The 50,923-nt window shown below is 42.0% G+C and overlaps 3 protein-coding genes across 3 annotated transcripts; all 3 read right to left on the reverse strand.

The window, feature by feature from the left end:
- Positions 1-7,897: 7,897 nt before the first annotated feature.
- Positions 7,898-14,937, reverse strand: psmg1 (proteasome (prosome, macropain) assembly chaperone 1). Its single transcript, XM_021617902.3, has 7 exons — positions 14,626-14,937; positions 14,242-14,351; positions 13,479-13,636; positions 9,959-10,021; positions 9,616-9,814; positions 9,131-9,261; positions 7,898-8,660 (listed from the first exon to the last, which is right to left on the reverse strand). Exons 1-7 carry the CDS (start codon positions 14,742-14,744, stop codon positions 8,583-8,585), a joined length of 858 nt encoding a protein of 285 aa, XP_021473577.2. The 5' UTR covers positions 14,745-14,937; the 3' UTR covers positions 7,898-8,582.
- Positions 14,938-15,349: 412 nt separating this feature from the next.
- LOC110533564 (uroplakin-3b) lies at positions 15,350-24,523 on the reverse strand. Its single transcript, XM_021617903.3, is given in 7 exon segments — positions 15,350-19,008; positions 19,010-19,049; positions 21,663-21,792; positions 21,993-22,075; positions 22,261-22,495; positions 22,699-22,866; positions 24,312-24,523. Coding segments are annotated over 7 exon segments (804 nt in total). The 5' UTR covers positions 24,382-24,523; the 3' UTR covers positions 15,350-18,930.
- A 6,759-nt stretch (positions 24,524-31,282) lies between these two features.
- Positions 31,283-42,619, reverse strand: LOC110533565 (PRKR interacting protein 1). The gene is made up of 6 exons (XM_021617904.3): positions 42,446-42,619; positions 42,167-42,245; positions 41,871-41,971; positions 41,664-41,749; positions 41,464-41,528; positions 31,283-34,389 (listed from the first exon to the last, which is right to left on the reverse strand). Exons 1-6 carry the CDS (start codon positions 42,572-42,574, stop codon positions 34,292-34,294), a joined length of 558 nt encoding a protein of 185 aa, XP_021473579.1. The 5' UTR covers positions 42,575-42,619; the 3' UTR covers positions 31,283-34,291.
- Positions 42,620-50,923: the final 8,304 nt, after the last annotated feature.

Below are 50,923 nucleotides of genomic sequence, written 5' to 3' on the forward strand. Positions count from 1 at the left end.
TGTGCCAAGAAACACGAGCAATGAACATTAAACTGTTGGAAATTTGTCCTTTCGTCTGGAGTCCAAATTTGAGCTTTTTGGATCCAACCGCCGTGTCTTCATGAGACACGGTGTGGGTGAAAGGATGATCTTCTAATGTGTATATCCCACTTTAAATCATGGAGAAGGTGGTGTTATGGTGTGATGGTGCTTTGCTGGTGACACTGCCTGTGATGTATTTACAATTCATGACACACTTAACCAGCATGGCTACCACAGCATCCTGCAGCGATACACCATCCCATCTGGTTTGGGCTTAGTGGGAGCATTTGTTTTTCAAACAGGACAATGACCCATCACACTTCCAGGCTGTGTACGGGCTATTTTACCAAGAAGGAGAGTGATGGAGTGCTGCGTCAAATGACCTGACTTACACAATCCCCCGACCTCAAAAACATTATTTTTTAGATTGTTTGGGGATGTGTCGGACCGCAGAGTGAAGGAAAAGCAGCCAACAAGCACTCAGCATATGTGGAAACTCCTTCAAGACTGTTGGAAAAGCATTCCAGGTGAAGCTGGTTGAGAGAATGCAAAGTGTGAAAAGCTGTCATCAAGGTAAAGGGTGGCTATTTGAAGAATCTGAATTTGTTTAACACTTTTGGTTACTACATGATTCCATGTGTTATTTCATAGTTTTGATGTCTTCAGTATTATTCTACAATGTAGAAAATAGTAAAAATAAAGAAAAACCCTTGAATGAGTAGGTGTTCTAAAACTTTTGACTGGTAGTGTATAGGGCAGCTGCCTCTTATGTGCTAGTGATGGCTATTTAAACAGTCTGATGGCCTTGAGATAGAAACTGTTTTTCAGTCTCTCGGTCCCTGCTTTGATGCACCTGTACGGACCACGCCTTCTGGATGATAGCAGGGTGAATAGGCAGTGGCTCGGGTGATTGTTGTCCTTGATTATCTTGGCCTTCCTGTGACATCAGGTGCTGTAGGTGTCCTGGAGGGCAGGTAGTTTGCCCCCAATGATCCGTTGGGTAGACTGCACCACCCTCTGGAGATTCCTGTGGTTGCAGGCGGTACAGTTGCCATACCAGGCGGTGATACAGCCCATTAGGGTGCTCTCAATTGTGCATCTGTAAAAGTTTGTGAGGATTTTAGGTGCCAAGCCAGATTTAGGTGCCAAGCCAAATGAAGAGGCGCTGTGATGGGTACACCGAGGAACATTAAGCTTTCCACCTTCTCCACTGCGGTCCTGTAGATGTGGATGGGGGGGGTGCTCCCTCTGCTGTTTCCAGAAGTCCACTATCAGCTCATTTGTTTTGTTGACGTTGGGTGAGAGGTTGGCACCACACTCCCAGGGCCCTCACCTCCTCTTTGTAGGCGGTCTCGTCATTGTTGGAAGTCAGGCCTACTACTGTTGTGTCGTCTGCAAACTTGATGATTGAGTTGGAGGAGTGCGTGGCCATGCAGTCATGGGTGAACAGGGAGTACAGGAGGGGGCTGAGCATGCATCCTTGTGGGGCCACACTGTTGAGGATCAGCAAAGTGGAGGCGTTGTTTCCTACCTTCACCACCTGGAAGTGGCCCTTCAGGAAGTCCAGGACCCAGTTGCACAGGGCGTGGTTCAGACCCTGGGCCTCAAACTTAATGATGAGTTTTTAGGGTACTATGGTGTTGAATGCTGAGCTATTGTCAATGAACAGCTTTCTTACATAGGTATTCCTCTTGTCCAGATGAGATAAGGCAGTGTGTGGTGCGATGGCAATTGCATCGTCTGTGGATCTATTGGGGCGGTAAGCAAATTGAAGTGGGTCTAGGGTGTCAGGTAAGGTAGATGTCAAGGATCATATCACTAGTCTCTCAAAGCACTTCATTGATGACAGAAGTGAGTGCTACAGGGAGATAGTAATTTACTTTAATTACCTTTGCTTTCTTGGGTACAGAAACAATGGTGGACATATTGAAGCATGTGGGGACAACAGACTGGGATAGGGAGAGATTAAATATGTCCGTAAACAACCAGCTGGAATGCTCTGAGGACGCAGCTTGGGATGCCATCTGGACCGACAGCCTTGCAAGGGTTAACACGCTTAAATGTCATACTTATGTCAGCCACGAAGGAGAGCCTACAGTCCTTGGTAGCAGGCTGCGTCCGTGGCACTGTTTTATTCTCAAAGCGGGCGAAGGTGTTTAGCTTGTCCGGAAGCAAGACATCAGTGTCCGCCGCATGGCTGGTTTTCCCTTTGTGGTCCGTGATTGTCTGTAGACTCTGCCACATACGTCTCATGTCCGTGCCGTTGAATTTCGACTCCACTTTGTCTTTATACTGATGGTTTTCCTGTTTGATTGCCTTACGGAAGGAATAACTACACTGTTAGTATTTGGCCATATTCCCAGTCACCTTGACATGGTTAAATGCGATGGTTCACGCTTTCAGTTTTGCGCAAATGCTGCCATCTATCCACGGTTTCTGGTTAGGGTAGGTTTTAATAGTCACAGTGGGTACAACATCTCCTATACACTTCCTGATAAACATCCGTCACCGTATCAGTTTATTCGTCTGTTGTTCTCAGAGGCTACCCAGAACATATCCCAGTCCGCGTGATCAAAACAATCTTGAAGCATGGATACCAAATTGGTCAGACTTGAATAGTCCTTAGCACAGGTTCTTCCTGTTTGAGTTTCTGCCCATAGGAAGGGAGCAGCAAAATGGAGTCGTGATCAGATTTGCCGAAGGGAGGGCAGGGGAAGGCCTTGTAGGCATCCCGGAAGTTGGAGTAGCAGTGGTCGAGTGTTTTAGCAGTGCGAGTACTACAGTCAATGTGTTGATAGAACTTCGGTAACATTTTCCTCAAATTTGCTTTGTTAAAATTCCCAACTACAATAAATGTGGCCTCAGGATATGTGTTTTCCAGTTTGCGTAAAGTCCAATGAAGTTAGAGGGCCGTCGTGGTATTGGCTTGAGTGGGATTATACACAGCTGTGACTATAACCGAAGAGAATTCTCTTGGGAGGTAATACAGTCGGCATTTGATTGTGAAGTATTCTAAGTCTAGTGAACAGAAGGACTGGAGTTCCTGTATGTTATCACAATCACACCATGAGTAGTTAATCATGAAACATACTCATGGTGTGATTGTGATAACATACAGGAACTCCCGTTCCGCCCTTGTTCTTCCCGGAGAGAGTTTTATTCCTGTCTGCACGATGAACTGAGAACCCAAATGGCTGAACAGACTCAGACAGTATATCCCGAGAGAGCCATGTTTCCGTCAAAGAATATGGTACAATCCCTGATGCGTCTCTGGAAGGAAATCCTTGCCCTGCGCTTCTCAACTTAATTATCCAGAAACTGAACATCAGCGTGGTGTGCACGCCTCCTGAGTCGGACTAAAAATCCACTCCGAGTTTTGGAACAGCCTCTGGGATAAGTTCAATTGCACTGGGGGGTACGAACAAAGGATCCGTTTCGGGACAGTCGTATTCCTGGTTGTAATGCTGGCGAGTTACCACCGCTCTGATATGCAAAAGTTCTTCCCGGCTGTATGTAATAACACAAAACGTTTCCTGGGCTATTAATGTAAGAAATAACACAAATAAAATACTGCAAAGTTTCCTAAGAGCTTGAAGCACAGCAGCCCTATCCGCGCTTCAGCACTAGGCGGTCCTGTGCTGTAAGCATGTGGCCAATCACTTCACGGCTGAGCCGTTATTGCACCAAGATGTTTCCACTTCACAATAACAGTAGTTGACCGGGGTAGCTCTTGCAAAGCAGAAATTTGACGAACTGACTTGTTGGAAAGCTGGCGTCCTATGACGGTGCCAAGTTAAAAGTCACTTAGCTCTTCAGTAAGGCCATTCTACTGCCAATGTTGTAGAGATTAGAGATTGCATGGCGGTTTGCTCGGTTTTATACACCTGTCAGCAACGGGTGTGCCTGAAATAGCCAAATCCACTCATTTGAAGGGGTATCCAAATACTTTTTATATATAGTGCATTCAGAAAGTTCAGACCCCTTGACTATTTCCACATTTTGTTATGTTACAGCCTTATTCTAAAATTGATTAAATCGTGTTTCCCCTAAATCTACACAAATAACCCATAATGACAAAGCCAAAAACAGTTTATTTGCAAATGTATAAAACATGTAAAACTGAAATATCACATTTACATAGGTAATCAGACCCTTTAACTTGTTGAAGCACCTTTGGCAGCGATTACAGCCTCAAGTCTTATTGGGTAAGGTACAAGCTTGGTACACATGTATTTGGGGAGTTTCTCCCATTCTTCTCTGCAGATCCTCTCAAGCTCTGTCAGATTAGATGAGCAGCATTGCTGCACAGCTATTTTCAGGTCTCTCCAGAGATGTTCAAGTCTGGGCTCTGGCTAGGCCAGAAGGACATTGAGACTGGTCCCAAAAGCTACTCTTGTGTTGTCTTGGCTGTGTGCTTAGGGTCGTTGTCCTGTTGGAAGGTGAACCTCCGCCCCACTCTGAGGTCCTGAGCAGGTTTTCATCAAGGGATCTCTGTACTTACTCCGTTCATCTTTCCCTCAATCCTGACTAGTCTCCCAGTCCCTGCCACTGAAAAACATCCCCACTGCATGATGCTGCCCCCACCATGCTTCACCATAGGGATGGTGCCAGGTTTCCTCCAGACGGGACGTTTGGAATTCATGGCAAAGAGTTCAAACCTGGTTTCATCAGACCAGAGAATCTTGTTTCTCATGGTCTGAGAGTCCTTTAGGTGCCTTTTGGCAAACTCCAAGCAGGCCGTTCTGTGCCTTTTACTGGGGATTGGCTTCCATCTGGCCACTCTACCATAAAGGCCTGATTGGTAGAGTGCTGCAGAAATGGTTGTCCTTCTGGAAGGTTCTCCCATCTCCAGAGTTACTCTGGAGCTCTGTCAGACTGACCATCGAGTTCTTGGTCACCTCCCTGACCAAGGCCCTTCTCCCCCGATTGCAGTTTGTACAGGTGGCCAGCTCTAGCAAGAGTCTTTGTAGCTCCAAACTTATTCCATTTAAGAATGATGGAGGCCACTGTGTTCTTGGGGACCTTCAATGCAGCAGTAATTTTTCGGGACCCTTCCCCAGATCTGTGCCTAGACACAATCCTGTCTCGGAGATCTACAGACAATTCCTTCAACCTCATGGCTTGGTTTTTGCTCTGACATGCACTGTCAACTGTGGGACCCTACATAGATAGGCGTGTGCCTTTGCAAATCATGTCCAATCAATTGAATTGACCACAGGTGGACTCCAATCAAGTTGTAGAAACATCAAGGATGATCAATGGAAACAGGATGCACCTGAGCTCAATGTCAAGTCTCATAGCAAAGGGTCTGAATACTTATGTAAATAAAGGTATGTTTTTATTTGTAATAAATCAGCAAAAATTTCCACAAACCTATTTTCGCTTTGTCATTATGGGGTATTGTGCATAGATTGATGAGGGAAAGAATGTATTTATTCAAGTTTAAAATAAAGCTGTAAAGTAACAAAATGTGGAAAAAGTCAAGGGGTCTGAATACTTTCCGAATGCATTTTAAAGTATATGTGAACCACATGACTTCCATGACAAAGATCCAGACCACTTTATCATCAATGTGCTTCATTTAGAAAATGTTGTTCATAAACATACACAGAAGATTGACCATTGAGCATAGACTTAATGATTGTTACTCTCTCACGACTGTGTTGAGGGAAAAAAAGTGCCAAATTTGCTACGTAGATTTCCAGAAACTGAAGTGGTCATTGAAGGTCTCACATGCTGAATAGGAGACAATTCGTTGGTTTAAGGGAAAGAGGGATAGAAAGAAAAATAGGTTATAAAAATACAAAGACAGAGCATAAGGAAGAGACCCTCCCAGGAGAATGGACTGGTTTTGAAGGTAAATAAGCACACTGCCAAGGCTACATATGACAGCGACATACAGGAAGGAAAGAGAAGCCAGAAAACAACTAAAATATTACAGCAAAAAAGTAGCCTCTCATCACCAGTCATTCCACTTATGGATTAGATGTGCGAGTGGCTCAAGTGTAACCGGGGAGGAGTCCCAAATGGCACCCCATTTCCTTTATAGTGCACTACTTTTGACCAGGGCCCATAGGGTTCTGCACTATGCAGCGAATAGGGTGCCATTTGGGAGACAGACCTTGTTATGGGGACGGACTGTATGGCGCTCGGCTGACTGGGACCGGACAGGGCCATATACACGGAGTATACAGTACCAAACATTAGGCACACCTTCCTAATATGGAGTTGCACCCCCTTTCACATTCAGAACAGCCTAAATTGGCCAGGGCATGGACTCAAAGGTATTGAAAGTATTCCACAGACATGCTGGCCCATGCTGACTCCAATGCTTCCCACAGTTGTGTCAAGTTGGCTGGATGTCATTTGGGTGGTGGACCATTCTTGATAAGACATGGGAAACTTTTGAGCATGAAAAACTCAGCAGCGGTGCAGTTCTTGACACAAACCGGTGTGCCTGGCACCAACTACCATACCCCATTCAAAGGCACTTAAATATTTTTGTCTTGCCCATTCACCCTCTGAATGGCACATATACACAATCAATGTTTCAATTGTCTCAAGGTTTAAAAATCCTTCTTTAACCTCTTCTCACTTTCATCTACACGGATTTATGCGAATTTACAAAGTGACATCAATAAGAGATCATAGCTTTCACCTGGGTCAGTCTGTCATGGAAAGAGCAAGTGTTCTTAATATGTTTTGTATAGTCAGTGTACAGTCTGACCTTTTAAGGCATATTTGAGCATCTAAAAAGTTATAATAATACCAGTTCATTTTCAAAGTGTTAAGATGAATGAAAATACAGAATTTCAGGGTGTTCATTTACATTTTAAATGTAACATTACTTGAAAAAGTAAAAAGGCACAACGCTCGCTCAACATTAAAATGTACTTTTTACCTCTTGAATGATAGGGCAAACTGTAGATTTCCGCCTAAATAGACATACCCAAAAGTTACAATTTTTCATGACGGCCATAAACAATAACAACAGTTTTAGAAATGTCTGGAACTCACCTTTCCGAGAAAAAAATGTTTGAAATTGCTGAGTTGTACTCACTTTAGAGGACACAAGCTCAAGTACATAGTAAAAACATGAAAATATGAAATGGGAAAAAAAATCTTGACTTTTTTTCTTTCAATCCAACAAAAATGGAGAAATAGGGCTTGAAATGACTGATGCTTTGTAAATATAGTAACAATCAAATTATAAATGACTTACTATAAAATTGCACCTTTCTTTAAAATAAACATGATCATACTTCGTTACAGTACAATCAATATTGGCACTATTTCATATAACTGACAGAATTTTCTTCTAAATGTCCACTGAGCAGCACAGAGACAATTCAAATGTGTGCAGACTCGTTACTTCAGCTTTAAGCACAACGTGATTTCATCAATCTGTGACCAAGAAAAAGTGGTCTTGTTTCAATTTTAAGAAATTAATTAGTATTATTTCTTGTTAAGAGCTCTAAATCCGGCTGAGAATATCACAGAGATGAAACCACAACTGCTGGATTCGCTAGACTGTCCCCTTTTATATATGTATCAGTTACTCAGAGGAAGAGCAAATCGATTCTGTCTGGATAGGGCAGAAAATGTGACATGTCGCTCCCTTTGCAAATGTCGGGTCCACTGAGCGAGAGTGGGCACTATGAGGCACAGGTCCCTATGACATTCAAACAGCGCCTCGTACACCAAACTGTCAGAAGGAAGTGCTCCAGAGCCACGCAAAGTACCCCATATAGGAGACTTAACATCCTAAGTAAAAATGCTTGATTTTTCAGCCATCAATGGCCTTCCTCAGAACTAGGTTGATGGCAGAAACATCAAGCTTTTTAACTTTGCTTAAATAAAACAAAGAGTTTTTAAATGCTGAGTGTTGCACCTTTTTATTTTCAATGAAGGTGCCCTTCACTTCTTCCAAATTAAAACATTACTTACATATTATTTTACAGTTTAAATGAAAAGGTTAACTTTTTTTGTAAATGGAACGTTATGGAAGTGTCCAAACTTTTTATTTCACTTGGTTTTGACAAACTTATCCCACCGGTGATAAACTTCATCATGCTTGTTCTGCAGTTGCAGGGTCACAGATAAAACATGAACAAACTCTCCAAAAACATCCAAATACATCTTTTTAGAAACAGTAACGCTCTCAGTATAGCAATGCAGGTCTTGAGCAATGCCCAGAGAAGGCCTACACGGAGAAGTATCGCTTGAGTCCAACAAAGTAGAATTTAAAGTTTGGAATGACGTCTAAAGACCTGCATCGTTATACTGAGAGCAATGCTGTTTTTAAAAGGACATATTTGGGTGTTTTTTGAGCTTTTGTTCATGTTATATCCGTGTGCCTGCAACTGCAGAACGAGCATGAGGAAGTCTATGGCTGGTGGGGTAAGTTTCTCAAAAACAAGTGAAATTGCAAAAAAGTGTCTGGACACTTCTATAAAATGCCATATACATCCAAAATACAGATTTGGTTAAAATAAAGTGAACCTGTTCATTAGGTAAAAGACAAATACAGAGCCTGTTTAGTACAAATACATCTTCTACATTTAAGTATACAGATTACTCTGAGCCTCAGTGATTATGGCAAACTTTCGGAGGACGTCAGCACTCAGACAAGGCTCCAACTGGAGGTAAAATGTGGGGAGAGAGAGGGAGAGAGAAAGAGAGATCAGCAAAAGACAAAGCTTTTGAGAACCCTGAACAGTGATGAATAGCTACCATTAGGACATTGATACTGGGATGACTTAGTCGGGGTTGCAACTTAACGTTGAGTTAGAATACAAAAGCTGCAATTTCGAAATGTGGTTGTAAGCTACATTTGTTTGATCGGTAAGTTAGTTTTGATAGCTGGCCGCTAGACTTGTAGTAAGCATGGTCGAATTACTGACTGGGATAGGCCCCATTGTTCATCAGTCATATTGAAAACTGCTAACATTTGCCTCTATCCTATGGCAAAATGTCTAGAACTGCAGGAAATGATTTATAAAAGTGCAAAGTCTTCTCTCCACCCCACGGCAAAATGGGCAGAATTTTAGGAAATCAAATTTAAAGCGCAAAAATGTTCACCTCCCTGCTCTACAATGTATTCGCTCACCTTGACCAACTTGCTTAGACACAACAGGGCAGGTTTGAAGGTTTCCATGGTGATAGAGTCTGGGCTGATGACATCAGTGTAGCATTGGTACAGAACAGCTGGAATCTGATGGACTTGGCAGTGGCTCAGTACTGAGGAAAGAATAGAGATCCGTTTTAGTATTTGGGTTATTCTGTGTGAAAAGGAAGCAGAAATTAACCAAAAATAACTATAATGTAATCCATAGAAAGGTCCTAAGGAGAAAGAATGACAAATTCAGCAAGTTGGCTAATATGCATGATATGGCAAGAATCTTTGACAAATGAAATCATGTTTGGTTAATGCAAGTGCTTTTACGCAAATAATACATGCCTGAACATGGTTGGGGGCAAATTCCATTTCAAAGTCGATCAATTTAATGAATTGAAAATAGTCCATTATTTAATTACGTGGAATTAAATGGAAGACTTCAACCCAGGGAATCAAAGACATCGGTATGGTGGTACCTGCAGCTGGCAGTCCAGTGAGGATGTTTGGCTGCTCTAGTGCAGGGCAGAGGGCCTGGCCCTTGGAGGCACTGCTCTTGAGGGAGCGTAGGAAAGGGACAGCGCTACCGTAGAGGTAGTCTGGCGTTTTGTACTCAGCCACAGGGCTGTCCGACAGCACCATCACACTGAGCCCTCTCTTCTGGAGGCAGCCAAACACCTAGAACCAGAGGGAAGGAGGGAGAAAGATAAGAGGCCGTAGTCATTGTTGACCAGTACTTTTACAGTCACATCTACTTATAGTCATATCAAGCAGTGGGCAACCTGAACCTCTATGGCATCTATAAAATCACAAGAGCATTACCTTTTCTGTCCATTGAAACAGTTGGTCCTCCGCAATGTAACAAGTGCTTTGGCAGACCAGGACCTTCAAAAGCAACACAAGAATATACTTTAAAGCAGTCGTCATCAACCAGTCGATCGCAAGGCTTTCCTAGTTTTTCCCTTCCTCCAAGGCTTTCCTTGTTTTTTAAAACACTTTTTACCCCTTTTTCTCCCCACTTTTAGGATATCCAATTGGTTGTTACAGTCTTGTCCAATAGCTGCAACCCCCATAGAGACTCAGGAGGGGCAATGGTTGAGAGCCATGCGCCCTCCAAAACACAACCCGCACTGCTTGACACTGCTCGCTTAACCCGGAAGCCAGTAGCACCAATGTGCCAGAGTTAACACTGTACAGCTGGCATTAAAAAAAAAAGAAGCCCAACGATAAAGCCTCAAGTTACTCTTTTTTTTAAAATTAGTTTTGCACTGTTTGTGGTAGGTGCACTTGATTCAACTGCCCTTCACACCAGGTATCGTAGTGTTCCCATTTGAACCATTTCATGTGTCTGACGGTACAAACTCTACTCGCCCGGGGAGCAAATTAAGTACACCCATAGGTCTACCACTGGCCAATCAGATAGCACAGATCACCGTGTCTGGAGTTTCCACAAGCCCACAGCGAAGCTGATAGTTGACTCAAGTGTGAGATTTCAAAACATTATCAATCATGACTAGAACCTGTCAGAAAATACAGCAAAGAGCTGCTGTTTTATTCAGCACTGTCACATTTACAAGCCATAAAAGAAACCTCCCAGTGAAGCACCAGTGACTCGGTCAATAAGAAAGTGGTCAGATGAAGCAGATGCTAAGCTACAGGACTGTTTTGCTAGCACGGACTGGAAAATGTTCCGGGATTCTTCCGATGCATTGAGGAGTACACCACATCAGACACTGGCTTCTTCAATAAGGCCATTGATGACGTCGTCCCCACAGTGACTGTACGTATATACCTCAACCAGAAGCCATAGATTACAGGCAACATTCGCACTGAGCTAAAGGGTAGAGCTGCCGGTTTCAAGGAGTGGGACTCTAACCCAGAAGCTTATAAGAAATCCCGCTATGCCCTCTGACGAACCATCAAACAGGCAAAGCGTCAACACAGGACTAAGATCGAATCGTACTAAACCGGCTCCGACGCTCATCGGATGTGGCAGGGCTTGCAAACTATTACAGACTACAAAGGGAAGCACTGCCGAAAGCTGCCCAGTGACACGAGAATACCAGACGAGCTAATTTAGTTCTATGCTCGCTGAGGCAAGTAACACTGAAGTATGCATGAGAGCATGAGCTGTTCCGGACAACTGTCTGATCATGCTTACTCATAGCATGCACTGACCAGCTTGCAAGTGTCTTCACTGACATTTTCAACCTCTTCCTGTCTGAGTCTGTAATACCAACATGTTTCAAGCTGACCGCCATAGTCCCTGTGTCCAAGAACACTAAGGTATCCTGCCTAAATGACTACTGACCCGTAGCAGTCACGTCTGTAGCCATGAAGTGCTTTGAAAGGCTGGTCATGGTTTACATCAACACCATTATGCCAGAAACCCTACATCCACTCCAATTTGCATACCGCCCCAACAGATCCACAGATGATACAATCTCCATTGCACTCCACACTGCCCTTTCACCCCTAGACAAAAGGAAGACCTATGTGAGAATGCTCTTCATTGACTACAGCTCAGTGTTCAACACCATAGTGCCCTCAAAGCTCATCACTAAGCTAAGGATCCTGGGACTAAACACCCCCCACTGCACCTGGATCCTGGACTTCCTGACGGGCCGCACCAGGTGGTAAGGGTAGGTAACAACACAGCCGCCATGCCGATCCTGAACACGGGGGCCACTCATGGGTGCGTGCTCACTCCCCTCCTATACTCCCTGTTCACTCATGACTGCATGACCAAGCACCACTCCAACACCATCATTAAGTTTGCTGATCACCGACAACGACGAGACAACCTATAGGGAGGAGGTCAGAGACCTGGCCGTGTGGTGCCAGAACAACAACCTCTCCCTCAACGTGATCAAGACAAAGGAGATGGTGGACTACAGGAAAAAGTGGGCCGAGCACTCCCCCATTTTCATCGACAGGGCTGTAGTGGAGCAGGTTGAGAACGTCAAGTTCCTTGGTGTCCACCTCACCAACAAACTAACATGGTCCAGGCACACCAAAGACAGTCGTGAAGAGGGCACGACAAAACATATTCCCCCTAAAGAGACTGAAAAGATTTGGCATGGGTCATCAAATGGTTCTACAGCTGCACCATCGAGAGCATCCTGACTGGTTGCATCACTGCCTGGTATGGCAACTGCTCGGCCTCCGACCGCAAGCCACTACAGAGGTATTTTTTCTTAAAACTGCATTGTTGGTTAAGGGCTTGTAAGTAAGCATTTCACTGTAAGGTCTACACCTGTTGCATTTGGCGCATGTGACGAATAACATTGTATTTGATCCACTCGCACTACAAAATGTATAGAGACTTGCGTCGCTATTAGCGGCTTGCCTTTCTAATATCGAGGAGTAGCCTATTTCACGTTCTCTGATCATACGAGTAACATGAATTGGTGCATGAGTCAGAAAACCATCAGAGGTAGCCTCACAAAACCCACCCTCTGCTGAGACTGACCATCAGAGGCAGGCACCATCAGTCCAGTAAAATAAACAATTTCAATTAGTTATGCTACAAATGATCTATTACCAGTGGGATCATATCTCAGGTTTTGAAATATATATATTTTTAAACGGTCTGAGAAGCACGACTTTGGCAGGGCAATTCAAGAATAGTCTACATGCATTGAGAATATATTGAGCTTATAGCCTATGCACAAACCTCACTGCTACAGAACTGATTATGATAGGTTAATGTTGCATAGGCTTAGGATGAAGTCATAATTTTTTTTTATCACAGCCTGCATTTTGACAAAGTGATCTCAGCTCATGAAAGGTTGGTGACCACTGCTTTACAGAATCTGCTATAATCGCTGAGTCACTGACTACAGTAGCAATGAAAAGATTGCTGGAACACACCTTTAAAGGTAGTCAGCAATCCAGAAACATTTATGAAGGTGAAGCGCAAGGCTTAACTTCTGTTTTTATCCCGCAGCTATAATATTGCAGCAGTGTGAAGCGCACGTGTCTTTATTTTTGGAAAGTGCAACGTCTGACATAGCGCTTATCTGCAATATTTGCGGTTCATCCTACTGCTCGTTGCAACGTCACATCACTGCGTCTCAGTTTAATTTGTATACCAACTCAGTGGCCTTGTGGTTAGTGTCCATCCTGAAATTGGAAGATCGATCCCTGGTTGAGTCATACCAACGAACAGGACCATATGCCTCTCTGCTTGGCACTGAGCAGATGGATTAATGCTGCAACAGACTAGTGTCCAAACACAGGCTTCTGAACGATGGGCCGTTGTGGTTTGGACAAGGCTTAGACCTTTAAGTGTATCCTATGTACAATTGTTGGTGTGCATTGTGTTTGATCAGCCACTCACTGCTGGGTTGTCCCTGTGTCGGTAGAAGAGACAGGCTGGCTCTCCAGGCAGTGGGGCAATGCTCTGTCTACTGGAGCCCCTACTCCTCTCATTCCATAGTGACACATGGCCCACTGCATCCCAGCTTTCAGTGTTCAACACATATGCAGACAGAAATCCTGAAAACAATAGGAGAGAATTTTCATTCCTTGAGAGAAAGAGTTAGACCAGGAGTGTATTCATTAGTCAGATTCTGTTGCAACGGAAGTTGTAGTTAATTTTAAAAGTATGGTTTTCATGCTTTGCCATGTCCATCCCAATAGTCTGCAGAACGCGTGGCACAAGCTGCACATCTATAAATTACAAAATCTTCCATACTCCAAAGTGAAATCCATAGGGTTCCTTCCGCCAGTCACTTTTTTTTTGAGAGGTGACTGAACTACAACTTCCGTTTAAGAACAAAACAGGACTCAACAGCTTTTCACATTTTGAAGAGCATTGAGTAAACTGTTTGTTGTAAAACGTTTTACAACGGAATCCGACTAATGGATACACCCCAGTCGTCACAGGTGAGCTTTTATTTAACTAGGCAAGTCAGTTAAGAACAAATTCTTATTTACAATGACGGCCTAACCCGGACGACTCTGGGCAAATTGTGCGCCGCCCTACGGGTCTCCCAATCACGACCAGTTGTGATACAGCTTGGAATCGAAACATGGTCTGTAGTGACGCCTCTAGCACCGAGATGCAGTGCTTTTGTCCGCTGCGCCACTCGAGAGCTTACCTGCAGCATTAGTGCCCACGGCAATGATGAGGTCTGAGCATTGCAATTTGTTGCTGCCAGAGTCCTCAAGTGATTGTGCGACTTCAGGGCACCACACAATATGGACCTCCCTGTTGAACCAGAACACCAGTCAGTCAAAAACTTTACACTTAGTCACCGTGTACTAACGTATTGAAATAAAAGGAGTTGTGTACAGTTGAGAACAGAGGACATGTTATTTTGACAAGCGATGGATATTTCAAAAGAACCATCTACTGCATAAGCTACAAACGCGAACCATTTCAATGCCTTCGCTAACTAGTTGCCAAGTGAAACTGAAAGCTCAATAGCGTGCAGTTTGTGAGTCGTTAGCTAGCTTTGTGAGTCGTTAGCTAGCTTAGCTACCTCTTTTCTTCTATCTCTCTGTGAATTCGCTCATCTTCGTTTTCATCATCCAGATCATCGTCGTCTTCTTCGACTGCACGCGAGTAAACAGATAAAACCTCTCCGAAAAACGTTGCCATTGTATGACTGTAGCTAGCTAGATGACCGTGCTGACAAAAAAATGGGAGAATCTCAATTGTCTCTCCTCGCGTCCTCTCTGCTCCTTCTCAAAGCCCATTGGAGGAGCAGGTCAGAAGGTCTGGACCAGCTGGTTTTCTCATCCAATGGGTTTTGAGAAAGAGGCGAGGAGAGCAGTGTTGCCAACTGATTTTCAGGGGAAGTTGCTAGAGGCAGGTCGATTTGTTGCTAAAAGTTGCTAAATTACGTTGTGATCATTGGGTGGAATATACAATAACGTTACTCAAATTGACTGAAAAAAGTTTGGATGTTGCCACACACATACCTACTTGTTAACAAAATTAAGGAAGTTTCCTTTAAAATTATTCATAAATATTATCCTGCCAACCACTATATGAAGAAGTTTAAGGAAAACATCAACTCAAATTGCTCCTTTTGTAATGACCACTCAGAAACAGTGTTGCATCTTTTTTGGCATTATATGCATGTAAGAAAACTGGCAAGACATCAGTAGGTTTATAATTGAACACATTTATGAAGATTTTACACTATTGTGGGCAGATGTACTGTTTGGATTCTTTACATACAATAGAAATGAGCTGAAACATTTTTATGTAATTCATTTCATTATTATTTTGGCCAAATTTCATATACACAAATGTAACTTTACAAACAGAAAACTACATTTTCGTGTCCTACAAAAAGACATTGAACTGTATTTTAAGACGGTTAAATGCTCTACTAACAAAAAAGCTGTTAGAATTGTAAGTATATGCATGTCCCTTAAGGTCCTTGTGTAATTGTAATGTGATATTCAAATCAAATTTTATTTGTCACATACACATGGTTAGCAGATGTTAATGCGAGTGTAGCGAAATGCTTGTGCATATTGTCCCCACAAACTCGAATGTCCATTGTTTGTAATCTATGTATGCTTGTGTTACCTCATGTGCTTTATGTATTGATTTGTTGTTAATAAAAATAAATAAAACATTTACATTTTAAAAAGGAACGTGTGATGTGACTGAGTGTGACAGAAAATCGTTTTTGTATCATTTAGAGGGAAAATGCATTTTAGCGTTTGAGTCACTTTTCAAAAGTTGCTAAAAGTTCCAAATACATTTTTAAAAGTAGCTAAATTTGTTGCTAGGTGCTCTTTGAAAAAAAGTTGTCAGGGTAGTCTGAAAAGTTGCTAAATATAGCATCAAAATTGCTAAATTGGCATCAATGGAGGAGAAAACACGCGATTCCTCGTGTGTACTTCCTTCGTTTTCTTTTTCTCAGTTTTTCCCTTGAGTTCAACGCGACAGGCACCTCTATCACCGCCTATCGTGCTGGAGTGTAACAAAATATACAGTCGCTAGGGAAAGTCTACACCTCTTGCAGTCACATTTTGCTGCCTTAATTTAAATCTAAAACGGGATCTAAAACGGGTAAAGCTTTTGCTACCGATCTACACAGCCTACTTGACATTTTCAAAGTGAAAGAAAATTATAGAGCATTTTCCTATTATTATTATTATTATTATTATTATTATTAACTATGATGTCTTGATTGTGTATGTTCTCACACCCAATCATTAATATTTTGTGATGGTGGAAGCACCTCAGGCAGCCATTACAGCTGTGAATCATTTTGAATAAGAGTCTAACAACTTTACACAACTTTTAGAGTAAAAAATACTGTATATCGATTGGTTTTGTCAACATTGCTCAAGCTCAGTAGGCTGAATTTGGTTAGGAATCATTGATGGACAGCAATATTCAAACATTGTCTGTGATTTTCAAGCAAATTTAATTCAGGACTGAGACTGGAGCACTAAGCAACACAACTTGGAAAGCCATTCTGGTCTGTTTTTGGCAGAAAAATGTGTGTAATTGTCCCGCTCTATCCCAGGGTTAGATATTCAGACAACTCCCCAGTCCCTGCCGGTGGCAAGCATACCACCACAATACTTGAAATTACAGGTTTCACTCTGTGTTGTATTGGATTTAACCCATCACATCTGAAGTTTTTAATTTAGACCTAAATGTTCACTTCCTCCATGTTTTCTTTTAGTATTACTTAACAGCCTTGTTGCAAACAGAATAGATTATTTGGAGTGTAATTTTTTTTAACACAAACTTCCATCTTTTCACATATTTTCATACAGTCCAGTAATGTGGAGTGAATGTAATGTTGTTGATACTCTGTATTTTCAATTATTGTGATAGCAGCATCATGTTATTGGTATGCGTGTCACCAGCAGGGACAAGGGAGTTTGTTAGGATCAAAAGAAATATGAAAGAAGCAAAACCCAAGTAAAAAGTTAGAGGAAAACCTGCCTCAGACTTCTGAATATACCCTTGGGTGGAGTTTTATTTTTCAGCGAGACAATACACATTTTAATGCCAAAGACACACCCGAATGGTTTTCCAAGTGCTGTTGAGTGTTCCTGAGTGGTCCAGACTCAGTCCTGATTTAAATCTGCTTGAAAATCAGAGACAAGTTTTGAATATTTCTGTACATCAATTATTCCCAACCAATGAGCTTGAGCAATTTTGACAAAAACAATGGAATGCCACCCGAGAGGCGCAGCCTTCTAAGGCACTGCATCGCTGTGCTTGAGGCAATTGGATATCACGAAATTGGGGAGAAAAAAGGGGGTAAAATACACAACAACAAAACATTTATGATATACTGTATGTTGCCCCAACAGTAGTGCAAAGTAGGTAGAATCTTATTCAAATCTGTGCGTAAAGTAGAGAATCTCACACATGCACAGAAGTTTCGGACCTTTACCTATTGGGAAGAGGGTTCCAGAGGATATTTATGCTGTATTCATAATGTCTAGTCAATTCTTAAATACGAGCATACGACTGGGAAAAATCCACTTGAACACCCCTCTAACTCGTAATTACTAGTGGTAAACTAGTCTATCATTTCTGAGCTCCCACATGATGAACTCCGACTTCACCTACAATTTTTAATTAATTAGGAAAAGTTTCTATATATATTTTATCAAGGCCGCGAAATGTGACAACTGTGCAAGGAGCGTGTAGACTTTCAATAGGCATTATAGCTCTGCTGGAACCCATCTGTCTTATATGTAGATTAGATAATATAAAATCCATGTGCTTACTGTGGGTGACAAGCTTACCCTTAGATCAGACCGATATTATTATTTAATTTATTTTACCCCAAAATTGGTAGATACAGTCTTGTCCCATTGCTGCAACTCCCGTATGGACTCGGGAGAGGTGAAGGTCGAGAGCCATGCGTCCTCCCGAAGCACGACCCTGCCAAGCCGCACTGCTTCTTGACACACTGCTCGCTTAACCCGGAAGCCAGTCGCCCCAATGTGTCGGAGGAAACACCGTCCAACTGCTAGCCGTGTCAGCGTGCATGCGCAAAGCCCGCCACAGGAGTCGCTAGAGCACGATGGGACAAGGACATTAACCTGGTAAAGGAATACACTTTCTGGCCTAAATGCAACACATCACTGAGTAACTGCCTCCTTATTTTCAAGCATGGTGGTGGTTGCATCGGCAAATATTGGGGAGTTTTTCAGGATAAAATTAAACGGGATGGAGTTAAGCTGTGAGAGGATTTCACCTTTCAGCAGGACAATAAACTACAACACAAAGCCAAATCTACATTGGAGTTGCTTACTAAGAAGTCAGTGAATATTCCTAAGTGGCCAAGTTACAGTTTTGACTTAGATCTGCTTGAAATACTATGGAAAGAAAATTGCTGTTTAGCCACTATTCTGACAGAGCTTGAAGAATTTTGAAAATAATAATATGCAAATATTGCACATTCCAGGTGTGCAAAGCTCTTAGAGACTTATCCAAGAAGACTCACAGCTGTTATCGCTGTCAAATGTGTTTCTAATGTGTATGGACTCAGGGAGGTAAATACTGATGCAACGTCTATCTACATTTGATTAATAATCTTTAAGAAATGTTTGCATTTTTCTTCGACTTTGACAGAGTATTTTGTGTAGATTGTTAAAAAATGACAATTACATCTATTTTAATCCCACTTTGTAACACAAAAATTATGTGAAGAAATCCAAGGGGTCTGAAAACTTTTGCAAGGCAATGTTCATGTAGAAATGGCATCAGAACATTAACATAAGGTTTAACCATATGCATCTTTCCATTCTAGGTCTCTGCTAGATGCACAGTGAAGTATCCACATCAATGATCACAGAAATGTCTTGAGGAGTGCTGTACTGGTCTGAGAGTGGAGGAAGTTAGTATGAGTATTGTCCCAGTATCCCAGGTCCAGTGGTGATGTCATGGCCTCCACGGAATGATCCCAAACTGTGTTAAGGGAAAGGCAGGAAGCACAACGTTTCTCGTAAGGCTGACATGTTTATATGCAACCACATTCTCAGGTCAGTACATCATTTTTGTCATTTCTAACCCCAATGCTGCCAGTGCCTTGAAGTATTTTTTGTGTTGAGCAAGGTAGGGTGAAGATTCTATTTCCTAGGATATGTGCTACTATGGTATAGCACTGTATCTGTATTGTATTCATTTAGCATGTTGACGCCACTCCCCAAAATCTAATATCAATATATACATTATATACATTACCATTCAAAAGTTTGGCACACCTACTCATTACAGGGTTTTTCTTTATTTTTTACTATTTTCTACATTGTAGAATAATAGTGAAGACATCAAATCTATGAAATAACACATATGGAATCATGTAGTAACCAAAAAAGTGTTAAACAAATCAAAATATATTTTATATCTAAGATTCTTCAAAGTTGCCACTCTTTGCCTTGATGAAAGCTTTGCACCAGCATCAACCAGCTTCATGAGGTAGTCACCTGAAATGCATTTCAATTAACAGGTGTGGTTTGTTAAATGTTAATTTGTGGAATTTCTTTCCTCCTTACTGCGTTTGAGCCAATCAGTTGTGTTGTGACAAGGTAGGGGTAGTATACAGAAGTCCATATTATGGCAAGAACAGCTAAAATAAGCAAAGAGAAACGACAGTCCATCATTACTTTAAGACATGAAGGTAAGTCAATGCGGAACATTTCAAGAACTTTGAAGGTTTTTGTGACTGCACTTGAAGAAACGATCAAGCGCTATGAGGACCGCCACAGGAAAGGAAGACACAGAGTTACCTCCACTGCAGAGGATATGTTCATTAGAGTTACCAGCCTCAGAAATTACAGCCCAAATAAATGCCTCACAGAGTTCAAGTAAGAGACACATCTCAACATCAACTGTTCAGAGGAGACTGATTGAATCAGGCCTTCTAAAGGACACCAATAATAAGAAGAGACTTGATTGTGCCAAGAGACACGAGCAATGGACATTAGACCAGTGGAAATCTGTCCTTCGGTCTGATGAGTCCAAATTTGAGATTTTTGGTTCCAACCGCCGTGTCTTTGTGAGATGCAGAGTAGGTGAACGGATGACCTCCGCATGTGAAGCATGAAAGAGGAGGTGTGATGGTGCTTTGCTGGTGACACTGTCAGTGTCAATTCAAGGCACACTTTTAACCAGCATGGCTACCACAGCATTCTGCAGCAATATGCCATCCCATCTGGTTTGCGCTTAGTGGGACTATCATTTGTTTTTCAACAGGACAATGACCCAAAACACACCTAGAGGCTGTGTAAGGGCTATGTCACTGAGAAGGAGAGTGATGGAGTGCAGCATCAGATGACGTCTTCCACAATCACCCGACCTGAACCCAGTTGAGATGGTTTGGGATGAGTTGGACCACAGAGTGAAGGAAAAGCAGCCAACAATTGCTCAGCATATGTGGGAACTCCTTCAAGATTGTCTGAAAAGCATTCCCCATGAAGCTGGTTGATAGAATAACAATAGTGTGCAAAGCTGTCATCAAGGCAAACGGTGACTACTTTGAAGACTGTAAAATGTATTTTGATTTGTTTAACACTTTTTTGGTTACTACATGATTCCATGTGTTAATTTCATATTTTTTGATGTCTTCACTTTTATTCTACAATGTAAAAAATAGTAAAAGTAAAGAAAAACCCTTGTTTGTCAAGCAAATAGGCACTGAGTTTGAAGGTAGGCCTAGAAATCAGAAGCTTCTAAAGCAATTAAATAATTTTCTGGAATTTTCCAAGCTGTTTAAAAGCACAGTCAACTTAGTGTATGTAAATGTCTGACCCACTAGAATTGTGATACAGTAACTTATATGTGAAATAATCTGTCTGTAAACAATTGTTGGAAAAATTACTTGTGTCATGCACAAAGTAGATGTCCTAACCGACTTGCCAAAACTATATTTTGTTAATAAGAAGGAGTGGTTGAAAAACAAGTTTTAATGACTCCAACCTAAGTGTATGTAAACTTCCAACTTCAACTGTATGTATGTATGTAGGTATGTATGTATGTACTACGTACACACACACACACACACACACACACACACACACACACACACACACACACACCGAGACACGCTTTTAAGTTCAGAGTGACAAGTTACAATGTATATATGTAGCAAACAGAGTGAGCAGCGGCAATTAAAACCATTTTAAAAGCTTTTGATGCATTCAGAGTCCTTTGGGGGTTTTCAATTAGGTAAATGCAGATAGGCAACCCTATGCTGCAGCCTAATTATTTAAAACCTATATGCTGCATCAATTGGGCTACAGGTTATAATGCTTTTAAAGGGTAAATTATATTTCAGATTGGTTCAACATAATTACATTTTCATGCATTTTGGAATAGAATGTCCTTTGCAAAAAGTCACCAGAAGTGACCTTCTCACAGTCATTCTACAAAAACAAATATCCCCCTACTAGCTTTGCCCCCGCTGCTGAAAAACATCCCAGGGTAAACTCTGGATATGGTATTGTATGGCATGAATTTTAAGTCGCTCTCGATCAGAGCATCTGCTAAATGACTAAAATGTCAAATATGTGTGTGCCTCACCTGTCCAGTAGAAGCACAGCTCCCAGCAGCAGTAGCAGGACAGCCAGCAGACAGGAAGAGATCACTGTGATGACCACCATTCCCCCAGAGTGCTTCCCTATCCACTCATCTATGGAGGACCAGGACCTCGCTGCACAGACAGAGAATACTTTTTTTTTGAAACCTCTGAGTAAAATTGCCCTTTAAGAGGGAACACAATAAACCATTTTCAATTCAGGCCAGGTCTATTAGCTCCCCCAAGTGGAACAACCGTTAAACATCTTGTGCTGATTATAGGCTATATCTGTGTAATAATAATGTTCATAATTTATTTTAGTGGCTTTATCTTACTTGATGTTAGAGAAATGGGATATGACCATTTAGACTCTGAGACCACTCCTCTGGAGACTGGATCAATGAGGATGTACTTCACCCTGAAAAATAAGAAAATACACATTTACACATGACCAGGACTGACCTTAAAAAGACCACAACAAATCCATCAATTATACTTTTCAATTAGTTGGGATTTAGACATTCCTAGCTGTTAAAAGTCAGTTGCTTTCAAGACTGTCAATGACAAAAGCATCCTTGATGTATATTGCTATGGTATTGATACCTGACAGTGGAACCCGGAGGTAGGATCCCATTGCAGTTGGTGTTGGTGCAGTTGCCCTCCGCACCTACTCTGAAGTACTTGATGCCAGGCAGCTGGCCACAGGGGAAGTCCTTAGGGCGACCCAATTTGGTGACAAAGTACATTCTATTAGTCTGGCTGCTGAAGGCAATAGGGTATGGAGAGGCACTGACGATCTGTACTGCTACCAGCTTGTCAATGTCAAAGTTGTTGATGCCTGATGTGCAAAAGGGCCATGAGAAAAGACAAAATGATCAATGGGCTGGACAATCGTACATCTATCTAGTATTTGATTTGATTTTGATTTAGCTGCACTAGAATTGTAATCTGATGGATGAATCATTATTAATGATTGTATCAAAGTTAAGATACGGTCCCTCGATGTCTTTAAATACTTTGCCACATCCAGTTGAGACCTACCTGGTCCAGAGGCGATGGCAGCCCATACTTGACAGGTGCTTTGACTGCATTTGAGCTGGGTCAGTGTGTTGAAGTAGCACAGAGGCTGGCCCAGCACAATGGTAGTGCTGGTTACCCTGCCGCTCGCCTCGTAGGGGAGAATCTCAGGAATATGATCCAGAGACACAACTACACAAACAGAACAGAAAAACTATTTACTACTTTTTATGCTGTACATTTTAAACCAGAGCCACATGAAACCTCACAGTATGGCTCTGTATCAAACTATTTTTCTCAAAGCTGGGCCACACTGCTGTCTTAGAAGTAAGATCAGAAACATTTCCGGAGAAGATATCAGTTTGTGAGTAGTTTATCTAATGGCCTCTTTCCCTAATACCCTCCCATGGAAGATGATAAACAGCCCTTAAGAGGAAGGGGTGTTTATTTGCTCATTATCTAGCGAGTGGACTAGATTCTACATTCTGAGAAACATACTCTTGATTTTGCTGTCTGATCCTGATGCAAGACATTTATACAGATGTACACCACTCACTACCAATCTACCAGGGTTTGGATGCTATCTGTGGGAGAGCACAAGAAACATGGCTCTTGTTTTTCCTCCCAGTCTTGTCATGTTACAAAATTATTTAATCTGTCCCTAGTCTCAGACAATGGGAGGACAATACATGCTCAAATGATAATTTCTGTAGAAAGGCCTAATTATGCTTTCTCAGATTGTCATTACTTTCAGATGGATAATTGTATTCACTACAGTAACTATTAATATCATAACTAGCTGTACTGATCTCTGATGCTGCAGTAAAAGTGCATAGAAATCGAATTTCTTGTTTTGGATAGTGAAAATCCCACACACATGTAGTGGCTCAATGAGGAGCTAGGCCATGGTGTATACAGACAACATTTGCACTGCAAACATCTCTTAAGGTTGAACAGTAAAACATGTGGGGGTAAGCACCCTGAGCAGGAGAAAGCACCATGTCCATTTTCCTGAAAAACCAGTCTATCCTATTATTTATCATCCAAGAGGAATTTTTCCTTTCGAAAAATATTGAAGGGCATGTTTGGAATAAGGACACATTTCACATCCAACTAAAAACAAACACTTATATTCAAGTAACCATCTTTCACCTGTTCGTGCTCTTTTAATGTTGCCCAAAAGCATAATTTATGGAGTAAAACCTTTCTAAAAACGATTCTATGACCTATTCTACATCAACTGCATTTATCAATTTTAGCTTATCAATTGATATTGATAAGACCAAATCGAATCATTCAATCTGCTAATAAAAAACGTTAACCAGTGTGGCTGCATAAAGCTATAAAGTATTGTTAAGTATTCTGTTTACGATCATCAAACATTGATTTGGGTCTTGTAACACTTTGATCTTTATAAGTGATAGCCTATTTTCAATAACTTAAATATAATAAAAACTAAATTAAGAGCATTCTTTCAACATGATAGCCTGTATGTACGTGAAGGGCGGTTAGAATAAAATAAAGTATTAGGTCTATTCAAAACATTGTGGCACATTAAAATATTTAAAAGATTAACAAACATTGTCCAAGTTATCACTACCTCCCCCGAAACATATAGGCCTGGCTGTAACACTTACTTTGCGGTCGGACTCCGAACATAAATGCACTTAAGATAGATGTATATGATAACATGTACGTCCAAGACATCGCAGATATTTTGGGGTTGATACTGTCAAAAATGTGCCCCCGATGTTTCTACTATTAGTATTTCGCTCGACAAAATAGATTTTCCAGTAAGTTACCGTGCTTTCTCTGTGGTGTGTGCAGGTGAACTAAAACTGTAGGTGTTACGTTAGTAGTCTGTGGGAGTTCACAGTTCCCAGGGAAACGCTATCAAACGTTTGTCAAGGACAAAACTTTAAAAGTATAATTAAATTAGCTAAATTATAACCACTAAATCGTAAGCCTCCAATCATAATATAAGATTAATACATTCCTACAAAATAAATAAATGCCAGTATGAGTATAAGTATGTACAGTACCCTAAAACTGTAGGTGTTACATTAGCAGTCTGTGGGAGTTCCCAGAGAAACGCTATCAAACGTTTGTCAAGGACAAAACTTTAAAAGTATAATTAAATTTGCTAAATTATAACCACAAAATCGTAAGCCTCCAATCATAATATAAGATTAATAAATTCCTACAAAATATACTTCCATACTTTTACTCAGGGCCAGACCTATGCATAAGCGATATAGGCGGCCAATTTGGGTCCCGCCACCAAAAATATATACAAAACTTAGTAGTGTTGAGAGTTAGAATAGTAGAATACACAAGGTGATGTTTCAAAATGTGTTTCTGCATCATAAAGGTCTACCTGAACCAGAATGCCTGAGACCCGAGCGGGTCCAGTTCCAGAATTAGTCCCTCTGTCTGAATCAGGTCCTGTTTGATTGTCATCGGGTCTTGGGTCTATGTAACTACAGCTGATAGACCCGAGTGGACCCGACCATGGCTCTACATAGCCTATAGCATATTTATTTTATGCTAATAAGGTGAATTTATTGAGTTATAGAAGGCCTAGCCAACATTTAAATATATATTGTTAACCAGAAGAGCAATCAATCAACCAATCAAATGTATTTATCAAGCCCTTTTTACATCAGCCGATGTCACAAAGTATTGAAAGTTAGAATTTGGCTGAAAAACATAATTTTGTCACTTTGGTCCAATCGGGTCTGGTCTAGAGCCGGACTTGTTAAGGTACGGGATCTAGGACTGGTTGTCCTAGGGTCCATTCGGGTTTGGGTCTGATTGTTCTGTTTGGGCCCGAGTCCCCCCCCCCTTTTTTATTGATTGAGTCAGTAAGGGTGTGGGTCTGATTGTCCTTGGGTCTATTCAGGACCAACTTTTTGGACCAGAGAAGACCTCTAGTGCATCAGCAGTTTCCCTCTTGTTATGTCAGTCACTGACAGTCAATCAAGTAGCCCATATCAGCTAACATTTTTTCAGTTGGTAGGTTAGTCTAGCCAGCTATCTAAACTTGTATACACTTAGAAAAAAAGGGTTCTTCAGCTGTCTCCATAGGAGAACGCTTTTTGGTCCTAGGTATAACCCTTTTGTGTTCCATGTAGAACCCTCCGTGGAAAGGGTTTTACATGGAACCCAAAAGGGTTCTACCTGGAACCAAAAATTGTTTTTCAAAGGGTTCTCCTATGGGGAACAACATTTTGCTTACGGCCCCGAAAGGGCTAGGGGGCTTACTGTACATTAATGCTGCAAATCTGAACACACCAGGTGTGTTTACACATTACACAGTAATGATGACGCCATATAGGGGACATGAGATTGGGTTGTTATTATTATGTTCTTCTCTTTCTATTTTAATTATTGTAAAAATAAAAAAATACAACTAATATGAGGTTAAATAAGCTTGATTCACTTGGTGCACCCAATCATTGCCTCCAAATACATGTAGCCTATAATATGTGACTTTTAGCATTGTACTTTAAACATGGCTCAACTCAAGTTATTTTTAATGAAACAACAAAAGTAGACCTCTAAATAGCCATCAAACTAGTCATTAATTTGCATTCTCCCCCAGCCGTGATATCATAAACATATTGATCATGAATGGACCACTAAATGCAACATTTTCCTCTTTCAAACCCTCACTACGATTCTGTGGCTGGTTTTGGCAAATCATAGTCAGTGTAGCTCTTGAGCCTAATTGGGTTAGTGGAATTTTGGACATGAGAGGCTGTGGTTCTCTGTGGCTCATCCTCATAAGCAGGGTTTACATAGGGGGACGAATCCTTCAAGCTGTGAGTGGCATACATGCACAATGATCCTGGAACTTGGATGGTCTGTTTCTCCATCCGAAAGCAACTGCAGAGGACATAGAGGGTTGGAAAAATCTATTAATGTCAGGTAGCATATTAGATACATGCTACACAGCAGACTATGGAAATGGACAGTCAAATACAGATAAACTCAGCAAAAAAAGATACTTCCCTTTTTCAGGACCGTCTTTCAAAGATAATTTGTAAAAATCCAAATAACTTCACAGTTCTTCATTGTAAAGGGTTTAAACACTGTTTCCCATGCTTGTTCAATGACCCATAAACAATGAACATGCACATGTGGAACGGTCGTTAAGACACTAACAGCTTACAGACGGTAGGCAATTAAGGTCACAGTTATGAAAACTTAGGACACAAAAGCCTTTCTACTGACTCTGAAAAACACCAAAAGAAAGATGCCCAGGGTCCCTGCTCATCTGCTTGAACGTGCCTTAGGCATGCTGCAAGGAGGAGGACTGCAGACGTGGCCAGTACAATAAATTGCAATGTCTGTACTGTGAGACACCTGAAACAGACCTACAGGGAGACAGGACAGACAGCTGATCGTCCTCACAGTGGTAGACCACGTGTAACACCTGCATAGGATGGGTACATCTGAACATCACACCTGCGGGACAGGTACAGGATGGCAACAATTGCCAGAGTTACACCAGGAACGCACAATCCCTCCATCAGTGCTCAGACTGTCCACAATAGGTTGAGAGAGGCTGGACTGAGGGCTTGTAGGCCTGTTGTAAGGCAGGTCCTCACCAGACATCACCAGCAACAACGTCGCCTATGGGCACAAACCCACCGTCGCCGGACCAGACAGGACTGGCAAAAAGTGCTCTTCACTGACGAGTCGCGATTTTGTCTCACCAGGGTGATGGTCGAATTCGCGTTTATCATCGAAAGAATAAGCGTTACACCGAGGCCTATACTCTGGAGTGGGATCGATTTGGAGGTGGAGGGTACGTCATGGTCTGGGGCGGTGTATCACAGCATCATTGGACGGAGCTTGTTGTCATTGCAGGCAATCTCAACGCTGTGCGTTACAGGGAAGACATCCTCATCCCTCATGTGGTACCCTTCCTGCAGGCTCATCCTGACATGACCCTCCAGCATGACAATGCCACCAGCCATACTGCTCGTTCTGTGTGTGATTTCCTATATGACAGGAATGTCAGTGTTCTGCCATGGACAGCGAAGAGCCCGGATCTCAATCCCATTGAGCACATCTGGGACCTGTTAGATCGGAGGGTGAGGGCTAGGGCCATTCCCCCCAGAAATGTCTGGGAACTTGCAGGTGCCTTGGTCGAAGAGTGGGGTAACATCTCACAGCAAAAACTGGCAAATCTGGTGCAGTCCACGAGGAGGAGATGCACTGCAGTACTTAATGCAGCTGGTGGCCACACCAGATACTGACTGTTACTTTTGATTTTGAACCCCCCCTTTGTTCAGGGACACATTATTCAATTTTTGTTAGCCACATGTCTGTGGAACTTGTTCAGTTTATGGCTCAGTTGTTGAATCTTGTTATGTTCATAGAAATATTTACACATGTTAAGTCTGCTGAAAATAAACGCAGTTGACAGTGAGAGGATGTTTCTTTTTTTGCTGAGTTTAGATACACACGTCAGCAGCTGGACCATCTCCATCCCTATTTTAAACCATTATGAACCAACAAGCACAACTCCTGGACCTGTTGTTTTGGGCATAATGTTGCAGAACATAGAACTTCCCAACAACGGTCCCGATGTCTATGAAATTCAACTGGGAAAAGTGGTAGGTTATGTAACTCACAGGGCGTAGATAATCATGATGAGCAGCAGCAGCAAGGCCAAGAAGACACACAGAATAGATGTTATGACAGTCATGGCCGCCGACCTTCCCGCAAGAACATAGTAGTTATATAGTAGTTATTCAAGGCATTGGAAGAGAAGGTGGTCAGATCATGAGAGGCTGTCAATTGTCAATGTTGGAATTCGTGTTGTCGGCATCAAAAGTGCTGCCTCCTGTTGAACAATAACAGGGATGTAGAATAAGAAATAACAAAAATTCAATTCTGTCCTTTCTTTTTATTTGTTCTTTCTGTATGTGAAGTACTTCATACTGTAGTAACTTCGGTGCACCCAAACTTTCTAAAATGTTGACATTGCATGTCTTTTTATTTATAAATCAAAGACGTAAGAATGTTCAATTGCTCTTCCTGTGTGCCATATAGTTTTATATTTCCTTTGAAAAAAGAGAATTCCAGTACCTGTATCTATTGCCGGTACCAGCCATATTTCACAGGTAGCAGAAGAGCAGGACACATTTTTCAGACTGTCGAAGTAACACCTTGGAGGCATCAGTATCACTGAATTGGAGGTTAGTTTCCCAGCCAAGCTGGAAGGTGTTATTGCAAGAGTGTTGTTGACTGATAAAACTGTGAAAGGACAAAGATAAATACATAGAAAAAGCTCATTTGATCATTAGAATGACATAGAAAAGGTTCTTATCTAAAATGTTTCCTCTTTGTTTTACAGATACACTCACCTTTAGGGTGTGTCGAGTGGAACTAGAAGGTTGTATAAAAAGCAAGGCCCACTGTTATGGACTTTCTATCCAACTTCGCAGCAATATATTTTTAAATAGAGACACATGTCATCTTGATCATGTAGCACTTATTAAATAATGGCCCGATTTCTTAATACTGGCTAAACCAGTGAGGGAGGTCATGTTATTGCGCAACAAACTGTATGAGAGGTCACACTATTCATGTTCAGTCATGCCAATTGGATCTGAACAGTATACCTACCAACTGACCACACACTGGTTGAATCAACGTTGTTTCCACGTCATTTCAATGAAATGACGTTGAACCAATGTGGAATAGACGTTGAATTGACGTCTGTGCATAAGTGGGTAGTAATTGATTCTCCTCTCAAATTGTAGGTGAAGTAGAAATATTTTCCATATGAATACAGGTTTTCCAACCTGTATTTAGGGGGTTCAATTTGTCAGTTTAAACTAGAGATAAACGTCTCAATCCACCGCATCCGTCTATGGCTGCCTTCTGCATCTGCTGTGGAAGGTGGCCGAGCTACAGCGGTGTTTGTGAGACCATGAGACATTCCGTGAATTTTTTTGGGGGGTCTTCTCACGAAAACATCGGTATGATTTGGACTACCAAACTATTATGTTTGACCCTCACGAACACGTTGGTGTTCTCCGTTTTCCACATTTTGTTACGTTACAGCCTTATAAAATTGATTACATTCCCCCCCCACCCCTCAATCTAGAAGATTTATTAAAAATAAATAACTGAAATATTACATTTACATAAGTATTCAGACCATTTATTCAGTACTTAGTTGAAGCACCTTTGCAGCGATTACAGCCTCGAGTCTTCTTGGGTATGACGCTACAAGCTTGGCACAACCTGTATTTGGGGAGTTTCTCCCATTATTCTCTGCAGATCCTCTCAAGCTCTGTCAGGTTGGATGGGTAGCGTCGCTGCACAGCTATTTTCAGGTCTCTCCAGAGATGTTAGATCGGGATCAAGTCTGGGCTCTGGCTGGGCCACTTAAGGACATTCAGAGACTTGTCCCGAAGCCACTCCTGCGTTGTCTTGGCTGTGTTAGGGTCATTGTCCTGTTGGAAGATGAACCTTCACCCCAGTCTGAGGTCCTGAGAACTCTGAAACAGATTTTCATCAAGGATCTCTCTGTACTTTGCTCCATTCTTGTCCTCGATCCTGACTAGTCTCCCAGTCCCTGCCGTTGAAAAACGTCTGCCACCATCATGCTTCACCGTAGGGATGGTGCCAGGTTTCCTCAAGATGTGACGCTTGGCATTCAGGCCAAAGAGTTCAATCTTGGTTTCATCAGACCAGAGAATCTTGTTTCTCCTGATCTGTGAGTCCTTTAACTGCCTTTTGGCAAACTCCAAGCGGGCTGTCATATGCCTTTTATTGAGGAATGGCTTCCGTCTGGCACCTCGACCATAAAAACCTAACTGGTGGAGTGCTGCAGAGATGATTGTCCTTCTGGAAGGTTTTCCCATCTCCACAGAGTTACTCTGGAGCTCTGTCAGACTGACAATCAGGTTCTTGGTCACCTGCCTGACCAAGGTCCTTCTCCCCCGATTGCTCAGTTTGGCCAGGCCGCCAGCTCTAGGATGAGTCTTTGCGTTTCCAAACTTCTTCCATTTAAGAATGATGGAGGCCACTGTGTTCTTGGGGACCTTCAATGCTGCAGAATGTTTTTGGTATCCTTCCCCAGATCTGTGCCTTGGCAATCCCACCTCGGCGCTCTACGAACACTTCCTTTAACCTCATGGCTTGGTTTTTGCTCTGATATGCAGTCAACTGTGGGAACTTATATAGACAGGTGTCAGCCTTTCCAAATCATGTCCAATCCATTGAATTTACCACAGGTGGACTCCAATCAAGTTGTAGAAACAGCTCAAGGATGATCAATGGAAACCGGAGCTCAATTTAGATTCTCATAGCAAAAGGGTCTGAATACTATTTTTTTAATCAATTTGATAACATATTTAAAACCTGTTCCATTAGAGTATTGTGTGTAGATTAATGAGGATTTTTTATTTAATCAATTTTAGAAAAAGACTGTAAAGTAGCTAAATGGAAAAGTCAAGGGGTCTGAATACAGTGTAGTTTTGTGCCAACCCCCTAAAAGGGGTTAAATTTGTAAAAAAAAATAATTATATATATATATATATATATATATCTACACAGTACCAGTCAAAAGTTGACACATCTACTCATTCAAGTGTTTTTATTTTACATTGTAGAATAACAGTGAAGACAAAACACACATGGAATCATGTAGTAACCAAAAAAGTGTTAAACAAATCACAATATATTTTAGATTCTTCAAAGAAGCCACCCGTTGCCTTGATGACAGATTTGCACACTCTTGGCATTCTCTCAACCAGCTTCATGAGGCCACCTGGAATGCATTTAAATTAACAGGTGTGCCTTGTTAAAAGTTCATTTGTAGAATTTCTTTCCTCCTTACTGTGTGAGTCAATCAGTTGTGTTGTGACATGGTAGGGGTGGTATACAGAAGATAGCCCTATTTGGTAAAAGACTAAGTCCATATTACGGCAAGAACAGCTCAAATAAGCAAAGAGAAACGACTGTCCATCATTACTTTAAGACATGAAGGTAAGTCAATGCGGAACATTTGGATGCCAACAACTGGATGCCAACAACTGGATGCCATGAGGACCGCCACAGTAAAGGAAGACCCAGAGTTACCTCTGCTGCAGAGGATAAGTTCATTAGAGTTACCAGCCTCAGAAATAGCAGCCTAAATAAATGCTTCAGAGTTCAAGTCAAAGACACATCTCAACATCAACTGTTCAGAGGAGACTGCGTGAACCGGGCCTCCATGGTTGAATTGCCGCAAAGAAACCACAAAATAAGGACACCAATAATAAGAAGAAGAGACTTGCTTGGGCCAAGAAACACAAGCAACGGACATTAGACCAGTGGAAATCTGTCCTTTGGTCTGAGTCCAAATTTGAGATTTTTGGATCGAACCTGTGTCTTTGTGAGATGCAGAGTAGGTGAACGGATGATCTCCACATGTTTATTTTATTTTACATTTATTTATCCAGGCAATAAGAACAAATTCTTATTTTCAATGACGGCCTAGGAACAATGGGTTAACTGCCTGTTCAGGGGCAGAATGTCAGATTTGTACCTTGTCAGCTCGGGGGTTTGAACTTGCAACCCTGCCGCCCCAGGGTAGCCTAGTGATTCCCACCGTGAAGCATGGAGGAGGTGGTGTGATGATGCTTGCTGGTGTCTGTGATTTCTTTAGAATTCAAGGCACACGTAACCAGCATGGCTACCACAGCATTCTGCAGCGATACATCATCCCATCTGGTTTGTGCTTAATGGGACTATCATTTGTTTTTCAACAGGACTAAGGGGCCTAGCCCAAACAATGACCATTATTCCTCTTCCACCAAACTATACAGTTGGCTTAATGCATTGGGGCAGGTAGCGTTCTCCTGGCATCCGCCAAACCCAGATTCGTCCGTCGGACTGCCAGATGGTGAAGCGTGTTTCATCACTCCGGAGAGTACACGTTTCCACTGCTCCAGAGTCCAATGGCGGCAAGCTTGACACCACTCCAGTCAACGCTTGCCACTGCGCATGGTACCTTAGGCTTGTGTGCGGCTGCTCGGCCATGGAAACCCATTTCATTAAGCTCCTGACAAACAGTGCTTGTGCTGACGTTGCTTCCAGAGGTAAGGAGTGTTGCAACCGAGGACAGACAATTTTTAAGCGCTACACGCTTCAGCGGTCCCGTCCTGTGAGCTTGTGTGGCCTACGACTTCGCGGCTGGGCCGTTGTGTCTAGATTTTTCCACTTCACAATAACAGCACTTACAGTTGACCGGGGCAGCTCTAGCAGGACAGTAATTTAACAAACTGACTTGTTAGAAAGGTGGCATCCTATGACTGTGCCATGTTGAAAGTCACTAAGCTCTTAAATAAGGCAATTCTACTACCAATGTTTGTCTACAGAGATTGCATGGCTGTCTGCTTGATTTTATACACCTGTCAGCAACAGGTGTGGCTGAAATAGCCGAATCCACTCATTTGAAGGGGTGTCCACATACTTTTGTATATATAGTGTATACTCAACCTTCACATAAATTCAGTAGGGGAAAAATGTAAGTTATCCTATTCAGGTCAAACACTTACTGTAGGACTTGATACAGAGATTAAACGGTTTAGGATGTGTTTTTCAAATTAGGACAAAACCTGATTCCTCATCTATGTAAAACTGTAGATACGTCACTGGAGGACCCTTGACAATAGCCACCGAACCGGTCTGGCAGGTATGAAAACTGAGTAACTGTGGGTGATAGTCCTTGGCAACCAACAATACACATATTTGAGGAAGGAAAATAAAGCATTACACCAATCTTGTTGTACAATGGAACCGCCAATAGCCGATTTGCAAGTCAAGGTATGCCTTACCATCAAACTAGTTCAAAACTCATTCCATTAAAGACTACAAATACTAGTACTAGACTACTCTTGTTACAAATACTAGACCAATTCTATTATCCTTCCCCAAATTAATTTCACATGGAGGGTGGAATGAGTGGAGTGAACCCTATGAGTATTATGTCCTGCTCAGCATTGTGGAAATAGCTTGAAAGTGCTACCTAAAGTAATTGTATATCTAGTGAAATTGGGTTATCATTTAGTAATACATTCCAGAAGATTCTATTGGGGTAAAATACAGCAAATATAGGCCCAATTCTTCCCAGATGTTAATGAAAAATATATACACAAGCATAGTATAAAATACAATGTGAGAAATGACGCTACCACACAACAAGTTTCAAAGTAGAGACATGCATGAAATTAACACCTTGATAATCCTATTCATCAGGGCACACTGTAGCAAAAGGTTTTTGCAACGAAAAACAAAAATGAGCAGGTCTTATTTCAAGTTCAGGTAGTACCTCCCTGTTACAGACCATTTGGTGCCTAATGAATACAACCCAGCTTTGTCATCCTCAATTCAAAGAATCTAACTACAACCACAAGTTGGGAAGAACAGCAGTTACCTAACAGAGGCTTATCTCCCTTGGTTCGCTCTCAGATAATGTCTCAAATCCATGACATTGATCAAAGCTAGGCTGTGTTGCTTGGCTGTGTTGACTTCTGAACTGGTATTAGATGTTGTCCCACCGTTCAATTTCGTCTTGGAGCATGTCTCATGACCCGGAGCCATGCATTCATCTCTTGCCCATGACGAAACTGGGCGCCTCTGCATCATCCTCAGCCTCCCTCTCCTGGTCGTCCTCTTCACTGCTGGAGGAGGACTTCTCAGAATCTAAAGAGAGGGGACACCAAAAATAGTCAAAATCAGTCTCTTCTGCCATAACTTTTTACCATGACCATTTTCCACTAAGAAACTGTACTGGACCGGGTTTAGAAACGTTAACATCTCTGATCGGTTTCCCAAAACCATCATTAATAACATTGCACTTGTAATCTAACAAATGCATCAGACCACTCGTAGAACAGCCAAGTGTGTAGTTAGATTATATTTTGCATTCCCAAGTCACTTGACAACATGAGGTAGAAAGCGGGCTCTAGATGGCTGTAACTCCTTTTAGCATAGAGATTGCCATTGATGGCTTCCACCATTTAAAAAGTAGTCAAGAGGGTGGGGATTTCTATGGGTTGGGAGCGATCAGGCAATGATCGGCACTAGGGCTGGCACGCTAATTGGATAATTGTGTAACCGACGTGAATGAGAAAAAAAAGTCATAAAAATATATTTGCTAAAATGAACGTATTATCAACTTGATTCAAGTAGTAGATATACTATCCCAATTTCAGTAGTGTAAATTGATAATTGTTTTGCTACCTGAATGCATTTATATCAAACTGTCTCCATCTCCTCCCAACGCACACACTCTCCTTCAAAATGCCTCCATTATCTGTACTACGTGCAGAGGCACGTTCTCTGGTTTGTAAAGATGGTAAAATACACCCTTAAAAATCACCACTATGCTGAAATGAGCTACCAAATATCATCTTGGTGAGTGTGGACATTTATAAGCTAAAGTCATAAAAACCAAGTTGAATCCCCGAGCTGACAAGGTACAAATCTGTCGTTCTGCCCCTGAACAGGCAGTTAACCCACTGTTCCTAGGCAGTCATTGAAAATAAGAATGTGTTCTTAACTGACTTGCCTGGTTAAATAAAGGTTAAAAAAAATATTTTAAAAACCCGGAAGCCAGCCTCACCAATGTGTCGGCTTTTTCTCAATATCATGGTTTAAATGACATTAAGCCATCCCTTTTTAATGTTTGTTCAAATAGGTAAACTATACAACAGTAGCTACGATGGGGAGAAGTCTGTCTATAATAAAGCATTGCTCTGCATTCTTAACAGCACTATCAACATGCAGGTCCTACAGGCCCTAGTTGTGTTGCACCTGTTCAGTCGTGTGGTGCCACAAAGAGGGACTTAGGAAAATTGCAATTTGCCCAGAACAGGGAAGCACAGCTGGCCCTTGGATATACATAGATAGTTAACATTAATAATATGCATGTCAATCTGTAAATATGCGGTGGTGGAAATGATGAAATGTAATGCGATGTAGTATTTTAAACTGTATGTAACTGTCTTATGTTGCTGGACACCAGAAAAAAAATGGGGATCCATAATAAATACAACTGAAGAAAATGTACTGCTTTAAAATTGAGATGGCCTCAATGGTGCTATCTATGCTGTCACAGATACCACAATGGCAGATACAAAGAGGAGTTCACTTTGTATCTCTATGCTTTACACACAAGATCTCAGCCAAACACAGATCAAATTGTATATCTGTCTCTTTGTGACCGTCGATAACGTCATAGTTTAATACAAATATGAAGATGGCAATGTTATAAACAAGCGAATCAAGGTACATTTTTATTTTTTTTAAAGGATCTAATGAAAACCAATGACTGCATTAATGTTACAAGATAGCTTTTATAGGCTACATATTTCAATCATATTAAAATAATATTTACAAAAAATATATATATATATTTTTCCAATATTTGTCAGCATTGGCCTGCATTGGCATGTGATTCTAATGTGAGGGTAAGAATGTGAATAGAGAAAGCTGATCCGAAGGCAGTGTCACCTTCTTTCCATCCTATCGATATTAACATACACAGAGCACACAAAAAATGAGGAACACTTATTTCCATAACAGACTGACCAGGTGAACGCTATGATTCCTTATTGATTACACCTGTTAAAGTCACTTCAATCAGGGTAGACGAAGGGGAGACAAGTTAAAAAAAGGATTGTTAAGCTTTGAGACATGGATTGTGTATGGGTGCCATTCAGAGGGTGAACGGGCAAGACAATAGATTTAAGCGCCTTTGAACGGGGCATGGTAGGTGCCAGTCACACCAGTTTGAGTGTGTCAAGAACTGCAACGCTGCTGGGTTTATCATGCTCAACAGTTAAGGGCAAAAGGGGATGTAGTGCAACTCAATATTAGGAAGGTGTTCCTAATGTTTTGTTCACTCTGTATACAACAACACACTTAAACCTTGTTCACACTGCAGGCCTTAATGCTCAAAACAGTTTTGTTTTTCAAATCCCTTTTGGAATACTGACTGTCTGAACAGAAAAGACATTGGATTTGTGTGTTCAGACTGTAGTCATTTGCAGACATTGCTACGCTAGTTGTCATGGTAATAGCAGGTATGTATGCAGTGGCATTGGGTAATTGGTGGTGGTGCTTCCTCTCACTCAAAAGTTGTGTGGTAAGCTAAGATGTCATTAGCTGCCATTGGAAGTATCCCAGTTGCTTTGAACATTCAAAAATCATAGTGTAAGAACACTTTTAGAACCTCAAAGAATAAGATGTTTTGAATCAAGTCCTTTTTGGCTTACCACAACAGTCAACTAGCTAGCTAGCTGGTTGGTTAGCTTGCTAGCACATCAAATGTTATTGGTCACATACACATGGTAAGCAGATGTTAATGCGAGTGTAGCAAAATGCTTGTGCTTCTAGTTCCGACAGTGCAGTAATATTAACAAGTAATCTAACAATTGCCCAACAACTACCTTTTACACACAAATCTAAAGGGATGGAGGAGAATATGTACATGTACGTATATGGATGAGTGTTGGCCGGACGGCATAGGCAAGGTGCAATAGATGGTGTAAGATATGTAAACATTATTAAAGTGGCATTGTTTAAAGTGACTAGTGATCCATTCATTAAAAAGTGTCCAGTGATTAGGTCTCAATGTAGGCAGCAGCATCTCTGAGTTTGTGATTCCTGTTTAGCAGATTGATAGCCTTGAGATAGAAGCTGTTTCAGTCTCTCGGTCCAAGCTTTGATGCACCTGTACTAACCTCGCTTTCTGGATGGTAGCTGTGTGAACAGGCGGTGGTTCAACTCCTTGGTGATCTTTTTGGCCTTCCTGTGACAATGGGTGCTGTAGGGGTCATGGAGGGCAGGTAGTTTGCCCCCAGTGATACGTTGTGCAGACCTCACTACCCTCTGGAGAGCCTTGTGGTTGAGGGCAGTGCAGTTGCCGTACCAAGCTGTGATACAGCCCGACAGGATGCTCTCGATTGTGCATCTAAAAGTTTGTCAGACTTTTGGGTGATAAGCCAAATTTCTTTAGCCTCCTGAGGTTGAAGAGGCGCTGTTAAGCTTTCTTCACCACACTTTGTGTGGGTGGACCATTTCAGTTTGTCCGTGGTGTGTATGCCGAGGAACTTGAAGCTTTCCACCTTTTCCACCACTGTCCCGTCAATGTGGATAGGAGGGTGCTCCCTCTGCTGTTTCCCGAAGTCCACAATTATCTCCTTTGTTTTGACGACATTCAGTGAGAGGTTGTTTTCCTGACACCACAGTGTCCTCACCTCCTCCCTGTAGGCCATCTCATCATTGTTGGTAATTGTTTTGTTTCACCTTAAATTTAACAAGGTAGGCTAGTTGAGAACAAGTTCTCATTTACAACTGAGACCTGGCCAAGATAAAGCAAAGCAGTTCGACACATACAACAAAGTTACACATGGAGTAAACAAACATACAGTGAATAATACAGTAGAAAAAAAGTCTATATACAGTGTGTGCAAATGAGGTAAGATAAGGGAGGTAAGGCAATAAATAGGCCATGAAGGCAAAGTAATTACAATATACCAATTAAACACTGGAATGGTAGAAGTGCAGAAGATAAATGTGCAAGTAGAGATACTGGGGTGCCAAGGAGCAAGATAAATAAATAAATACAGTATGGGGATGAGGTAGTTGGATGGGATATTTACAGATGGGCTATGTACAGGTGCAGTGATCTGTGAGCTGCTCTGACAGCTGGTGCTTAAAGCTAGTGAGGGAGATATGAGTCTCCAGCTTCAGAGATTTTTGCAGTTAGTTCCAGTCATTGGCAGCAGAGAACTGGAAGGACAGAAAGCCAACCAAGGTGTTGGCTTTGGGAGTGACCAGTGAGATATACCTGCTGGAGCGTGTGCTACGCGTGGGTGTTGCTATGGTGACCGGTGAGCTGAGATAAGGCGGAGCTTTACCTAGCAAAGACTTGTAGATGACTTGGAGCCAGCGGGTTTGGCAACGAGTATGAAGCGAAGGCCTGCCAACAAGAGAGTACAGGTCACAGTGGTGGGTAGTACATTGGGATTTGGTGACGAAACGGACGGCACTGTGATAGACTGCATCCAATTTGTTGAGTAGAGTGTTGGAGGCTATTTTGTAAATGACATTGCCGAAGTCAAAGATCGGCAGGATGGGCAGTTTTACGAGTGTGTTTGGCAGCATGAGTGAAGGATGCTTTGTTGCGAAATAGGAAGCCGATTCTAGATTTCATTTCGGATTGGAGATGCTTAATGTGAGTCTGGAAGGAGAGTTTACAGTCTAGCCAGACACCTAGGTATTTGTCCACATATTCTAAGTCTGAACCGTCCAGATTAGTGATGCTGGATGTGCAGGCAGGTGTGGGCAGCGATCGGTTGAAAAGCATGCATTTAGTTTTACTTGCATTTAAGAGAAGTTGGAGGCCACGGATCAAGCCCACTACTGTTGTGTTGTCCGCAAACTTGATGATTGAGTTGGAGGTGTGCATGGCCACGTAGTCGTGGGTGAACAGGGAGTACAAAAGGGGGCTGAGCACACACCCTTGTGGGGCCCCAGTGTTGAGGGTCAGCAAAGTGGAGATGTTTCCTACCTTCACCACCTGGGAGTAGCCGGTCAGAAAGTCCAGGACCTAATTGCACAGGGAGGGGTTGAGACCCAGGGCCTCCAGCTTGATGATGAGCTTGGAGGGTACTATGGTGTTGAATGCTGAGCTGTAGTCAATGAACAGCATTCTTACATAGGTATTCCTCTTGTCCATATGAGATAGGGCAGGGTGCAGAATGATGGCGATTGCATCGTCTGTGGACCTGTTGGGGCAGTATGCAAACTGAAGTGTGTCTAGGGTTGCTGGTAAGGTGGAGGTGATATGATCCTTGAAGTCTCTCAAAGCACTTCACGATGACAGAAGTCATTTAGTTCAGTTATTTTTGTCTACTAGGGTACAGGAACAATGGTGGCCCGCTTGAAGCATGTGGGGACAGCAGACTGGGACAGGGAGCAATTGAATATGTCCGTAAACACACCAGCCAGCTGGTCTGCGCATGCTCTGAGGACGCGGCTAGGGATGCCGTCTGGGCCGGCAGCCTTGCGAGGGTTAACACGTTTAAATATTTTACTTACGTCAGCCACGGAGGGGGGAGTTCTTGTTAGTGGGCCGCAACGGTGGCACTGTATTATCCTCAAAGCGGGCAAAGCCGGTGGTTAGTTTGTCTGGAAGCGTGACGTTGGTGTCCGTGACGTGGAGGATTTTCTTTTTGTAGTCTGTGATTTCCTGTAAACCATGCCACCATGCCATACTTCTCGTGTCTGAGCCGTTGAATTGCGACTTCACTTTGTCTCTGTACAGGCATTTCACTTATTTGATTGCCTTGCGGACGAAATAACTACACTGTTTATATTCAGCCATATTCCCAGACCTCTTTCTATGGTTAAATGCGGTGGTTCGAGCTTTCAGTTTTGCGCGAATGCCACCATCCATGGGTACAACATCTCCAATGCACTTCTTTATAAACTCACTGAGTCAGCGTATAGATCAATGTTATCTGAGGCTGACCGGAACATATCGTGGTCCACGTGATCAAAAGAATCTTGAAGCGTGGATTCCAATTGGTCAGACGAGCGTTGAATGGTGCTAGTCACTGGTACATCCTATTTGAGTTTCTGCCTATAAGACAGTAGGAGCAAGATGGAGTCGTGTTCGGATTTGCCGAAGGGAGGGCTTTGTATGCATCACGGAAGTTAGAGTAGCAATGATCAAGTGTATTACACCTAAGCGTAGTGCAATCAATATGCTAATATAATTTAGGTAGCCATGTCCTCATATTTGCTTTGTTAAAATCCCCAGCTACAATGAATGCAGCCTTAGGATATATGGTTTCCAGTTTACATCGAGTCCAGTGAAGTTCCTTGAGGGCCGTCTTGGTGTCTGCTTGAGGGGGAATGTACACAGCTGTGACGATAACTGACGAGAAATCACTCATTTGTTTGTAAAGTTTTAACAACCTAGTTGACTGTTCAGAAGAGTTGGATGGCCAGGAATCAGATTTATTTATGAGTGGTTTGAAATTTGGCTGGAAATATCTGATTCCAAGTGCTCTTTGGCTATTCAGACTATAGGAAAAAAGATCAGATTTAAATATGCAAAAATAGAATTTGAGTCACTTCAAACTGCCAGTGTGAACAAGGCGTTAGTGAGCATTCTCTACGTGCTAGCCTAGCAGTTAAGAGCATTGGGCCAGTAACCAAAAGGCCGACAAATCTGTCAATGCGCCCTTGAGCAAGGCACTTAACCCTAATTGCTCCTGTAAGTCACTCTGGATAAGAGCTTCTGCTAAATTACTAAAAATGAAAATATGTTTTGGGAAACGCATGTTACATATTTGGCTGTTAAAAAAAACCAATACATCATTAAAACACTCATAGGCTTAAGTTCCATGCTATTGGGAAACCTAGCCCTGTTCTGTAGCACAATATGCAAGTACAATTTGGCTCTTGCACTGCCCTTACGAAAAATATTGCAGTCAGAGTAGTATAACTGCAGTGCAGTATGCTGCAAATACCGCATCCAAAATAAGTTTTTTACTACCGTAATTCTGCAATCCCTGTGTCCAAAATACCAGTCGACAGCAGTTACTGCACTTTTACTGTAGTTTCAAAACTATTATCTTTTTTTGTAAGGGTGGCCATAGCAACACGAGTTGTGGACTTGCTCTTCGTCACACTTCTGAACATCTGAGGGGAACATGTTTCAATAAAATCCATCACTTAAATGTCATTTTTTCCTTTTACCTTCCCCTTTGTTGGCATCCTGCTTGGCTTTTTTTGCCATAAGCTTCTTCTGCTTCAGCTTTTCCCTGAAATACACATACATATGTGTAACATAAACCATCATCAATTATACAGATTACAGCAGAGAATCAAAGAATAAAGGCCGTGTATGCTCTATACATTTTTATTTTATTTAGCGGGTCCATGATTACTGCACCAACCTTTTCTTCCTGCGTTTGGCTGTTCTTTCATCAGCTGCCTGTTGGTTATCTGACACCTTGTCAAGATAGTCCAAATCCATCTTTTGCTGCAAGAACATTTTATTATTAAAATCTTATTGGTTACCCCCACCGCTTGAAAGAAATCGGTTCCCATGAGAAACGATGTAGTCGGGTGTCCTTGGGGACCCTGTAATAAAAAATGCCCACCTTCTCAGTCATCTTGTCCAGGAAGTCCTGTCTCTGATACTCTCGCCTGCGAAGGTGTCTGTACACATGGAATTCTCCACTGCCAGCTCCTGCACTGGAGCCTGGAGAAGATTAATTACATATCTCATCAGTGGGTTTAAAACATATTGCTTAGGCTTTAGTGTTTTTGAAAAATGCGTCCATACGCCTCTCTTGCAAGGGCTCGCTCTACTCTTGGACAGCAAAACAAGGGAATCGTACATGCCCTTGCCGCTACCTGAGAATTCACAAATTCATCCGCCAAATTGCAAGCTTACCCATCACATCCCGCACAAACTCCGGAGGAGCCCGGGGGTTCCATTCTTTCGGTCGGTCTGGGATAGGAGCAGGTTTATCCTGCAAACATACGTGAGGATTCATAGATTTTTACGATAAATTAACTAAATACTTGCTATAGTCACACACTGTTCTATCTACCGTAACGTTAAGCACATATTCGCTGGTGCTAACGTCGTTAGTTAGCGTGGCTAGCTGTGGAGATAAACATGTGCCATTTGAAGATATCCTCAAAGGCCCGAACCTCCCCAGCCACTTACAGGGTTTCTCATCAATCTCTCCAATTTCAGGCGTTGCTCCTCTGCTGGAGTTTTGGCTATAATCAAAGGCTGAGATTCCTTTCCTGGCTGTTTCCCTGGTCTGCCATCTTTTTCCTTGATCACCGCCATCTTTCGAATATGATGTTTGTCTTCTTCTACATTGATTTGTAAGTACAAGGTTTAGCACCGCCTAGCGTACTGGTGGGTGCATTCCTGGAAACGATACATTAGTATTGTGCTAAATTGGTTATTATTTTACTGTTGGTATATTAGGCAGGCACTCGTAGAAAAACACAATGAACGATGTTCTTTCGAAGTAAGGTAGTTGATTTACCTTGCAGAATGTTATTCTAAAGTAGCACCTCCTTGAGAAAGTTGTAATGCAGAAGTCTTGATAGGCCAACAGGGGGCACTCCTCCCCCTAGTTAAGGGATAATCAAATACATTCACGTGGGCCGATTTTTTGGATGGTCAGGGGGCCGGAACATAATTAAAAATAATTTGTAGACTGCAAATTGACCGCATGAAGCCCAAACAGATATAACGTTTGATTAAAACACAGTAATTTCAAACCTTGCTTATATTTGTATACACATATCTATCACCAATTTGTATTTAACCTAGGCAAGTCAATTAGTGCCTGCCTAATATACCAACAGGAACAGTGGGTTCAGGGGCAGAACGCGAGATTTGTATCTTTGTATCTTGTGAGCTCAGGGATTCGAACTTGCAACCTTACTAGTCCAACACTTTAACCACCAGGCTACCCTGTTGCCCCATATATCTCTTGATTATGCATGTGAATACTTACAGATTTCCAAAATTAAAATCTCTTGGAGCTGGTGTTTTTAGAGTATTTTATGAACAACAATTTACAAAAATGTAATTAAAAATAAATGTCAGCTCAGAAAACTTGGGGACCAAGTAAAATGACCCACAGACCAAATTAGGGCCGCGGGCCGCCAGTTGGGGAACCCTGCCCTATAGTTTAATCGGCCAATCTTCTGTTTCTACTACCATTTGTGGACATAAATTAATGATATGTACCCACTGATTTTTGATGAATATCTAGTTGCGGCCATATATATTGGCACCCTTGCACTTAAAAATATATATATATTTATTCTAAAATAAATTGAAATTGAAATTGATTATTGGATTTTCTTGTTATTGGATTTTTAACATTACAGAAATAAAAAGATTTTTGTAAAACATTTATTGAAATTCTCAAACATTCAAACATGGGGAGTTTTGATAATGTTGTGGGGTGGCTTTGCTGCCTCTGGTACTGGGGAACTTAAACATGCATGCGCAAGGCATCATGAAGTCAGCAGATTATCTACGGCGAGATCATAAAACAGCAGTTGATGGAGAGCACACCTCAAACATTGAAGAATTAAAATAGTTTGTGATTTGGCCCCATTTTTTTACCAGCAAAGGTGTAGCAAGCTCATTGATGGCTACAATAAGTGTTTGTTTGCAGTTATCATAGGAAAAGGCTAACCAAGTACTAGCTCCGGGGTGCCAATAATTATAATTTTGTCCATGCCATTTGTCTCCATTACAACTTAAGTTTACAAAAAATACAATTGGTTCTGCAATGTAGAAACTCCAATAACAAGGTGTTATTCATTATTATTTCAACTCATTTTTTAGAAGAAATTGGGAATCATTTAAGAAAGGTGCAAGGATGGCAATTTATTTCACATAAATTTTAACTTATAACTTATGCCTCATGAGCTTTAGTTCAACAGTCATACCCAATCAGAACCCAAAATATAGCCTACGCTTGTTTTATTCCAATTTTTGTGAACAAAATAAATGTAAACAGATTCTGTATAGACTCAAAACAAGCTTAAAACTATAATTTTGATATAATGGTCAGTACTTACATCCATAGCTCTGTCTATGAATTTGAGTGGTTGCATTACTCCAGCCCCATCCCTCAGCTTTTTACCGAAACAGTGGTGGGGGCAACGCTTTGTTATTGTTTCAACAGTGGTTTTGCCCCTTTAAAGGCAAAAGCTTGGGAGACTTGGCTTGATCCTGCCTTGAAAAACATATTCCACAACCCTTTCACCTTAAAAATGACATCCCATTTATTGTGACAATGTAACCAACTCCCCTACTTGACACATGATTTCTTTGTTGGCCATTGCTCAACAACTAATGCTTGTTGGGCATGTTGGCATAAGATGATGCATTAGCATCACCCAGGAGAGGAGCGAGCGTAAGGTTAGCCTTAAAAAAATAACTCCATTCATTTCCATAATAGCAATATTTTGTTATATTTAGTGTAGTTTTCCTAGTCAGACTTTGAACATCAACATCATGCACGTTGTTCAGTACAGAGCACCCTAACCTCACCCATTGATACCAAAGCCAACACACAATCGATGGTCTCTGTTATGACAATAAACATATAACAACTCTTATGCAAAATACTCTGAATGGTCAAAGCCACAGTGTTAATGAGTTTCAATTTGGTTTGCTTTCAGTCCCTCCGAGAGCGGCAATTACGCAAGGCAAATATGATACACACTCAAAATGCATCAACTCGTTGCATCTGAATTAATTAGACTGGTTACATCCTAAACAGAGAGCAATAGGGATGTTTCCCCCCTTTACACATCAACCGTAGGGAGAATGTTTATGTCGAGTCAACCAAGCAGATATAAACACAATTGAACTCCAAATAGGCACACATACACCATACACACTTACTGTGTGTGTGTGTGTGTTTGTTCATTCCTGCGTTTGTGCATACACGTATGCTTAACAGGTTGAGGGAGGTCCGGAAGCAACAGGGGTGGTTTCTCCCAGTAAACTCTGTCTGAGCTGGTTTGTGAATGCACTCGAAGACTCCCTCAATTAATGTCAGCCCATATTTTAATAGGCTGTGGCAGCTCTCACAACAGCTCCCTGACTAAAGTGGACACTGTACTCACCCCTTGCTCGGTTACCCCTCAGTCCCCCCAACCTCCCATAGAGTTTCTCTCTAGGGTACAGGACTTGTTTATGCCACTCGCTCTGCGTGGCATTCTCTGGAGGCGTTGTGTGGGCTCTAGTCAAAATGATTTCATTTTCCCTATTACGCCCACAGCATCTTAATGTCAGCAGGGATGTGCCAGTTACGTAACATGTAGCACACTCACGATGGGATGTTTAAAACATGCAGATGGGCGCCAAATTGGGGATTAGCAAGCAAGAGAACATCAGCCAGAGAAAGGGAGACTGAGTGAGATGGACTATATGCTGTGCTACAGCCCCCTGGCTTTGGGGCACAGGGGCTTATGTTAATTTGATACGGCTCTCGTGAATTTAACATTGATTGGTCCTGCCCCTTCCTCTCCTCAAATTCAGTTCTAACTCAAACCACTCACCAGATAGACGCTGCTAAAAGATCAAAGGCGGATAACTGTCTGGACAGAACATCACAGCTTCTCCCTGTGTTGCCTTTCAACTGACCCTGTCTTTCGTTGGGCCTTCACTTGACTGAACTCCCCTCTCCCAACAGCCCCTACAGGGGCATTTGATAGGGCTAATAAGCAACATAAACAATCGCACGCGCACACATTGTTTTCACCTGATCCCATACTGTGAATAGTTGAAGGGAAAATAAATATTTCTGCCTTAATTAAACATCAAACATTCACCTGACTTAAATCTCTATACTGTACATAGGAAAAAGGCAAATCTGCTTTCATAGATCAAATTTATCATTCAACTATGAAATATAGCTGATGATTTTTATGGTGTGTATGCAAAGGACTGGAGCTTCAAGGAAATTGAAGGCCCACCTAATCACTGTGCCAAAACATTTAATTAGCATTGACTGGGTTACTATGGTGAAAATGGTAATTATTCCACATATGACCACGATTTATAAGATCACATCAATGTTAGGGTGTGGTAGGTTAAGACTAGAGCAAAATGCTGCATTCATTGTGCTCTCATGTAAGTGAATATCTCAAACCTGAAGTATTTGCTGTTCCTGATCAGTCCATATTTCTAACATTATCAATGCTGCTTTCATGAATTCGAAAAGAGTGTTTCTTCCTAATAAACTTAGCAAAAGAAGAAAAATCCCTTTTTCAGGACCCTGTCTTTCAAAGATCATTTGTAAAAATCCAAATAACTTCAGATATTCATTGTAAAGGGTTTGAACACTGTTTCCCATGCTTGTTCAATGAACCATAAACAATTAATGAACATGCACCTGTGACGGTCGTTAAGACACTAACAGCTTACAGACGGTAGGCAATTAAGGTCACAGTTATGAAAACTTAGGACACGAAAGAGGCCTTTCTACTGACTGAAAAACACCAAAAGAAAGATGCCCAGGGTCCCTGCTCATCTGCGTGGACGTGCCTTAGGCATGCTGCAAGGAGGCATGCGGACTGCAGATGTAGCCAGTGCAATAAATTGCAATGTCTGTTCTGTGAGACGCCTAAGACAGTGCTACAGGGAGACAGGACGGACAGCTGATCATCCTCGCAGTGGCAGACCACGTGTAACAACACCTGCACAGGATCGGTACATCTGAAAATCACTATGATCACTTGGCTACATAGCTGATGCCTGCTGGGCTGTTCATTTAATCACGGTACTCCATTTTGTTTATTTTATATATCTGTCGGCCCCAGCCTCGAACTCGGGCCCTGTGTGTAGTTAACTGACCCTCTCTGCCCATTCAATGCCATTTTACCTGTTGTTGTTGTCTTAGCTGATTAGCTGTTGTTGTCTTACCCATTGTCTTAGTTAGCTCTCCCAATCAACACCTGTGATTGCTTTATGCCTCGCTTTATGTCTCTCTAATGTCAATATGCCTTGAATACTGTTATTTAGGGTAGTTATCATTGTTTCATTTTACTGCGGAGCCCCAAGTCCCACGCAACATGCCTCGGATACCTCTTTTGTCCTATCTCCCACACATACGGTGACCTCATTTAGCATAACTAGTGCCTCCAGAGATGCAACCTCTCATTGTCACTCAATGCCTAGGTTTACCTCCACTGTACCCGCACCCTACCATACCCCTGTCTGTACATTATGCTTTGAATCTATCCTACCACGCTCAGAAATCTGCTCCTTTTATTCTCTATCCATATCGCACTAGACAACCAGTTTTAATAGCCTTTAGCTGTACCCTCATCCTACTCCTCCTCTGTTCCTCGGGTGATGTAATGGCTAACCCAGGCCCTGTGTGTCCCCAGGCGCTCTCATTTGTTGACTTCTGTAACCATAAACGCCTTGGTTTCATGCATGTTAACATCAGAAGCCTCCTGCCTAAGTTTGTTTTTCTCACTGCTTTAGCACACTCCGCCAACCCTGATGTCCTTGCCGTGTCTGAATCCTGGCTTAGGAAGGCCACCAAAAATTCTGAGATTTCCATCCCCAACTACAACATTTTCCGTCAAGATAGAACTGCCAAAGGAGGAGGAGTTAGCCTGAAAAGTTCTGTCATACTTTCCAGGTCTATGCCCAAACAGTTCGAGCTTCTAATTTAAAAAATGAATCTCTCCAGAAATAAGTCTCTCACTGTTGCCGCCTGTTATAGACCCCCCTCAGCTCCCAGCTGTGCCCTGGACACCATATGTTAATTGATTTCCCCCATCTTTCTTCAGAGATCATTCTCTTAGGTGACCTAAACTGGGATATGCTTAACACTCCGGCCATCCTACAATCTAAGCTAGATGCCCTCAATTTCACACAAATTATCAAGGAACCCACCAGGTACAACCCTAAATCCGTAAACATGGGCACCCTCATAGATATTATTCTGACCAACTTACCCTCAAAATACATCTCTGCTGTCTTCAATCAGGATCTCAGCGATCACTGCCTCATTGTCTGCATCCGTTATGGGTCCGCGGTCAAACGACCACCCCTCATCACTGTCAAACGCTCCCTAAAACACTTTTGCGAGCAGGCCCAGGTATCCTGGAAGGATATTGACCTCATCCCGTCAGTAGAGGACGCCTGGTTGTTCTATAAAAGTAATTTCCTCACCATCTTAAATAAGCATGCCCCATTCAAAAAATGTAGAACTAACAACAGATATAGCCCTTGGTTCACGCCAGACCTGACTGCCCTCGACCAGCACAAAACCATCCTGTGGCGTACTGCACTAGCATCCAATAGTCCCCGCGATATGCAACTTTTCAGGGAAGTCAGGAACCAATACACACAGTCAGTTAGGAAAGCTAAGGCTAGCTTTTTCAAACAGAAATTGGCATCCTGTAGCACTAATTCCAAAGTCCATGGAGAATAAGAGCACCTCCTCCCAGCTGGCCACTGCACTGAGGCTAGGAAACTGTGTCGCCACCGATAAATCCACGATAATCGAGAATTTCAATTTCTCTATCCTGTTTTAGGTCAGGATCAGCACTTTTATTTTAAGAATGTGAAATCTCAGAATAATAGTAGAGCTAATGATTTATTTCAGCTTTAATGTCTTTCATCACATTCCCAGTGGGTCAGAGGTTTACATACACTCATTTAGTACTTGGTGCATTGCCTCTAAATTGTTTAACTTGAGTCAAACATTTTGGGTAGCCTTCCACAAGCTTCCCACAATAAGTTGGGTGAATTTTGGCCCATTCCTCCTGACAGAGCTGGTGTAACTGAGTCAGGTTTGTAGGCCTCCTTGCTCGCACATGCCTTTTCAGTTCTGCCCACACATTTTCTATAGGATTGAGGTCAGGGCTTTGTGATGGCCTCTCTAATACCTTGACTTTGTTGTCCTTAAGCCATTTTGCTTTGGAAGCATGTTGGGGTCATTGTCCGTTTGGAAGACCCATTTGCGAAGCAAGCTTTAACTTCCTGACTGATGTCTTGAGATGTTGCTTCAATATATCCACGTAATTTTCCTACCTCATGAAGCCATCTATTTTGTGAAGTGCACCAGTCCCTCATACAGAAAAGCACCACCACAACATGATGCTGCCACCACAACATGATGCTGCCACCACAACATGATGCTGCCACCCCGGTGCTTCACGATTGGGATGGTGTTCTTCGGCTTGCAAGCGTCCCTCCATTTCCTCCAAACGTAACAATGGTCATTATGGCCAAACAGTTCTATTTCTCCAAAAAGTATGATCTTTGTCCCCATGTGCAGTTGCAAACCGTAGTCTGGCTTTTTTATGACAGTTTTGGAGCAGTGGCTTCTTCCTTGCTGAGCGGGCTCTCAGGTTATGTTGATATAGGACTCATTTACTGTGGATATAGATACTTTTGTACCTGTTTCCTCCAGCATCCTCACAAGGTCCTTAGCTGTTGTTCTGGGATTGATTTGCACTTTTCGCACCAAAGTACTTTCATCTCTAGGAGACAGAACACGTCTCCTTCCTGAGCGGTATGTTGGCTGCTTGGTCTCATGGTGTTTATACTTGCGTACTATTGTTTGTACAGATGAACGTGGTACCTTCAATTTGGAAATTGCTCCCAAGGATTAGCCAGGCCTGTGGAGGTATACAATTTAATTTTTCAGAGGTCTTGGTTGATTTCTTTTGATTTTCCCATGATGTCAAGCAAAGAGGCACTGAGTTTGAAGGTAGACCTTGAAATACATCCACAGGTACTCCTCCAATTGACTGAAATTATGTCAATTAGCCTATCAGAATCGTCTAAAGCATGACATAATTTTCTGGAATTTTCCAAGCTGTTTAAAGGCACAGTCAACTTAGTGTATGTGTAAGGGTTTTCCTGTGGTGAAGGAGAGGCGGACCAAAATGCAACGTGGTGGTTATTCATGTTTTTAATAAAGACATGAACAGACTAAACAAAATAAGAAAAGTGAAAGGACTGTTTAGGTTATCTGGTGCAAACACAGAGACAGGAACAATCACCCACAAACACACAGTGAAACCCAGGCTACCTAAGTATGATTCTCAATCAGAGACAACTAATGACACCTGCCTCTGATTGAGAACCATACTAGGCTGAAACATAGAAATACCCAAAACATAGAAAAACAAACATAGACTGCCCACCCAGCTCACGCCCTGACCATACTAAATAAATACAAAACAACGGAAGGTCTGAACGTGACAGTATGTAAACTTCTGATCCACTGGAATTGTGATACGGTGATTTATAAGTGAAATAATCTGTCTGTGAACAATTGTTGGAAAAATTACTTGTGTCATGCACAAAGTAGATGTCCTAACCAACTTGCCAAAACTATAGTTTGTTAACAAGAAATTTGTGGAGTGGTTGAAAAACGAGTTTTACTGACTCCAGCCTGTGTATATAAACTTCCGACTTCAACTGTATATCCATCCTGACCTGCCTTTCTAAAGTCTTCAAAAGCCAATTTAACAAACAGATCACTGACCATTTCGAATCCCACCTTATCCGCTGTGCAATCCGGTTTCCGAGCTGGTCATGGGTTCACCTCAGCCACGCTCAAGGTACTAAACGATATCATCACCGCCATCGATAAAAGACAGTACTGTGCAGCCGTCTTCATCG

Source organism: Oncorhynchus mykiss, chromosome 10, assembly GCF_057628025.1.
Source record: "Oncorhynchus mykiss isolate SJ-2025 chromosome 10, ASM5762802v1, whole genome shotgun sequence".
Taxonomy (NCBI): domain Eukaryota; kingdom Metazoa; phylum Chordata; class Actinopteri; order Salmoniformes; family Salmonidae; genus Oncorhynchus; species Oncorhynchus mykiss.

Coding starts and splice junctions, on each gene's coding strand:
- psmg1 (XM_021617902.3), bottom strand. CDS start 14,744: ATGGCAACGTTTTTCGGAGAGGTTTTATCTGTTTACTCGCGTGCAGTC. Junction 14,352..14,625: donor AGAGAGATAGAAGAAAAGAG/GTAGCTAAGCTA, acceptor CTGGTTCAACAG/GGAGGTCCATATTGTGTGGT. Junction 9,815..9,958: donor TGTTTCAATGGACAGAAAAG/GTAATGCTCTTG, acceptor CTCTGGTTCTAG/GTGTTTGGCTGCCTCCAGAA.
- LOC110533565 (XM_021617904.3), bottom strand. CDS start 42,574: ATGGCGGTGATCAAGGAAAAAGATGGCAGACCAGGGAAACAGCCAGGA. Junction 41,972..42,166: donor GTTTGTGCGGGATGTGATGG/GTAAGCTTGCAA, acceptor AATCTTCTCCAG/GCTCCAGTGCAGGAGCTGGC. Junction 41,529..41,663: donor GCCAAACGCAGGAAGAAAAG/GTTGGTGCAGTA, acceptor TGTGTATTTCAG/GGAAAAGCTGAAGCAGAAGA.